The sequence below is a fragment of the Macaca nemestrina genome, chromosome 8 (genome assembly GCF_043159975.1).
Source record: "Macaca nemestrina isolate mMacNem1 chromosome 8, mMacNem.hap1, whole genome shotgun sequence".
Taxonomy (NCBI): domain Eukaryota; kingdom Metazoa; phylum Chordata; class Mammalia; order Primates; family Cercopithecidae; genus Macaca; species Macaca nemestrina.
This window is the reverse complement of record NC_092132.1, coordinates 9,561,628-9,622,575: the sequence shown is the minus strand read 5'-3', so window position 1 is coordinate 9,622,575 and position 60,948 is coordinate 9,561,628. Positions and strand designations below refer to the sequence as shown.

At 46.3% G+C, this 60,948-nt stretch overlaps 3 long non-coding RNA genes and 1 pseudogene across 3 annotated transcripts; 3 read left to right on the top strand and 1 right to left on the bottom strand.

Annotated features, from left to right (window-relative positions):
* Nucleotides 1-572: 572 nt before the first annotated feature.
* Nucleotides 573-3,655, top strand: LOC105488249 (uncharacterized). Its single transcript, XR_011606446.1, has 3 exons — nt 573-827; nt 2,058-2,283; nt 3,364-3,655. It is a non-coding gene; the product is annotated as an uncharacterized lncRNA (long non-coding RNA).
* Nucleotides 3,656-31,151: 27,496 nt separating this feature from the next.
* On the top strand, nt 31,152-44,134 carry LOC105488251 (uncharacterized). The gene is made up of 4 exons (XR_011606712.1): nt 31,152-31,265; nt 36,386-36,515; nt 38,174-38,301; nt 42,110-44,134. It is a non-coding gene; the product is annotated as an uncharacterized lncRNA (long non-coding RNA).
* A 3,514-nt stretch (nt 44,135-47,648) lies between these two features.
* LOC139355639 (uncharacterized) lies at nt 47,649-52,507 on the top strand. The gene is made up of 3 exons (XR_011606445.1): nt 47,649-47,805; nt 48,643-48,761; nt 52,314-52,507. It is a non-coding gene; the product is annotated as an uncharacterized lncRNA (long non-coding RNA).
* Nucleotides 52,508-58,369: 5,862 nt separating this feature from the next.
* Nucleotides 58,370-58,519, bottom strand: LOC112427792 (U1 spliceosomal RNA; annotated as a pseudogene).
* Between the last annotated feature and the right edge of the window lie 2,429 nt (nt 58,520-60,948).

The following is a 60,948-nucleotide window of genomic DNA, read 5'->3' as shown; positions in this document are numbered from 1 at the left end:
AAAAAAAATCAGGGAAGGGAGGACGGAAGAATATTCACACTTGGCCGATTGCAGTGGCTCACCCCTGTAATCCCAGCACTTTGGGAGGCTGAGAAGGAGAATCGCTTGAGGTCAGGAGTTTGAGACCAACCTGGGCAACATAACAAGTCCTCCATCTCATAAATAAATAAATAAGTACAATTACTACTTCCTCATATTGGTCTAAAACTTGCTGTCCTGTTGCTTGTAACCACTGGCCTTTGCTCTGTGCTTTACCTCATAGAGAGCGGATACAATCTCTCCTGACAGCCCTTCCAGATATTGAAGGTGACAATTGCACTATGGTCCCCAAACACATGTTCCAGGCTAAGGATCTTCAGGCCCTTGATTCTTTCCCTATACCTGAATTCTGCCAGTTCCCAGGCTGGTCAGGGGGAGCACACGAACAACAGCAGTGATAATAGCCCACAACCCCCACCCAGACAGCGTGAGCTCATGGAATCCTCACTGCTCACAACTCCATGCCAGACAGCGTGAGCTCACGGAATCTTCACTGTTGTCAGATTCCATCATTGCCGGCATATTACAGATGAGAGAATGAGGCACAGAGAGGGTGAACGGGTGTCCTGGGTCACAAAGTGAGGAAGCGTCAGAGCAGGATTTGAGTCCAGGCAACTGGGCATGGGGAAGGGCGGGCAGGAGCTGCTTCCAGTGACAGGCACTGGGCTTGGGGAAGCGTGGGCAGGAGCTGCTTCCAGCCACAGGCACTGGGCTTGTTCCTTCCACCATGTCTTAAGGCTTCTGATACCCTGATACCCTGGGGTGAGCTGGAAACCCTCATTTAGAAGGTAAGGAACTGGAGCTTCTGAGGCTAAAGAACTTCCCAAAACTCAAAGATAGTGCTTCCTGGCAGACCTGGGACCTCTGCCCTCCTTGCCCAGGTCAGGACCTGGATCCCATCCAAGCCGCTGACCAGCGGTTCCTGCAGGGCCGACGACACAGGCTGTTCACCTGCACACGCTTTGGCTCACCCTGCAAGGTTCGATTCAGTGTGTCCAGGGTAGAGTGCAGGGCCCAGGCATCCGTATTTTTCAACACTTCCCTGAACAGTTCTCTGTGCTGTCAGGCTGAGCATCCATCTAATCAGAGTAGGGAAGCCTATGATGCTAACTCTTGGGTGTTTGTCCAGTCTTTGCTGAGAAACCTCCGAGGACAGGGAACTTGCTACTCTCAGATTGTCCAGCTCATCCCTGATAGTCGCCTTCCACTGAACTCACACAGTAGCTGTTCTCCTTCTACCCAGGATCCTTCTCCCTCTGCTCTACCCTGCTCCCTCCCGCAGGAAGCTGACCTCTACGGCTTCTGGTTGGGTTCCATCAATGGGGGACCTGGGTCAGACTCTGGAATGTCTGCTCAGTGGGTCTGTCCCCACATTCTTTTGGGACAGCGGTTCTGAGCATGACAGTGCTCTTCTCCCTGTGGCCACTGCTCCTCTCTGGCACCCTCATTCATGACTGTGCTTCTCACCACGTTCTAGAAACCACCCTCTCCCGTGATCTCCTCAGGCCTGGCTGGCAGTGACTTCCACCACTGCTGGTCCCTGGGGACATCAGCAGCTTCTGCTGGTGCCCTCACTGTGCCCACATCTTTGCCCACAGTCGCTCTTGTGAAAGGTGGAGTGTCCATTCCCGGCAGTAAACTAGAGGAAGTCTACTGCATCGTCCCCAGGCAGCTCCCCAGGGATTTCAGGACAGTCGCTGTGCACCTGGAGAATGCTTCTTCCCACTGGAGCCGCCTCCAGCATCTCCATCATCTCCCTGCTTTTTCTCTTATTGCTGGGAGACCGTAGGAGAGGCCCAAGGCATTCTCTGCTTCCAGACAACTCAAGACCCACCATGCTGACTGGAGCCCCAGTCTAGAAGATGAACGTAATATCAGTACATTTAAAACCCTAGTACTCAGAAAGCACTCGTCAATTTCACATTTTGAATGAGTTCCCCAAAGAACTAAAGCTTTATATTGCATGTTAGCCTTGCAGAAACCTGAAAAATGGGTGTAAACAAATTTGTCTTTCATAGTGCCTTTCCTAGCGCTGACCCTGGAGGCCCTGGTCCCGAGGTTATAACAACAAGCTCCAGAGAGCACCAACTGAGCCTGGCACTGGGCCGAGTGGCTGATACCTCATCATTTCGTTTCATCCTTGGGATGACTCTGAGGAAGGTAGACTCATGGCCCCATCCTGCAGAAGAGGAAACGCAAGCCCAGAGAGTCTCAGGAACGCGCCCAATGCTGCACAGCCTCGAGGTGCAGAGCTGGGGTTTTTGTCCCAGGCAGGTGGTCAGGTGCTAGGTTCCAGAATCTCCCTGCAGTGCAGCAGCTGCACATGCGCAGGTGAACCCAGTTCCTTCCATTTCTCAGCTCTGCCGTTCTCAGTGGGGGCTTCCATTCTCATAGTGGCCACAGCTGTTCCAGCCACTGTCTGTGGTCCAAGCAGGCAAAAGGAGAATGGCCAGGCGCAAAGCTCATCTGTCAGTTGAGACAGTCCCATTTAAAGAGTTTTACCAGAGGCTCCACTTTGGAACTTTTCACTGAAGGCCATTAGACGAAACAGGAACAGAGCCCAACACAAACTGTTTCTGAGCGTGTTAGTCTGGGTCTTCCCCAGAACAGGGCTTCAGACGCAGGCTTGGCTGCAGGTAGAATATACATGAGGGAGCAGAGAGAATGAGACTGAGAAAGGAGAAAAAGCAACCGCGTGTGTGTTATTGCCTGGGAACACCTAGGGCTCAGTCTCTCCTGCATTCCCCAAAAAGGATGCCTCCAAAATTGCCTCCCCGGAGGTGGTGGCTGGACCTTGTGCACTGACACCATCCCCACTAGTTGGAGGTTGCCCTGCACTTCATGTCACTCTGATCCAGCCAAGGGAGCTGGTAGAGGGCCCCTTCTTCCCTCCCTGAGGGACTATGTTCTGGTGGCCTTGACCTCAGGTGGCAGTCACACATTCACTGCTATCTCTGGGTGTGAAGCATCAAGGGCCATCCCAGTGAGTCCCCTGAATTCCAGACATGCTTATCTCTTCCGCATCATGTGGGGCCAACCCTACCTTCTTGTGGTCATTAGGGTTGAGTGTCCTCTCTATTGTAGGAACTCTTCTCTCTGTCTGCTGGCCCGCCAGCATGAGGCCCCGAGGTGGTCAGGCAGCAGGCACAGTGTTAGATTAAGGGTAAACTTTACCTGTGTCCTGGTGGGACCATTTTGTTCTGGGAACCAGGACATTGAACCCAGCATATACTAGAGCTGCAGGGACGGGAAGCCAATTCCTTTGAGGAAGTCACCAGCAGTGATGGTGAGGGGACCAATCCTGCTTCCACCTCCTGTTCCTAGAAGTGTGTACTCCAACTACCGGCTCCGAGTCCTGCACACTGACATGGGCTCACTGCAGCCTCTAATACAGAGCCCTGGCCTGCTGTTGGCTGAGCTTCCATCTCGGCTGAGCCTGCTGCCTCTGGGTGATGTGGCGTCGGGAGGAACAGTAGATCCCATGGTCCTGCATGCATGATTGTACCGCCTTGGCCTGTGCACCTATCTGGTTCTGTGTGGTGCACAAACAAGCTGCCCCCATAGAGCCATTCCCAAACTGCACATAAAAGAGCAAAATAAATGTTGTTTTAAGTCAGAGGTCAGCAAATTTATTCTGTGAAGGACAGGGTAGTAAATATGTTAGACTTTGCAGGATATACAGTTTCTGTCACAGCTACTCAACTTGCCACTGTAGCATGAAAGCAGCCTTAACACATGGGCATGGTTGTGTTCCAATAAAACTTTATTGACAAAAACAGTTGGAAGGCCACATCTGGCTCAAGGGCTGTAATTTACTGACCACTGTGTTGAGCCACTAAGTTTTGGTGTGGCTTTTTATGCCACAGTCGGTGGCTGGAGCATCTGTGCCTTTCCTCCCTCTACCTCGTCTCCAATCCCCTTGTCATGGCAGTACCTCTCATGTGCTTGTTACTGCTGACCAATGAGGGACCCAATGGTAGAATCCTATCCAGAGTGCTGCTTCCTGGGGCCACTTTCGGTACCATCTGTCTTAGTCTGGGTTCCCCAAAGCAAATCCCAAGATAGATTTAGCCACTGGCAGACTCAAGGGTGATCCTGGGAAAAGAAGCAAGCCGGAGGGTGTGTGCACCATGGATGGAGAAGGTACTGCACAGACCATCACTGAGCTGATGATGCTTGGAGCTGTGGGCATGTTTCACAACTGTCAGGGCAGGGGCCTGGGCTGAGGCTGGGGTTGGGATGTGGATGCATGCCCTCCAGTGGGTGAAAGTGGCTGCGGGGGTATGAACTCGCCCATATTCTGTACATCCCTGGGTGAGCAGCTGTGGCTCTGGACACACCCTGGGGTCAGACAAGCTGAAAGATGTGGCTGGCATAGGAAGTGGGATGCTGCCAGGAGACACTCAGCCCAGCCACAGCTGAAACCCTAGGTGGGCCGCGAGGAGGGGTGGAGAACACAAAAAGCATTTCCATCAGCAGTGGTTCTCTTCTCAAACTTCAGCTGCATCAGAATCACCCTGAGGCTTGTTATAATGCAGATTCCGGGGCCCCACCCCCAGGGTTTCAGATCGATTTGGTCTGAGCAGGGGCCTGAGAATTTGCATTTCTGATAAGCTTCCATGCCTTGCTGCTGCTGCTGGTCTGGGGTCAATATTTGGAGAACCACTGGATAGAGACAGTCGATGCTGGGTAGGCAGCTGCTGGTCTCTCTCATACTTATCAAATGGGCTATCCTTTGTGCCTGCTAAGGGTGTGAGTCTGTGTGTGTGTGCGTGCGCATGTGAGAGAAAGAGAGAGAGAGGGAGAAAGGGAAGGGTACTGATACAGCCCAGTGAGTCTATTACTAACTATAAGTGTGATATCGCTAAAGTCTCCTTACCTCCAGGCGTCCAAGTTTCCCTACCTGTAAACTAAGGCTGGGCTGCAGATGGCCCAGGGCTCTTTCAGCTCTGATTTGATGATTATTTACAAAAGGAAAGGGCTCAAAACCAGGCTTCACAGTACACTGAGATTCAAATGCACCTCACTTTCCAACTTTTGCAATGGATTTATCTCCCAGAAACGTTTAAAAGTTCTTAAGGGATAAAAAGAGAAAAGAAATTGAGTGAATTGGCCAGTGAAGGGAAGTTCTCAGCAGGCTTTTCTATAGACAAGTGCTACGCATTCCCACAGGGAGCTGCCACTCTCGAAATGCTAGCAGGGGAGGGCAAGGCTGGGGATCTGCTCAAAAATAAATGAGGTCAGAGGCTCTCAGGGCTGAAAGGCACTCCCGGGGCTCAGCCCCACAGGTTGGCTTCCAGTCCTCTCAAAACAGAAATTCAGCAAGGCCAAACACCCTGTGCCCCTCTACAGTGGCTCAGCTGGGTGTTTTGCAGAAACGTGGGCATAGAACCCACACAGACTTCCCTTTGGGTCCTGCCTCCCACACTCAGTGCCGGGTGGCCCTGGACAAGCCACTTGCCGGACTCGGGACCCTGTGCATGCATAACAGGAATGGTAACGGAACCTCATGTGGAATTCACCCAAGAAGCGTTTGTGGCACACCTGAGTACCTAGGATTTTAGGGAGGATTCCATAAAAGAACATGGTGGGATTATTGTAACAAGAATTACTTCGTCAACAGTAACATAGCCTACAATATCTACCATTACCAATTTTTATTACTGTTGATTTTCTACTCTAAATCTGCTACGGATTTCCCTGGAGCTGTTCGGTTAGGTTTATCTCCACTGCGGTGTGGGAGGGACCTTGCTGTGTAACCTCGAGCAGGTCACCTTACATTTTTGAGCTCGTCTTTTTCATGAGTCACAGGGTGGCTAATTACGTTTATTTGCAAGATTGATGTGAGAACAAAACGCGAAGGCTGCTCACGTGAGGACATTTAACGCATCCTCCGGCCCCCAGCAGAGAAGAAGTGCAGACGGCAGGATGGCTGTGTGTGCCGCAGGCCTCCCCGCCTATGTAGGCATTAAATTTGTTTTTTCTTTCTTAGATAAAACTTGTTCAGCCCTGACTATAAGCCAGGCACTAGGCTAAGAGCTTTCCTTGAATTATTTCACTTGACCCTGATTAGTTTATGGGTTAAGTATAATCATGATCATCCTCTTTACGCTTATGAGGAAGCCAAGAACCCAGAACTGGCAAGTGCGGGTCGAGGCAGATTCACACTCAAGTCCTGCAACCCCCCAGGCTTGTTGTGCACTGGGGACCTGCTCCAGGGACCCCAGACCACAGGCCCAGCTGTGTGCTCAGGGCAGAACGGAATGGATGGACTTGCCTCTTCTCGAACGAGGCTGTTTCTCCTGCCCCGTTTCTCTCCGCAGCCGCTGCTCTGTCCCCAGGTTGTGAAGATGCATGGACTTGATTAGGCTGGGCTCAAGCCCTGTTTATCATCATCTGCACACCTTTCAGAAGGCCCCTTGCGTTTTAAGAAGAGCGAACTTGGTGTCATGCAGCATTGTTCTGATTAGAGAGAACAAGCATGGCTGTAGAATCGATCCAGGAGTCGGGAGTCCGGCTGCTTTCAGAAGCTTCCAGGGCAGGTAGCCTCAGAGGACAGGACAGCCAGTCTGGAATGATGAAGGATGACCCAGCCTGCGGCTCTGAGCTGAGGGGAGTCTTCAGGGTCTGAAGATTCTTGTCAGTCCAATGAGATACTGACTGCAGAGCTCCCTCCCCAGGTGGCATCTGGAACTATGGTGTCATCTCAGAGTGTCAGGAGCAAGGATTCTGAATACGAGTGACTGTGGAAGAATCCTGGATTTCTCCTAGACTAGCAGCCATCCATCCACCTGTGCCAGTGAGATTACGGTCAGGCATGGACACTGCACATGGCATGGCCTGTGGGCAATGGTTCTTTTTCAAGAGAAGGCTCAGGTTTCATGGCGCAGCAGCAGATGTGCCCCACACGTGGGAGTGGACTTCCTCCCTTAGTCCTGTACCCAGGTATGCCACCTGCGTGTGGGCTGTTGGTCCTGTCCTTATGTCACTCAGCCAACTCCACCCCTTTTCCAGGAACAGTGAGCATGCGTGGATACTTTAAACTCTTAGCTCATTTAATCCTTGCAACAGTTCTATGAGGCAGATTATATTATTAGCCCATTGAACAGCTGAGGCAATTGAAGCAAAGGGAGATGTTGCATCAAAGGTTACTCAGCTGCTAAGTGGTTCAGAGTGGATTCAAGCCCAGGCCTCATTCTAACAGACACACTCTCCAGCCCCCTCTGGACTCCCAGGACTTATTAGCTCAGGTGCCAGCAGCTCCAGGAAGACCTCTTGCCCCTGCCAATGGAGTGGCCCTGCCTTGATTCCTGTTTTCCCCATTAGAAGGACATGAGACCTTTGTGTATCTGCCTCTCACATTAGACTTTCAGCTCCTCTCAGGGGAAAAACAGTGTCTGGTGCCTCCCAGTTTTTAAAGCCCCTGAGCTGAGTCCTTGCCTGAGGCTGCAGCCTCCAGTGTTTATTGTAGCCTTGGGCTAGTTGCTCACACTCTTTCATCTGGCTGTATTTGTCAAGATTCGCCGGAGAGACAGGACCAGCATGATGTAAATAGATATAAAGGAAGGTATTTATCAGGGGAATTGGTCACACCATAGTGAAGGCTGAGAAGTCCCATGACTATCTGCAAGCTGGAGAGCCAGGAATGCCAGTAGTGTGGCTCAATGCAAGTCTGAAAGCCTCAGAACCAGAGAAGCCTATATCATATCTCTCAGTCTGAGGCCAAAGGCCCGAGAATGGGGCTGATGGAGTGAGTCCTGGAGACTAACAGCCAGAGAACCTGGAATCCTGACATCCAAGGACAGGAGAAGAAGGGCATCCCAGTTCTAGAAAACAGAGATAAAGAATCCACCCTTCCTCTGCCTTTTTGTTCCATTAGGGCTCCCAGTGAATTGGATGGTGCCTGCCCACACCGAGGGCTGATCTTCCTTGCTCAGTCAACCAGCTCATTAGTCACAGCTTAATCCAGTGAATTGGACACCTGAGGCTGACCTGAGGTCACACTGACTCTCAGGAGATGATGAGGGCTCCAGAAGATGATGTTTGCAGAATCCTTAGCACATTGCAGGCAGCTCAGAGCCTGCCCAAGAGATGGACGATGTCCTTCCTAGCCCAGAGTTCCAGTTCCAGTTGATACCCCCAGGCTGGCATTGATGCCCACATCACACACGCATCCTCTGTGGGTGGGATCTCGCCAGAGCACTATTAAGTTGTGGGAAATTCACAGTCCCCATCCTGACCCTGGGCCTGGCAGGCATTTAATGAATGTGCTATGAAGAGTTCCATGGGTGAAGGAGGGCATTCCTAAGTCAGTTGGCTGAGATGAGTTTTGAGCTCTTGAAGACCCAATTCACACTGCACCATTTCAGTAAACTTCAGCTGTTCACCAACCCAGTGTGGATGATGCTGCTGAGCATCCTGCATGCTGGAGGGCCCAGAAAGGCTGTGCCCCTGCCCCTGTCCCTAGGTGAGTGGTTCTAGGGTCTTAGACACAGCAAGAGAGGCCTGTATGCATGATCTTCCTTGACTATCACTGCAGCTATGCATGATAGATACCATTATTCTCAACTAGCATGTTAGGACAAGTAGGCGCCGAGAAGTTAAGTGCTCTTTTGGAGGTCAGAATTGGGTGTTGACCACTCCAGTTGGGCTTCATACCAGCTACTCCTCTCCAGTGGCCACTCTGCTATATGCTCTTCACACAACCCTCACTTGGAATTCCTATTTCCACTGACCAATGGACTCTTGGAATGCAGGACTCCTTTGAAGTCAAAGGTTCCTTTGAGGTCCACTCTCTGAGAACAATCTGCAGCACAGGGGTGAGGGTTGGAAACAGTGTGTCTAAAGCACAGGGTGGGCATTCCATAGATGCAGGCCTTTTAGCACAATTGTGTGTGCCACAGCCTAATTCTGTGACCTTGGGGCTGTCTCTTCACCTCTCTGGATCGCCATTTCCTCATCTGTAAAATGCATGGGATCATATGATTCACAATTCCCTTCTGTCTCCAAAATTCCATGGGTCTGTCTGTCCAGTGGCACTTGGTCAACCCTGTAACAACAAAAGGCAAGCAGGGCAGAGTAGAACTGCAATTGACTAATTAGAGTCATCAAAATTGGAAAATCATCATCAAAGCATGGAAGCTGCTTACAAAATATTCAGTAAATGATCTTCATTTATTGCTGCAAATTGTGTCTGCATATAAAATTGGCAAAGCCCCCTAAAAGCTTAACACTTCTAGAACAGAGGTTGACAAACAATGGCCTGCCCCCAAATCCAGCCCTCAGGCTGATTTTGTAAATGACATTGCATTGGCCACACAGCCATGCTCATTTTCCTTCATACTCCCCCTGGCTGCTTTTGTGCTACAAACTGAGAGGTTGGGACAGAGACCATGTTCCAAAGCTTAAAATACTATCTGATAGATAAAGTTTATTGGTATTTGTCCTAGAAGATGAACAGTTAACTTAGCTAAATAAATATCTCATATGTGAGATTGTGTCTTCTTGGCCTAGCCTCAATGGTGTCTTCTGAGATTCCTCTACACACAGCTTAAACGTTTCAGGTGTAGACCGGGCGCAGTGGCTCATGCCTGTAATCCCAGCACTTTGGGAGGCCAAGGCGGGTGGATCATGAGGTCAAGAGATTAAGACCTGGCCAACGTGCCCGTCTCTACTAAAAATACAAAAATTAGCTGGGTATGGTGGCGCATGGAGGTTGCAGTGAGCCGAGATCGTGCCATTGCACTTCAGCCTGGGCAACAGAGCAAGACTCAAAAAAAAAAAAAAAAAAATTTCAGGTGTAACAACGTACATATTTGTGGTTCCTTGAACACTGAGATCTTTGCACCTCCTTGCCTTTGCCTGTGCTGTTTCCCCTGTTGTAAAGGCCATTCCTCTCATTCTTCTCCAGCTCTCTTCCCACTTGGTATCTTCTGTGAATCTTCACTCACATCGCCTGGGCTATTTTGAACCCTGGAGCCCACTGCTTGCACTTCTCTGGCATTTAAAGTCCTGCGTTCTTTGTGGAATCACTTGTCTCTCTCTTTCATTGGGCTGTGTGCTCCTGAAAGACCAGGACTTTGCCTTTGTGGGTCACTGAAAATTTCCCATGCTCCAAACATGGTCTAGTGTGTGGTAAGTGCTCAGTAAAGATGATTGAGTGTATGACTAATGATACCCTGCTCAAACAGGAGCACTTCATTAATTCTAACATCTGTCAGTGCTTAAGCAGGAGCCTCACAAAGACCTTGTTATCCTTTTAAAAAGTTAAAAATATGATTGCCAGCAGGTTGATACACACCTGCAAATAGCATTTCTCAGCAAACAATGGGAGTCTACGACAGTAGCATTCTACAATTGCACAGCGTGGAGAATTGGAAATGGCCTGGCCTTTGTTCGGCATCAGGAGGACCTGGATGTGTACCAGGAAGCGGGAATCTTAGGGGCCATCTTAGAAGTGTGGAAGGAAAGAGGAAGGGTCCCAGTTAATTCCAGGAAAGACTATAGTGTTTTGCCCCAATAACTCCTAACATCTAAGTTCTTAAATCCTTGAGAATTTTAGAATCTTAGAATAGAAAATAACTTAGAGGGTTTTTAGTATTTTTCTTTCCTTTTTTTGGGGGGGGGGGATGGAGTCTCGCTGTCTCCCAGGCTGATGTGCAGTGGCGCAATCTTGGCTCACTGCAAGCTCCGCCTCCTGGGTTCACGCCATTCTCCTGCCTCAGCCTCCAGAGTAGCTGGGACTACAGGTGCCCACCACCACGCCTGGATAATTTTTTGTATTTTTGGTAGAGACGGGATTTCACTGTGTTAGTCAGAATGGTCTTGATCTCCTGACCTCGTGATCCGCCAGCCTCAGCCTCCCAAAGTGCTGGGATTACAGGTGTGAGCCACCGTGCCTGGCCAGTTTTTTGTATTTTTAAGTGGTGTCATTTATCTGCTCCTTTCCAGCTCCATGAAAAATTAATCCTGGCTAACAACCCCCTCCCTGCTCCATTCAGGTGAATATGCTCATCTCTCCTGCCCAAGAGTAACTATTATCATGTGTGTGTATTTGTGTGTGTGTGTGTGAATCATCTTTTTGCATTACTTTATACTTCCAGTAACTTATTTATATGTCTTCAAACAATATATTGCTTAATTCTGCCTTTACAGAAGCTTTACGTAAGTGTGATAATATGAGATATATTCTTCTGTAACTTGCTGCTTTCACTCAACAATGCGCATTCGAGATTCATTTGAATGGACGTGTTTAGCTACCACACCATTATTTTCTCTCCTGGATATTCAATTATTTTAATAAATCCAAAATGTGTTTATGTTTAAAAAATAAAGGTAGCCTTGCTGTCTATAATTTCCATGCAGAACTTTCTTGGGGATCTGGTGAAAGTGACTCTGGACATGGTCAGGGGCTGGTCAAGAATTCAGGATTCGGTTCCCTTGCCATGTCTTGCTCGATGACGTCAATCTCATCAGGGGCATGCTGAACAATTTATTTGCCCAAGTATAAAGGAAGTGATTTAAAAAAAAAGAAGAAAGAAAAACCCATTTGAATATCTGAAAAGACCGGCAGTGGAGGCATGGCCTGTGTCTTCTTATCTTCTATTTATACTGCAAAGTCTTCCCTAAGACCCAGTCCTGCCCTGTAGGAGCTTAATGTCTACGACAGATCATCGGCCCGTGCGGTGCCCCAAATGCACTCAACTGCTTCTATTCTGAGCTCTCTATGTCTTGGAGAGTCTTAGAATTTTGTGCAAACACTTGGAAACAGATCAGAGAAGGGTGAGCAACACCTAACTAGAAGATGAAAACTGTCCTTGGAAGAATTCCATGGAGGTTTTTTTTGTTTTTGTTTTTGTGGGTTTTTTTGTTTGTTTTTTTGCACAAATCTTGACTTTTCCTCTAAGAATGCCCATGGCTCCCCACCCAGGCATGCTGAGGGCTGTCCTCTGAGACCCTCACTATTGCTCATCTCTGCTGGAAACTTACTTTAGAACTGGAGTGGCTGCCGTGGAGTCCCACTTTCTTATGTCAGCAATGGTTTCAATACATCATCATTAAATTGACTGACTGTGAGCTGTGGGGTGGGGGCAGGTAGAAAGAAACTCATCAAATGCTGGTTGTCAGGAAATGTAGGAAAAAAGCACATCAGCAGAAATGGCCAAGGCACATTTGGGAATTGACTTCTTTCTTTTGCTTAGCTCTGGCTTGAATTTCCAAACTCACTTTTCAATTTCAATCTCAGTGTTAGCGGCAACATACAAGTTGTAAGGAGCTAAGGGGAGAGAAAGTCAATGTTCAATCAGGTTTCTCTGTGTACGTGTGCTTTTATTAAAAAAAAAAAAGATATGTGCACAAATAGAGGGAAAAATAACAAAAATAAGGTTCGAATTTTGTTTTGGCATTGGACAAATATGTTGGTAATGAATCGAGATAATTCTCAGTATTGTTTTATTACTCATGCTGGGAACGTCAGACTTGGGGTTTTACTACTATATAAAACTTTTAAGTTGAACCATATGAAAATGTTGGCTTTGGGCCCATCGCAGTGGCTCACATCTATAATCCCAGCACTTTGGGAGACCAAGGTGGGCAGATCGCGAGGTCAGCAGATCCAGACCATTCTGGCTACGGTAAAACCCCCTCTCTACTAAAAATACAAAAAAAAATTAGCCCAGCATGGTGGCGGGCGTCTGTAGTCCCAGCTGCTGAGGAGGCTGAGGCAGGAGAATGGCGCGAATCCGGGACACGGAGCTCGCAGTGAGCCGAGATCGCGCCACTTGACTCCAGCCTGGGTGACAGAGCAAGACTCTGTCTCAAAAAAAAAAAAAAAAAAAAAAAAAAAAAAGAAAGAAAAGAAAAAAAGAAAAAGAAAAAGGAAAAAGAAAATGTTGGCTTTGTAAGTTAATGACCTAGCACTGGCATTTTCATATGACTCAAATTAATATACATGAATTTGCATCGCTACCTGCTTAATGTCTGTTTCCCTGCACTGATCTGAGAGCTCCACAGGGATAGGAGCCATGTTCGTTTTTTATACCGGAACTACCAGGATGTCTAGTAAATAGTAAGTGCTTGTTAATTATGTCATTGAAAAAATGCAAAATGACACAAGAAAGGGGAATCACAGACCTGTGTGGGCTATGAGTAGGGGCCTCGCCCATCTAGCTGGGGCTGGAGTTTGTGTGATGCCAAGTGTCAGAATGCCAGGATGAGTGTGTCAGCTGCCAGCGGGAGGCTGGCATCTCAGACAGAAAGAGGTTCTTGGCATCAGCATTTCAGAGGGACGAATGTAGGAGATTTCTGCAGGTGTTACAGGATTGGGAAGCAGACTCTGAGATGGGCATGCACATGCAGGAATTTATTAGGGAGTGCTCTGGAGGTCACTTCTATGAGAGTAAGGATAGGAAGAAGGGTTGGACAGCAGGGGGAGTTGAGTGGTGCAGTCCCAGTAAGCCTTCAGCCAACCCCACCAGGAGCTCTGAGGCTGGGATGGCCCTTCAGAGTAGTCCTGAGGTGGAGGAAGGGGACTGTGCCTATTCTTGACCAGTTATTGGATGTAGGCTGACCAAGAGGGGCCATGACCTTGGATGAGGTAAGTCAGCACTTACAGCAGCTGGGGGAATAAGTCATTCCATTCTGAAAGGGGATCTTGGTGCATCACAGCATCCACTACAGGGATAATGATACAGTGAGAGTCATGTGGAATGGATGGAGGAGAAGTACCTGCAGCCCACAATTAAGTGCTGGGGGAAGTGGAGAGTCTGGACCGCAAGTGGTGCCAGGGATGCCTGAAGTTCCATAGAGACCTGAAAATCCAGAGGCTTTTGGTAGCGTGGTGGAAAAGCTCAGTGGATGAAAATCCCCGAACCTAACTCTGCTCTGAGCATGTTAAAATTGGTCAGAGATGCAGTTCTAGCACTTCTGGAGGTAGGGAAAGAGGCTGAGAAGTTCTCTTTTGGTGTTTTTTGGTAAAATTTCATTTCATAACAGGTTAGTGTACTATGAAACAGGACAAAGTTATAAATCTGTATTTATTTTTCATTATGAAAATAATATGTCTCTGTTTAAGGAGGTCAGAAAAACACAGAGAAGAAGAAAAATGGAAACCAGTTATAGACTCCCTAATCAGAGATCACTATGAATACTTGGAAATATTTTCTCGTGTTTGCTATTATTCTCCTCATAGTTACCTTTGTTGGGTTATAATCAAACTGTTCCTGTAATTTTATATCTTGATTATTTACTCTAACATAATAAAGCATTTGTATTGGCCACATGTTATTTCCTTGAGTACCATAATTTGCATATCCAATTTGTTTTCATATTCCTCCTATTATAAACATTGACATGATAAAATTTTGTATGTCAATGTCCACATATTCATCATTAATTATATTACTAGAAAAGCTTTCTAATATGGAATAACTTGATTAAAATATATTAATATGTATTAGTCTGTTCCTGTGCTGCTGATAAAGATACCAGAGACTGGGTCATTTAAAGAAAAAGAGGTTTAATGGACTGACAGTTCCACATGGCTGGGGAGGCCTCACGTTGCTGGGAAGGCAAAAGGCATGGCAGCAGACAAGAGAGAATGAGAGCCAAGCAAAAGGGGTTACTCCTTATAAAACTATCAGATCTCGTGACACCTTTTCACTACCATGATAACAGCATGGGGAAAACCACCCCCATGATTCAGCTATCTCCCACTGGGTCCTTCCCACAACATGTGAGAATTATGGGAGCTACAATTCAAGATGAGATTTGAGTATGAATACAGCCAAACCCCACTGGAATATTTCTACTTTCTTTGATTGGAAGAGGCTTTGCAACATACTGATTTATCTCCAGCCCCCAGCAGCACACTAAAGGAGGCATCACACAGGTTCTGCTTCATTGTGTTCATTGCCTTTCTCCCAGCCACTCCCCGAAATTCTCATCATCTCACGAGGCTCAGCTCTTGACTTCCCAGTCTCCTGCAAACTGAATTGGTCTAGCCCTTCCCCAGAACACCTATCGACTTTGCCTGACCTCTTCACTGCCCATTCCCTGGTTCCTGTCCTATGGCAACAAGGAGTAAGCATGTGTGGGTTTTGGTCTTTACATTGCTCACTACCATCCGGGAGATCCATACACAGAATATATAACAATGTTCTTAGCTGCCTTTCTATATTAGTGAAGTTACTTTCCATGTTCTAACTATCAAAAAATAATGGAATGGACATTTTCCTTGGTTTCCTAAATCACCAATATAAAATTCTTCATGGAAGTTCATTTGTGTGTGTGTGTGTGTGTGTGTGTGTGTGTGTGTGATATGTTCCATGCAAGCCTGAAGACCAGATGGTGTTCAGAAAAGTTGTGTGGAATAAATAAATGAATGAATAAGTGAATGCTGTTGGATGATTATTATTTTGTACAGTTTTTTTAGATTTGCTGATATATTTACCAATGTAGTTGCTCACTCTCTCTTCTGAAATCTTTTTTTTTTTTTTTGAAATGGAGTCTTACTCTGTTGCCCAGGCTGGAGTGCAGTGGTGTGATCTCTGCTCACTGCAACCTCCGTCTCCTGGGTTCAACCGATTCTCCTGCTTCAGCCTTCTGAGTAGCTGGGAGTATAGGCACGTGCCATCATGCCCAGCCAATTTTTTTATTTTTAGTAGAGACGGGGTTTCACCTTGTTGGTTAGGCTGGTCTCGAACTCCTGACCTCATGATCTACCCGCCTCAACTTCCCAAAGTGCTTGGACTACAGGTGTGAGCCACTGCATCTGGCCTCTTCTGAAATCTTTTAAGTCTTCAGAGGATGGTTTTTCTTCTGCCTGGAATGTTCCCTTCAGATTTTTTTTTTTGCAGTGAGAGTCTGTGGGTCACAAATATTCTCAGTTGGTAATTGTCTTTTATTATGTCCTACATCTTTATAGATTGTTTTGCAGAATGTACAATTCTAGGTTGACATTTATTTTTTTCTTCGCACATTGGAGACATTTTACTGTTTTCTGGCTTTGACTGTTGCTATTGGAAGTCAGTTTTACATTTATGGTTATGCCTTTAGAGGTAATTTGTCTTCTGTCTCCGGATGCTTTTAGAATGTTCTCTTGGTTTTTGATATTGTTCAGTTTCTTAATGATTGGGATAGTCTATTTGTGATGTATTGGGCTTCCTGAATCCTGACCTGTCTTTCATCCTGTCAAGGAAATTCTTTGAAATGTCCTCTTCACATGTTCCCTCTTTGCCATTTTCATCATTTGGAAATTTGATCATATAATGACAAGCCTTTTCACACTAGTCCCATTGTTGTTTTATTGATACATAATAATTGTACATATTTATGGGTTATATGTGATATTTTGATAGAGGTACACAATGTGTAATAATCAAATCAAGAGAATGTGAATATCCATCACTTCAAACTTTTGTCATTTCTTTGTGATGAGGACATTTTAAATTTTCTCCTCTAGCTATTTTGAAATACACAATATATTATTGTTAACTATAGTTACCCTACTGTGCTGTTGAATACTAGAACTCATTTCTTCTATCTACCTGTATTTTTGTACGCATTAACTAGCCTCTCTTCACTGTTCCCTCATTCTTCCCAGTCTCTGGTAACTATCATTCTAGTCTCTACATCCATGAGATCGACATTTTAGCTTCCACATACAAGTGAAAATATGTGATTTTTTTTTTGTACCTGGCTTATTTGATTTCTGGTTTCATCCATGTTGCTGTAAATGACAAGACTTTATTCATTTTGTGAATAAATAGTATTCTATTGTATATATATGCCACATTTTCTTTATCCATTTATTCATCGATGCACTTAGGTTTAGTTTTTTGAGGAACCCCCACACTGTTTTCCACAGTGACTGTACTAATTACATTCCCATTAGCAGGGTACTAGTTTTCCCCTTTCTCTGCATCTTTGCCAGCATCTCTTTTTCTTTTTGTCTTTTTGATAATATCCAGTGTCTATAAAGTGTGTTTTATTGGGGAACTGTGGTGAGATGATATCTCAATGTGATTTTGGTTTGCATTTCCCTCATAATTAGTGATATTAAGTGTTTTTTCATATGCCTATTGACCATTTGTGTGTCCTCATTTGAGAAATGTCTATTCAGATCATTTGCCTATATCCTAAAGGATCATTCGTGTTTTTTTTTCTATTGAGTTGTTTGACTTCTTTATATATTCTTGTTATTAATCCCTTGCTCAGTAGTTTGCAAATATTTTCTCCCACTCAGTGGGTTATCTCTAAACTCTGTGGGCAATTTCAAAAAAACAGATCTTCACGTTCATTGATTCTTTCTTCCACTCAATAAAGTCTTCTATTGAAGCTCTCTGTTATATTTTTATTTCAATAAATTCTCCAGCTGTGGAATTTCTGTTTCATTCTTTTTTATGATATTGCTCTTTGTTGAATTTCTTATTCATATTATGACTTCCTAATTTTGATGAAATGTCTTATTTGCATTTTTTAATATCTTATTGAGTTTCCTTATGATCATTATTTTGAATTCCTTTTCTGGCAATTCATTGATTTTCTTTTTTACTGGGGTCTATGACTAGAGAGTTATATTCTTTGATAGTGTGATGCTTCCTTGCTTTTTCTTGCTTATTGTGTCCCTGCAGTGATGTCTGTGCATCTGGTGGAACAATCACTTCTAAACTTTCCAGAGTGGCTTTTGTAGAGAAAAACTCTCACCCACAGTTGGGTCTTAGTATGTCACTTGGGAAGGGCATGGTGACTCTGTTTCTGGGTAGGTGCAATGGTACAGTCTTCATGGCATTTCTTAATCTATGTTCAACATCAGCCATAACTGAGGGCACCTCACTGTTTAGGCTATAAGTGTCTGTGGTAGCAGTAGTGTTAGCATAGGTGTTTAATGTCCTCAGTGGCAAGGGCTTTTAGACTTCTCCTATTCTTATTTTTCCCACAATGGGGAGACATAACTGAGGTGATCCTTCTTGGTGTCTGGCTTCATATGGCCTAGAAGCAGCTGCTATGATTCTGTGTTTCAGGTGCAAGTGCTTGGAGTGGCTGTGGGGCCTGAGTCCCAGTCTCAGGTTCTCAGGAACCTATGTGGCACCTGAATTTTGGGGTGCAGTTTTGCTCTGTGGCATGGTTGAATGCAGCTTGCCTGTAGCACTAGGATCTATGATTCTGAGATACCACCTAGCAGTTTGGGTTCAGGTGGTTGGGTTGTAACTATGATTCCCTGGCCCAACTCCAGGGAAGAAGGGTTGCTCTGTAAGTTTGAGCCCAGGGTGCAGGGTATGGCTGTAATTCTATCGCCTGAGCCAATAGGGCTGAGTAGCATATTAGGTCCTTTGGGATGAGGTGCTGTGTAATGGTGACTCTAGACCCTGAGGTGGTGGGGCTCAGCAATATCCCAGACCTTATGAAACCAGGTAAAGCAGCAGAAAGTTCCCCAGAGTGGCTAAGCACAGCTGTCATTTGGACCCTGGAGGACAGGGAACAGTATAGTGATGACTCCACTGCAGAAAGAGGGGTGTCTCAGTAGCTCAGACTCTAGAGTGCTAGTCCAGCTCCAGGGAAGCAGGGTGCTAGAGTTGTTTGGACTGTAGTGTGGGGTGTCTCCGCTCAGCCTCTGCTCCATTTTCCTGAGATCCAGGGTACTGGGTCAGCTTAGCCCTAGGATGTGTAGATGCTCAGATCAGTGAAAGCACCAATTTCCCAGAAGGTGATGTACCACTTCAGATTAGGCCTGGGAGTGCAACTATTCTGGATGGCCCAGATACTGTTTCCCTACAATGCAGGGTTTTTCCAAGGCACTATTTCCTCAGGAGGCAGTGTGCAGTTTCATCTCAGGGCACTTAGGGACAGGGCACAGCTACAGTTGAGAGAGGTAGATGGAGCTGTTTTGCCACAACACCATTTACCCAAGAAGATCTAGCTTAAGGGGGTGATGGTGGGATAAGTGAAGCGATTCCACCTCTACTTGGCCCCATGAGGAAGCGTGTAGCAATTGCTTACAGCTTGGCTTGGGGATGGGTGGCCACTGGGTGGGGGTAGTTTGATGGCAGTTGAGTCTCAGAGATGAAGGGGTACCATAGCTACTCACCCCTAGAGTAAGACACCCTCCAGCAGTTCTTCTAGTTCCTAGATGGTGTTGCACAGTAGCAGATTAAACCACATGAGAGGGTCACAGTGTCAGCTCCTTCCCTGAGGTACCACAGCTATGTGCCCTCCAGGCAGCTTCCTCATCTGGGCTTAGTGCCTGTGAGGACTGCAGGGGACCCCATGGGTGAGGTCTGAGATACCCAAGGTGTTGGTGGATGCTGCTGGGATCCTCTTGCCTATGTTTCACTGTAGGGAGCAGTTCCTCCTGGTTCCCAGCTGATCCTGGTTGAGGGATGAGGTGGTGTTGTCCTGGTGTTTCCTTCCATTCTCTGTGTGGCCGTCTTGACTTTCTGTGCTCACTAAAGTTTCTGTTACTCCTTTGACATACTCCAGTGCTCTCCTTTAGTTATTTTTGTTAAAATGTCATTGTTTATTCATTGTTCTGGTCGTCTTTGTGGAGGGATGAGCACTAGGGGCTTCTAGTCGGCACTCTTGCTGATGTCACTCTCCTCATTCATTCTACTCTCCTTGATTTTTAACCTTGTGTTTATATTTTTCCAGCTTGATGCCTGTATGCTACAGTCAGGATAATTTCTCTAGAATCTCTTTCATGAATTCTTACTTTATCTGTAGCCAGTCAGCTCTTTAGCCTACACATTAAGTTTTAAATTTCAATTTTTTATTTTTAGTTAGAGAAGTACTACTTTTTAGGTCTACTTGTTTATTTTTATCTTCTCCTATTCCTTATTCATGTAGTTTTCTCTTTTTTATGTCTTTAAACAGTAAATATACCATTTTGTATTCCATGTCATTATTTCCACTTCTGATTCCACATTCACAGTGTCTTGTTTCCTCAAGTGTTTTGAGATTTAAAAATATTGTAAACTCATTTTCCTTCGATATTTATCTGCAGGAATTCTTTGATTACTGGAATGAAGTTGTAGTCTTTTAGAAACAATTTGTATTTGCTTCATTTAAAAATAAATGTCAAACTTTGAGTCTATTATGGATTGAATATTTTTATCCCCTCCAAATTCCTATGTTGAAGTCCTAACCCTCAATGTGACTGTATTTGGAGATAGGTTCTGTAGGGAGATGGGTAAGGTTAAATGAGGTCATAAGGGTGGGGCTCTAATCTAATAGAATTTATTAATAGAGGAAGAGACACAAGAGCACTCTTTCTGCATATACAGAAGAAAGGCCACGTGAGGACACAGAGAGAAGGGGCCGTCTTCAAGCAAGGAAGAGAGACCCAACCAGAAAACAACCCTGCTGGAACCTTGCTTTTGAATTTCCAGCCTCTGGTACTGTGAGAAAATGAATTTTTATTGTTTAAACTGCTCAGTCTATGGTATTTTGCTGTGGCAGCCTGAGCAGACTACTACAGGGTCTTTTAAACAATACAAAGAGTAATAATTTTTTCTGTAAATATGCATGACAGCTTGCTAGTGGCTATGAATTCTCAGGGAGAAATTGTTTCTATCTACACAGTTTTGAGGTAGCGATGGGCAAATTTTCCTATTGCTTCTATGCAGGATATATTTTCTGTTTCTTCCCCCCTCTCTCCAGTTCACACTTATGAAGGAGATTCTAGTCCTTTGGGATTCCAACTTCTGTTGGAATCTCCTGTTGGACTTCGTACCACTGCCCAACTCCATTTTTATTCTCGCACATGGAATGTGGTCATTAACACGGAAGCTCAGATGCACCAGGGCCCAGCAGAAAGTCCTGGTGAAAGCGGACTTCCCACTGCTTATCTCTCTGGCTTCCTTTTCCACTTTGATTTTTGGCCTCTGAGAATTGTTCTAATTTTTTTCCAAGTTTGGTAATGCATTGAAAACATTACAAAACTGTTTCCCACATCTGTAGTTGTTGTCCAGTGAGAGGATAGTTTGGGGTATACAGTCTCCAACACTGCCAGAGGTAGAAGCTCACTTAGCTCAGGACCATGTCTAGTCAGTCTCTTCCTGGTGAGGCACTGGGGAGGGGAAGAACCTGCCTGTTCTGCGGGGATAGTGAATATGGTGGAAAGGTACATGGATGTCTCCTATGAACTACACTTCCTGGTATTCATTTCCTATCTGACAGTGACTCTGAGTTTGGCCATGTGGCTTGTTTTGGCTAATGGGACATTAGTAGCCACGACACAAGCAAACTCTTTAAAAGGTGTCCAGGTATTGGGGCTTTTCTTCTGGGAATCCAGTTGCCATGTTCTAAGAAAATCCAGGCTATGGGCTGTCAAGGGAAGCCATGTGGAGGAGTTTTAGAAGATGAGACACCACAGACAGTCGGGTTAACTGAAGCTCCTAGACAAGCTTGCAGCTGAATGCAGTGGCCTGGGTGAGCCACAGAGACCTGTAGTGCTACCCAGTAAACCCAGAAATAGAAACCCCCCCCAGGGCCAGATGTCATGAAACTCTGTGCCCCAAGCACGACAAAGCCCTGGGCCAGGCACAGAGGGAGATTCATGCAATGCATGTCTGTTTGGTTGTGGAGGAAGAATTATGAGAAATAGTGAACTGATGCTATTCTAAGGCACTAAGTTTTGGGGGAAGCATACGCAGCATAAATAAACCAATGAGGACTGACCTGTGTCTCCATTTTCCCCCAGGCTAGGGTCACACATGTAGGAGAGTTAAATCAGAGAGTCTGGTTGAAGAATTTCTGTCTTGGCTTCTTATTTCACATCCTCGTGTTTTATGTAAGCGTGAAGGCTCTGTCACACATTCTCTGGGGGATTTGGTGCAGCATCATCCTTCTTTGAGGCCTCATTTTCTTCCTCTCTGACATGAAGGGCTTGGGCCACTGATTCCTTGAGTTCCTCAGGTCCTTTGCAAATCTGTCCTTCAGTGTTCTATGTATACTGAACACTGGTTTGGCTCTGTCTTCCTGCTAGAACCTCAGGGAGAGAAGAACAGAAATACAAAGCACCACCTCTAGCCTTGTGAGTTTGGAATCCCAGTGGGGAACATGCCTTATAGGAACATCCGCTAGATTCACATGATGGCGTGGAATCCAGGAATGTCTTTCAGATTCTATTGCCTTTTCCTTTGGACTGGGCCAGCGGTTTGAGGTACGAGTCAGGCAACAGGTATCCACTGCTCTCCTCTATCTGCCTGGATATAAGCTAGATTCTTGTCTTTTAAGATACAAGGTCTCACTTTGTTGCTCAAGCTGGCCTTGAACTCCTGGGCTCATGTGATCCTTCTGCTCATCCTCCCGAGTAGCTGAGACTACAGGTATGCATCACTGTGCCCAGGCATACGTTAAATTCTGTAATAAGAAGCAAAGCGAGTGGGCAGGTCTCTCTGGGATGGTGCTGAGACGTGTGGTGTAAGATGAAGTTAACCCTTAAACAGCCAGGAAGTTTGCTCCAGACCACAGGGCCCTGTACATAGAAAAGATCTGGTAGTTTCAGGAACAGAAGGGAAGTCACTGTGGCTCTAGATTCAGGGAAATGGGGCTGGGGTAGGGTGAGGTCAGAATGGCAGGTGGGACTCCACGTCATGAAGGGTCTGATAAACCATGGGGAAGATTCAGGACTTTTCTTTTGATGGTGATGAAAAAGCAATAAGGAGTGACGTGGTTGGTTTTATGTCTTTGAAGATCACTAGTTGTTGCTGTTTAGAGACAAGCTTTTGGGAGGGAGGAGTTGGGGCTGGGATCAAGAGATTCAAAGGAAGCCAGGACAACCACAGATGAGGGGCCTCATCCAGGCCTCAAAATCAGGTCAAGTGTCCACCTCCACACCAGTCAACTTCAGGCAGGCAAATGGAACCTTAGCACGTGTTTCACCAAGGAGTTTAAAATGGGAATTAGGGTGTCTGTGGGTATGGGGGTGCTGGGGAAGCCAGGTCTGGAAGGGGATGTCAGAGAGGCAGCCTCGGGGACTGGACAAATTGGAGTTTGTGGGAAATGCAACAGGCTGAACCTATCCAGCCCCTAGACTGGGGTCATGGAGGGAGAGTGGGAGGGAGGGCCATGGACACGCTGCTGTTAGGCAGTGTTCCCCCTCTGGTCACCGCTGCCTCTGTGGCCTCACTGCCAAGTGCCTGATGCGGTCTCAGGTCATGACGGTCAGCAGGGCCAGTGGTCAGGAGATGAGCAAGGATGGCTGGTGCCCACCAGACAGCTCTGCACCTGCTCATACCGGAGAATGGCCTCTGCCTCCCTCCTACCTTCCACACTACACACAAGTTCTCCCTTCTTCAGCTCTATCTGAGAGCCACTCAGGAGGGACTTGGGGGGTGTAGACCTCTGCAGGCAGGAGCACAGTGCCAAGGTGACGGCACCCAGCCCAACCCCTGCTCCTCTAGCATGCTAGATTTATTTTCATTTGTTGAAACTGGCTTTCTTCCCACAGTGTGAATTTTGTCTGCTTTCAGCGTCTTCATTTAATATTCTGTGGACCCTTTACCTGAGACAGATGAAGTCTTGTTTCAGTTGAAAGTTCCTGGGGAAGAGCTCTGATGAGGCTGAATCTGGTCAGCTTCTCAGGCGCAGAAGAGGGGTGGGGAGGGTCTGAGGAAGTATGGCCCCCATGGTGACCCTGGAGAGGGACTGAGGGTGGGATGGGCAGTTTCCAGGGGAATTGGGTAGGGGTGTCCTGAGTAGATAATATCACAAATCTATTGCTATGTTTTGCATGTCTGTGCGTCTCCAATATTCATGTTGAAACTAAATGCCCAACGCAATAGTATTACGATGTGGAGCCTTTAGGCCCTGAGAGCTCAGCCCTTGTGGATGGGATTAGTGATCTTATAAAAGGGCTTGAAGGGTGAGTTCACCTCTTTCATCCCTTCTGCTCTGTGAGGACACAGAGTTCATCTCCTCCCAGGATGCGACAACAAGGTGCCAGCGTGGAAGCAGAGTCCAGGCTGTCACCACCGAACCTGCTGCTTCCTTGATATTGAACTTCCCGGCCTTCAGAACTGTGAAAAATAATTTTTATTGTTTGTGAAGTACCCAATCTGTGGTATTTTGTTTTAGCAGCACAAACAGACTAAGACATCAATGTATCACCACTGAGCCCAGGTTACTCAGGCTGGGGGGTGGGGTGAGAGGTGGTTTCCCTGAGAACGAGGGGGCAGAGAGACTCAATAGTGACTTGAGAGAGAGAGAGAGAGAGAGAACTGAAGGTCTGATTTGGAGAGGCCACACATGTTATCAGCCTAAGGAGCAAAGCCAAGAGCAGGCTTGGGAGAATGGATGTAAGTTGGGAGCTGAGTAAATGCTGGAGGGAGCTGGAGGTGAGTGTGGACACCAAGTGAGGGGCCCTCAATACATGCCTCTTCACAGCAGTCCAGGTGTTCTGACTCAGACGGTCACTGCTGCAGCAAGCCTGGAGGGAAGAGGTCAGTCAGTTGTCCCAGAGAAGCTGGGGAGTGCTTCCTGGAGGAGGCGAGATTCTTCTGTGTTCCTCAAGATTGTACTCAGTTGGGTCTGCTCTCCTTTCTCTCTTGACTCACTTCCCCCGTTTTTGGTCTTTATCTTCATAAGAGAAGAAGTTAGGACTGGGCGTGGTGGCTCACGCCCGTAATCCCAGCACTTTGGGAGGCCGAGGCGGGAGGGTCACTTGAGGTCAGGAGTACAAGACCAGCTTGGCTAACATGGTGAAACCCCATCTGTACTAAAAATACAAAAATTAGGTGGACGTGGTGGCGCATGCCTGTAGTCCCAGCTACTTGGGAGGCTGAGGCAGGAGAATCGCTTGAACCAGGGAGGCGGAAGTTGCAGTGAACTGAGATCACGCCACTTCACTCTAGCCTGGGCGACAAAGTGAGGCTCCATCTCCAAAAAAGAGAAGACATTAGAGGTGCAAAAATGGTACTCCCGGCCTGATGATAAGCCGCTTTCACTGAGCTCTCCCTTCCTGCAACACTGGTCAATTTATGTATGATTTAATGCTTCTACTATACTATGTATTTTTAAATTATTACTGAACTCTAACTGGCAAACAAAATTTGTATATATTCAAGGCATATAAAATATTTTTTGATATATGTATGCACTGTGAAGTGGTTATCATTGTCTAGCTAATTAACTTATCAATCACCTTATATAGTTACCCATTTCTTGGTGAGAACACTCAAAATCAACTCTCTTAGCAAATTTCAAGTATACCACACACGATTAACTCCAGTCAGCATGTTGTACATCAGATCTCTATAACCTACTCATCTTATAGCTGAAAGTTTTTACCCTTTAACCAAAATCCTTTATATTCTCCACCACTCATCCTTTGGCAACCTCTCTTTCTACTCTCTTCGTCTATGAGTTTGACTTCTTTAAATTCTCCATGAAAGTGAGATCATGCAGTACTTGTCTTTCTGAGTCTGGCTTATTTCACTTAGCGATAGTGTCCTCTAGAATCATCCACGTTTTCTCCAATGACCGATGGCATAATCTCCTTCTTTTTTAGGCTGAACAATATTCCATTATATATTTGCATCTATGAACATCTATCTATCTATCTATCTATCTATCTATCTATCTATCTATCTACCTGTCTATCTATCTATCTATCTATCTATCTATCTATCTACCTGTCTATCTATCTCCCAATTTCTTTATCCATTGATGGACCCTTAGGCTGCTGCTGTATCTTGGCTATTGAGAATCATGCTGCAATGACCAAAATATATAAGGAGTTCATATAACCCAATAACTAAAAAATAATCCAATTAAAAATGGACAAAAGACCTGATATTTGTATCATTAAATTTATTTTATAGGAGAGAAAACTACGTCTCAGAATAAATCAGAACTTTCCCCAGGCTCCCTGACTAGTTAAGTGTGGTGACAATTCACAAGCAGATCAGCCTGTGCTTGTATCTCCTCTCCGTGTTGCCACTGACCGGGGGTGGAGACCATGTCTATCTCTCTCTCTCTTTGTTGGGAGCAGAATTTTGCCTTTCCCTCTCGGGACTAGAAAAGCCTGCTGTCATTGCTACAGGTGTGATGTTGTTTCTTAGCCCATGTCAAGATCAATTAGCCCATCTCCATAGCTCCAGCTCTCTGAACACGTCAGCCATCCGGCAATTATGAAGTCTTTCAGCCCAGCAATTATTTCTTTGCTGGCATCTTGAATTTCTCCAGTTCCCCTGGTGACTTTGCTAGAGGTGACCCACGGTAATATTAAATTGCATGTCTCAGGAGGTCTGGGGAGGTGGACGGGGACATGGATGCTCAGTGAAGCTCTTTGAAGTGTCCTTCTGCCTGACACCCAGAGGGAAGGTCAGGCCAAGGTATTTCAGGGACCCTGGGTGGAAGGCAGCAGATCCGGATCTCACTCCCTCTTACTCTCTGCCTGTTAATCTCAGTGGACATTTCCTCACTCGTGAAATGGTGATGACAATAGCTCCGGAAGTTGGGTGGAGCTGAGGAGGTGACCGCCGCAGAGTGGCAGTACTAAGTTTGGAGCATTTCTCAAACTTCAGTGTGCACAGGGTCTCTGGGGATCTTATAAAAATGAGGATTCATTTGAAGCTATTAGATCTGGGACAGGGCCTAAGACTCTGCATTTCTAATATTCTCCAGTGACGCTGACGCCTGACAGGGGGACCACGCTCTGTGTAGTGAAGGTGGGAAGCACTGGGTGTATGGCAGGGATAAGGGTGATTGTTTGTCTAGACAATGAGATCCCAAACACAGAAGAAGTTTACTAACCGAAAACCAAAAGTACCAAGGAGTCCCACGGTGGTAGAGAGAGTAGAGAGAGAAGCATGGCGTCTCAGGCTCAATGCAGTGAGCACACAGGTACATGGGCTGGGGTGGGTGCCCACACTGCCTAAGCTTATACCCTGGTATGCATCCTAAGCACGTTCCAGGGGCTGTGGCAGGTGGTGCACAGTAGATGGAGAGGGAGATGCTTTAGTTCTGTTTCACCAAGACCAAACTGATCCTGTAGAGATTAGGTGCCCTGCCCAGAGTTACACTGTAACAAGGGATAGAGCTGGGACGGGAGCCCAGGCTGTCTTACTCCAAGCCCATGGCATCTCCTTATTGAAGGGCAGAGGGAATAGAAGTGGGTATATGTGACAGGAGGCTCTGGCACCCCTTGGGACACTGGGGGATGGGAGCCAGCAGTCTCCAAGTGCTGTCCCCATGGGGCACTCTCTTCTCCCCTTCTGTCCCGGAGACTCACTCGGTTTTCCTGCCTACTCAGAGGAGCCATTAATCTCATCTGTCCGTGGCACCCTCTGCCCCAATAGGCCCCCAGCTGCCAGGCACTGTGGCCTCCCAGCAGCCACAGGCTTGTCTCAGTGTAACCCTCCATATCGAATGCTTATAGTTTTATGTTGCCTTAGTGTCCGGTTTTAAATCGAAGCTTAACTTCCTATACCAGAAACAGGGCTCAGCCCCCTTGGCACATTTTCTAATGCTATCCCCTACCCGACTGGCTCCAGGTGATGGCCAGAAATAAAACTGAGAGGTCTGTCTTGCCTAGCAGGCGGGGCTCCTGGCTCTTCTGCCACTTCCTTTAAACTTTCAGACATTTGCCACCTCTCAGTCACAGTGTGACCTCCTGGAAATAGTGCCCGCTTGCTTTAAAGCCAACGTTAAAGCTCCCCATGAGAAACCTGCTGGGATAACACCATGGACCCAGTGAGGACGTTGACCCGTGGGTCACCCCCCTGCACCTGCCTGTGCCGTGCTGCTGACCTCCATGTGCGCGTGTGTGCATGAGTATGTGTGAGTGCATGAACGTGTGTGTGTGGCCTCTATGCATGCTGTGTACTTCCCAGGGTCTGTGAGTACTAAAAATGCTTACAATTTCACATTGTGGTTGTATCATTGAAGCTGTGCCCGCCATCTGACCCCTGATGGGGACTCACGCAGATAGATTCCTGCTGGCAGTCTTTTGTCTGGGCCTCTCAGCTGCTGGCGACAGTCGTTACCGGTTGATAATGAAACTCAAAGAGTTTCATTGAAAACACCCTCTTAGTCCCTCGCCCTGGAAGCAGATCAGAAATTAAACCCACAGGATCAGCTGTGGGACACAGTGAATGCCCTGATCACCCTCTGAGAGTCTCATTTCCCGTGGACCACATGACAATGTTCCAGCCAATGGGTGTGAACGGAAATATGCAGCTGACCTCTAGGCCACATCTTTTATTCGTTTATATTTATTTATGGATTTATTATTTTAGAGACAGGTTCTCACTCCGCTGCCCAGGCTGGAGTGCGGTAGTGTGATCATAGATCACTGCAGCCTGGAACTCCAGGGCTCAAGTGACCCTCCCACCTCAGCCTCCCAAGTTGCTGGGACTGTGGGCGCGTGCCACTGTGTTGGCTAATTTTTTAAATTTTTAGTAGAGAGAGGGTCTCACTATGTTGTGTATGCTAGTCTCAAACTCGTGGGCTCAAGCAATTCTCCTGCCTTGGCCTCCCAAAGTGCTGGGATCCTTACAGCTGTGAACCACTGTGCTCAGCCTCTGTGTGTTTTGAGAAGAAAATGGCTTGCCTCCCAAGACCTGATTTCCTCATTCCTCCAGCTGGAACTCAGATGTGGAACAGAGGAAGTGGTTTCAACTGTGCAGATGAGGTGAGTGCTTGAAAGAAGCAAAGCCAAAAGAGGGAAGGTCCTTGGTGCTGGACTTTCCTGTAGGGCCGAGCAAAGACCCGCCCTGGACCCACCCACCTCCAGGCTGTTACCAGCAAGAGAGAGAACTGGGTCTTGTTGGACTTTGATATTTTTGGGCCTCTCTTATAGCAGCTTAGCCTGTCCCTTCAGGGACTCATAATCAGTGGTTTCGAATCTTAACTCAGAACACCTTCTGAGTTATTTTAGTCATTGAAGTTTTCCTTTCCTCAGAGATTGCTTTTAACCTTCCTGCCCAAGTCAGTTTCCATAATGTGCTTTCTTATTTCCACATACCTCCCTGTCAAATCACTTATGGTTATAATTTTGCATTTATGGTTGTGTATCTATAGTCAACATCTAGCTTCCCTACTGGACCTTGAAGACAGAGTTTGTCTTTCTTGTTTTTGCTTACTCATATAAGCACCTAATCATGTATCTCAGTACCTAATACAATGATGCCATGACTTTTTAAAAGCATGGATGAATGAATGAATTAATAAATGAGTGAGAGAGGAAGGAAAGAAGAAAGAAAGGACAGAAGGAAGGAAGGAGGGAGGGAGGGAAGGAAGGAAGGAAGGAAGGAAGGAAGGAAGGAAGGAAGGAGGGAAGGAAGGAGGGAAGGGAAGGAGGGAGGGAGGGAGGGTCCCAGTGATCAAAGCTTTTGGAGATGTGAAACCTCAGTTTGGAGTTAGTGTGAGATACAGCTGGCATATAAGAAGATGGAAATCTTCTGTTGGTGTGCTCATCCCCCTGCCTCTGTTTCTCCTAGATCACCCCTACAAAAAAAGGGAGCTGCCTTTCTAGAGGTCTTGGGTCCGTGAGATCCAGAGAAAGAAAAAGGACTGGTCACAAAGGGAAGTTGCTGGTGCACTGTCTTGGAATCCTAACAATCAAAAGACACCTTATCGAGCATCTCAGAAACTCAGAATCAATCTTCAAGCTGCATTTTATGTGCCACCTTCTCCTGGCTCTCAGAGAGCCTTTCTGTCATCCCTCTGCACAGTGTACTTCTTCTTGTATCTTTTTATATTAGTAACTGCAAACTTACAGAAGGCTGGAAGTGTGGGACATGCTTCTGGAACTCTTTGAGAGTCTGCCCCTGACCTGCTGCCATCACCTGTGTGTCCTATAGCGTGTATTTCCTACAAACAAGGACATTCTCCTGAATACCCACACTGCATCCATCAAAATCAGCAGGCTGGCACTGATGCATGGCTACTTCCCATCCTCAGACTCACCCGAGTTTCCTCAATCATCCCGGGAACATCCTTTGTATACCAAAAATATAACCTATTGTTTCAGTTATCATGCCCCTTTAGAATCCTTCTTTTCCTGACTTGGAGGGCCTCAACTCTTTTGAAAATTTCAGGCCAGTCTTTTTGTAGAATACTTCTTACCCCAAACTCAGATTTTCTTGGTGTTTCTTCAAGGTCAGATCCAGGCTACCAGATCCTTGCCGATATCCTTTGGCAAGGATATTGCAAAAGCAACACGATGCTTGTGTTGTCCCATCCCTTGAATAAGAAAGAATGCCCCACCCCACTCCACTGTGAAACGTCTTTTCCTTTGCAAGTACTAAGTATTATTTGGGGAAGTTACATTCAAAATATGTTAATATTCCATTCTTCAAGATATGTTCAATATTATGTATTTATCAGTGTAAACTAGTGGTTTCCTATTTTATTCTATGAATTATAATCTATTACACTCATTCTGATGCTCTGGTTTCTCTGATTTGGCCAGTGGGGACCCCGTTAAGTTGGCTTCCATATCCTATGGATATGTTCCTATTATTCTTTTAACACTACTTTGATCTCTGGCACGGGATGTGCCACAGTCATTTTGTACATTCCCTTTCTTAGCCTTGGAAATAGGCATGGCTCAAGAAGCCCTGGTTCCTTTTAGAAGAGGGTGGTGTCTAGAGGCCACATCAGGGTGTGAGGTGTGCTCCTCACTAATGGAGTGTGGCTGCTTCCAGGCGCTGTCATTGGGCATTTGTGTCTATGTCTATTTCTGTATCTATCTGTATAGGCTGAAACCATGAGTTGACTGAGATGAGTGATTTCAATCCACCACAAGAGAGTGTGTTCTAGCTTTCACCCTTTCTGTATTGTAAGTCCTTCCCTGACAGTGAGAAATCTAGCTTCTCTCCCCCTTCATATATTCACCCATTCAATCAATCCTCCTGTTTATGTCAAATCTTCCATGTCTATTGCCACCACTTACTCCACACGGCTGCTCCCCTACTCCAGCTTAGGCTCTGAATTCCCCTTCCAGCTACCCCATGCATGGCTGCCCAACTCCCCCTGCCTGGGCTCCAACACTTCACACAGAAGGCACTCAATAAATTCCTGTTGTGTGAGTGAAGGAAGAACGTCACAGGTAAAGCACACAGGGAGGGAGGGAGGAAGCAAGTGGGTCAGTACTGCTGGAGCAGGAGCCTAGGACTAGCTGTGAAGCAGGGAAGATGGAGAGAGCTCAGAATTCCTTGGAGAAGAGGCTTTCTGAGTCCTTGGAATAGTAGGAAGATAAGAACCATCTTTTCACTGGAGAATAGGTGAGACCTGTGTTTTGGAAGCAGCTCTCTTGCCAACCAATGAAGGAAGAGCTATTGGGAAGGGAAGAGAAAACCGGAGGGCCACAGAGTGATTCGGAAAAGGGGCAGTGCGGGGTGTGTGTGTGTGTGTGTGTGTGTGTGTGTGTAGAGGGGCCTAGGGGTCCAATCAGATGCCACATCATCTGGTGACATTGCGACCTTCTGTTCCTGACTTTTAGTTCTATAGTTACTTCTGCAAATGGAAATGCAGTCTCTCTCAGATGTGATATTTTCGATGCTCTCATGTATAAATGCATAAAAAAGAGAGATGCTTTTCATACTTCATCTACTTTCTTGTCAGTCTCAGCTTCATTTTCAATTCCCTACTTCAGTGTCCTAATTTCCTTCTTGATGGATTGCTTGATTCCATCCTTGTCGGCTTACTGCTGAAGAAAAGCAGCGTGGGGTTGGGTTATCTCTCTCTCTCCCTCTTTTTTCTTCCTTTTCTTTAAATTCTAGGAGCAGCTGGGGAATGTAGTTAGTTGTACTGAAGGCGGGATCTAGTGACTGGATCCATTTTTAGACCCCACATGCTGTTCTGGCTGGTCTTGGGTGGGGCTCACCACTGGACCCCTAAAAACAGCTCTAGGATGGAAACTAATGGTTGCTGAGCATGCATAGAGACCAATATAGGACTATGTACTATGAACATTTTCTCACCTATGATAACCTGATGTGTGTTCTTTTTTGGTCCTTATTTACTTGGTTGTTTTCCATTTTTGCCTTGTCATCTAGGTTGCTTAGGGCTACAATATCATTCACTTACAGCATGCACTCTTCACTTTATAGAAGAGGAAACTGTCTTAGTCCATCTGTGTTGCTATAAAGGAATACCTGGGGCTAATACCTCAGGTTCTGCAGACTGTACAAGGAGTGTGGCCCTGGCATCTGTTCAGTATCCGGTGAAGGCCTCAGGCTCTTCCACTCATGGTGGAAGGTGAAGGGGAGCCAGTGTGTGCAAAGACTACGCAGCAAAAGAGGAAGCAAGAGGTGAACAGACGTAACGGGTTCGTTAACATCTAGCTCTGATGGGGGCTAATAGAGTGAGAACTCACTCCCCTCCCCTCCAGAAAGGGCATTAATCTATTCATGAAGGATCCACCTCCATGACTCAAACATTAGGCCCCCCACCTCCAACAGGATCAAATTTTAACATGAAGTTTTGGGGGACAAATGCCCAAATTACAGTGGAAATTAAGCTGTTAAGTGACTTCCCCAGAAACAGCTACTAAATCATAAGGTCTAGAAAGAGAGTCTCTCTATGGAATAATGGATCCCACATTTTAGAGTTATAAGAACAATTCTGGGTCCCAGAAATTTTGATGCAGTGTTTTGGGAGAGGGCTAGAGCATACCACTTTTTAACAAGCAACTCTGCCATTTATAAGCTTGTGTAATCGGGAAAATTACTAGGTTTCTTTGAGTCTCAGCTTTCTCATTTGTAAATTGGGAACACTATTCCTTACTCACTAGCTGTTCTCTCTGCTCAGAGTGCTCTCTTTCACCTTCCATGAGACCACCCAATTAATATGGCCTCCTGTGGCCCAGCACCTCCAATCCCCTGGCACTGCCTGACACTTTTCCCCATAGCATCTGTGACCTCATGTGCTCCAGATGCACAAATTTATCCTGCTGGTCACTCATTGTCTGCCTCCTTCCTCTAGGATGTTGGCTCTGTTGGGTAGTTATTTTCAGTGATGTGATCCAAGCGCCTGGGGGATGTCCAGACACACTAGATTGTTTTGAAGATTAAACTTAACATCATCTTTATGCTGTTAGCGCCATTCTTGCTGTGCAGCAAAAGCCTCTTGATAGACGCTGGTTATTATTAATTCCCCTCTCTGCTGGCTTTGTCCTGGAGCCTGCTTCCAGCACCCCTCACCCCACATCTATACATCTTCCCTCATACCAAAGCTCTCCCGAGGCACATTTCCAAGCCTGGCACCCACCTGTGCCGGGAACTGTCACTATTTTGGTTTTATACCCAAGGGTTGGCAGAGCAAGGCGTGCATTCTTCTTGGTGAGTGAGCAGAAGGGCTCTGCTGGATAAGTTTCAGAGAGAGAGAAGCAGCCGTGGCTGGTGGGGCTGCACCAAGTGTGCACCCTATTTCCTGGGCTGATGGAAGCCCACACCAGAGGCCCTATCCCTGCTCAGCTACTCTCCTATTTCTGCAGGGCCAAGGGTGAGGCAAGGAACAGGAGAACAGGGAACAGGGTCTATCTCTAAGAGCTGCCCTGGGGCTGGGAAACTGTGGGGTGGGTGAGTTGCTGAGACTGAAGACCAAGCAGGATGGTCTCAGGGTACCCAGATTTGAGATTGTCATGGACTGAATATTTCCTCCAAATTTATATGCTGAAACCCTAATCCCCCTGTAATAGTATTTGGAGATGGGTCTTTGGAAGGTAATTAGGTTGTGAGGGCAGAGCCCCCATGATGGGATTAGTGACCTTAGAAGAAGAGACAGGACAGAGCTTGCTTTTTCTCCCTGCTCTCCATCATGTGAGGACACAGCAAGAAGACAGCCTTCTGCAAACCAGGAGGAGAGCCCTCACCAGAACCTGACCATGCTGGTACCCTGCTCTCAAACTTCACAGCTTCCAGAAATATGAGAAATAAACTTCTGTTGTTCAATTCACCCAGTCTATGGCGATTGGTTATGACAGCCTGAGCTAACAAAGACAGGAACCCTGGGGCTGAGGGCCACATTCAGCTTCTCCTCTCAGCCAGCTTCTAGCTGGGTTCCTGAGTGGGCTGGATGCTTCTCCCACACATACAAGGGCAACCATTAGCTTCTGGACACCCTGGCTGTGGGACAGATGAAGGAGGAAATGGTGTTGCATTCTTCAAACCATACCACAACCCTAGACGAGGTGATATACCCAGCATCTTCACAGGATTCCTTTGAAGCACCCACTTCACTGGTAATTACAGCTTAGTATCTGTCTTCCTTGCTAAATCATGAACTTCCCAAAGGCAGGACTGAGTCCCTTGTTCACTGTGCATCCTCAGCACTCAACTCAATGTCTTGACAATAAATATGTGTTAAATTAATCAATAGTTAACAAAATGTTAAAATGGAACTCTTTCTGTCCCCAAATTCTAGAATCAAAAAGATGATTAGCATCTCTAAGTTCCAGAGAGAGAGATGATAGATCAAATGTGTGAGGCTTACCTAAATGTATGAGGTCACCTAAACTGCTTTTACCACCTGTGCTATAATAGTTCTATTTAGTCCCTCAGTGGATTGGATGATGCTCCCCTACATCAGTGAGGGCAGATTGTCTTTACTCAGTCTACTGATTCAAATGCTAATCTCTTCCAGAAACGTCCTCACAGACATACCCAGAAATAATGTTTTACCGGTTATCCAAGGATGTATCAAAGCATCCTTCAGCCCAGTTGAGTTGACACATACACTTAACCATCCCAAGGGGATTTGAGGCAGAAGCGTTTTCATACTTTTCCTGGAAATCGCAGAAGTAGAGAACTGCTGGGGTGCAACATAAGACCTGGGTTCAAATCTGCTCACTCTCCATCTAGCTGTGCAAGCAAGAACAAGTCACTTCTCTGAGCACACTGCTCATCATCAGGAAGATGGGAATAACAAGAGCTTGTCTTTCAGTGTTGTTTCAAAATTTAGAGTAGAGAGTTGTAAAAAGTGCTCTGTACAGAGTAGGCATTCAATAAAGGATAGTGGCAATAATAACAATAATAAGACTGTTATTGTTATTCCCTGTTCTGAGAAAACCACCTTGAATTTAATAGATGTTCAATGAATTTTTCTGGCTGAGTTCATTTTCTTTTGATACTCAAAAATAGGAATGCCCTGACTGCAGACAAAAAGGCTCACTCAATTAACTCCATGTTTTGAAGTGTCAATAAGGGCAGAAAAAAGACATTTTTTTTTGCTTCTTGTTTTTATGATCTCATCATCTGCTACAGTTTTTAGATGGGAAAATGTGATTGTCAATTAAGAATCTGAAAAAGTGTTCTCTTTATTAAAAGACACACACACAAAACATAACCACCATATTTCACACTGAATCAGAGCTGCTGCTGGCTAGCTGAAATTTACTGCCTCATGTCCCAGCAAAGAGAATTTGCAACTGGATTAATGCCCCTTTCTCTGGTAGTGAATCAATTTTGTACATATGGCCATATTTTCACCCAAGTGATAGGCAGCAATAGCTGCTATTTTGTAGTCACCGTAGGAAAACACAGGGATACCTCCCAAGAAAGGCACTTTGAGCATCCTCCATGAATAATGTAGCATCATGACATTTTCTGGGGAGAGGCATTTTAGAAAGCCCAGCCTGGTCATTTCAAAGATGGGAAAACTGAGGTGAGGCCTCAGCAAAGCACACATTCTCCTCTCCATCGGGCTGGGTTTCTCACCGTGGCCTCTGAGAGTGGCCTCAGAAATCTCTTCAAATAGTCCATCCAGAGAGTCTTCTAGGGCCACTTTCCTCGCTGCCTCCCACATTCTGGGAATGCCGGGTTTCTTCCTTTCTGGTCTCAGGCACCCCTTCCTCTGCCTGGCTGCGTCGTGACTTGTCCTGGGGTTCTTCTCATGCCCCTCAGCAGAGGAGTTGTATTAGTCTGTTCTCACACTGCTGATAAAGACATGCCGAAGACTGGGTAATTTAAAAGAAAAAGAAGTTTAATGGCCTCACAGTTCCACATGGCTGAGGAAGCCTCACAATCATGGCAGAAGGTGAAGGAGGAGCAAAGTCATGTCTTACATGGTGGCAGGCAAGAGAGCGTGTGCAGGAGAACTGCCCTTTATAAAACCATCAGATCTCATGAGACTTATTCACTATCACGAGAATGGCATGGGAAAAACCTGTTCCCATGACTCAATTACCTCCCCCTCCCACAACATGTGAGGATTTGGGGAGCTACAATCCAAGATGAGATTTCATGGGGCACAGCCAAATCTTATCAGGAGAGTTCTAGGTTAGTCCCCTGTTGTGTGCTCCTCTCAGCCAGAAAGTCTTCATGGTATTTACACATGTGTCTTTAATCAATGAATGTTTAGCACTGGGCTTCCCTCCTAAGCATCTTCCCTGTGTATATTCCAGGTTCCATGAGGGCCAGCCCCCTGGGTCCCCTGCACTGAGCCCTGAGCATCTTTGTGGAAGGAATGAATTCACAATAGCAGGATGCCTGCAAGGTCCAGATGTGGAGACATGTGGCAGCATCTGGGGGGTGGTAAGAAACTCCCTATGTTTGGAATGAAGGTTCTGGGCAAGTAGAGGGAGATGAGATTGGTGAGGTTGGTGGGTGGGCTGGGAGGACACACCATGTCTTACCAGATCACGCACAGGTGTCTGGGCCCTCTGCCTCGATGCTGGAAGACATGGCCTGGTTGGGGTGTGAGTTAGAACCGTGCTCTCCAAACTCTATTGTGCAGAGGAATCATCTGGGGATAGTGTGAAAATGCACATGGAGACTCCCTAGGTCTGAGTGGCAACTGAGGGTCTATATTTCCCACAAGCTCCCGGGTGAGGCCAGTGCTGCTGGCTTTAGAACCATCATTTCCATCAGTTAGTGGAGGGATGACCTGGAGGCCGAGGAGGAGGGAGGCTGAGACTCCAGTCTGGAGGCAGTCAGAGTGGTCCAGGGTCATGCAGAGGCAGAGCAGCAGGGGTAGAAGGAGGGGCATTCCGTGTAACTCAACCACCATCCGTCATCATGAGGGTTCGGGTATCTGATGCTTGGATTTTCTTAAAAATTTAGTGTCTAGTGGCATGTACCTCGCCTGTCAGTGCTTATGGTTGCTTATTTCAAAACTGAAAGAACTCTATTAAAAAAGCAATGGAGTGTAAGGCCATGCTGCTCTCTGTACCCTGGTACCTTGTGCTGGGCAAAAGACTAGAGTCCTCTCCGGTTCCTGATGAGATTCAGGTCCTCCAGTTGTGTGGGGCTGGAGCCTTGGCCTTGAACCTAGCTCCTCTGTTTGGAACCTAAGCCTGCTAGACCCCTCTCTACTATGCCTGAATACTGTCTTCCTGCCCAGATAAGCTGGGCCAGCCAGCTTCATGCAGCTGCCACATGGTCCTGTTGTTCCTCAGCCTGCAGCTCAGAGCCTCCTGTGTCAGAGGAGTCAGGGGAGGCCACAGGGGATTGGTTAATAATTTGGATTTATTCTAAGTGCAAGAGAAAGCTTTTGGTTTTTTAAAAAATTTATTTGACTGTGATCAGTCCAGATGCACAGACCCTCTTAGGCACTGGACTAATGTACTGGTCATCTTTCACCTCCAAGGACAGCCCTCTTGCAGAGACCACCCCTGTCCTGCCCCTGCCTGGTGCACTTCTTCTTTCCTTCTGGGATACTAGTCATCTTGGGCCAAGCCTACCAGAGTCATGATAATCCCTGACAAGAGCCACTTTGGCAGAAACCACCTGGGACAGAGTCCACTGGTCACCCGCCCATGTCTGTTTTCCTCTTCTTCGCTAACAACAAAACAATACAACTCCCATTTTGTTAGCGGGAGCAATGACCTGCTAAGAGAGTCCACCTCCCAGCCGCCCTGCTCTTGGGCTTGGCTCTGTGGCTGGGTTCAGTGGATGTGATATGAGGGGAAGTTGTGGGATGTACTTCCCGAAGTGCTTCTGCGAAGGGGTCTTATTCACTTGGGAATCTCCTTTTGCCCTTTGTCAATTCTCCCTCCTGCTACCTGGAATGAAAACGTGGAGGCTGCAACCCCAGCACCTATGTTGTGGGGAGCATATATGTTATTCATGACCCGCTGCCGAGAGCAGTGTGTCCTTGCTTGTTGGCAGTTCCAACTTCTCATGTGGGTCTCTTACATTCTATCCGGCACCTAGGACTTTTCAATGAGTGCACCTCATTTCTCTCTCCACAGTATCCTTGGCTGGTTCCAAGTACACAGGAGAAGCTCTGGTACTCTCTAGTCCCTGCTCCTGCTCTGCTGTGAGACCACAGACCCCACCTCTGCCACCTGCTGGGATGGGCAGAAAGAGCAGACCCCAGGTGGGCTGGGCACTGTGCTCTATTAATAATATATTAGTAATATTCCTGGTTATATTACACGGTATATTTTGGACTAGTCCATCATAAAACAAGTCCTGGAGAAAAGCGTATTTGTTGCATTCTTTACTGTTGAAAAAGCTGTCTCAGAGAGATTCTCCAACTCACCATTTGTTCCCTCACTGGATAATCATTTGTGGCTCTCTGGCTATGAGCAGGAACTTTATCTATGAACTAGATAGATAATATCTTTAATATTACGAGTTGGCTTTCTAGGAAAAGAGATAAACATTTGATAAGTTGACAAACACGGACAAAACCAGAAATTAGGGTGACTTGGACAATTAAAATAGGCTGATGGGGCAGAGAATGACCGAGTGACGGAGGAAGGAAGGTAAGAGACATTTAGATTGAGTGACAGAAAGGGACTGGGCACCAGTCTTTTAAATCTCAGTGAGACGAACTTTCTGGTGAGGAGAAACAGCCAGGACAAGGGTCCTCATGCAGGAACTGGCCTGGATGTTTGGGGAATTGAGGGTGGGTGAGTGGAGCCACATACGACAAAAAAGGAGGCAGGAGAGGCCACGGGGCCTTGGCAGGCTTTGGTTAAGAATTTGAAGTTTATACCAAGTGCAAAAGGAAGGTTTGGATTTTTTTTTTAAATTATTTGAAAATAATTTTAGATTTACAGAAAAGTTGCAAAGACAGCACAGAGAGTTCCTGTCTACCCTTCACCAGCTTCCTCTCATGTTAACATCTTACATAACCATGGCCCATTTATCAATGCTAAAAATTAACACTGATGCAACACTCTTAACTAAGCTACAGACTTTATTCAGATTTCAGTGGCTTGTTCACTGATGTCCCTTTTCTGTCCCAGAATCCTATCCAGGATCCTATGCTGCATTTAGTCATCCCGGCTCCTGAGGCTCCTCCGATCTGTGACATCTCCTGGGTCTGTCCTTGTTTTTCATGACCTGATGCTTTTGAAGAGTAGCAGTCAGTATCTTGCAGCATGTTCCTCAGTTTAGATTTGTCTACAGTTTTCTCGTGATTAGACTGAGGCTGTGGGTTTTGGGGAAGAAGATGGAGTGCCCTTCTTATCACATTGTATCGTATCGGAGAGTAAGTGGTTGCAAGAAGGCCTATCCCTGGTGGCGTGAACCTTGTTGCCTTCAATAGGGTGGTGACTGCCAGGATTCCTCACTGGCAAGCTGCCGTTTTTCCATCTGTATCAGTTTCTAGGGCTGCTGTAACAAATCACCACAAACTAGATAGCTTAAAACAACAGAAATTCATCCCCACAGAGGATGGAAGCCAGAAGTCTGAAATCAAGGTGTCTGTAGAACCATGCTACTTCTGGAGGCTCCAGGGAGGATCCATCCTCACCCTTTCCAGCTTCTACTGGTTGCCACAGCCCCTGGGGACCCCTTACTCCAGTCTCTGCCTCTGTCTTCACATAGCCTTCTCCTTGCATGACTCTGCAAGTCTGGTCTCTGAGTCTTATAAGAACACCAGTCAGCTTGGGTCTGCGGCCCACCCTCATCTTAACCAATCACATCTGCATAACCCCAGTTTCCAAATAAGGCCACATTCACAGGTACGGGGATTAGGACTTCAACATACCGCTATAGGGCACAGGATTCCACCCATAACACCTCCTTCGATTTACATTTGGCAATGATCACTTCTGCTGCTTTATGCAGAATGCTCTGTTGTGGGTAAGGGCAGAGCAGGGAGGCCAATTAAAAGGTCGTCACTGCCACTGAGGCAAGAAAAGGGACACTGGGGGTCTAGACGAGGGTGGGGGCAAAGGCCCTAGAGGGAAGGGTCTGTATTCAGAACACATTTTGGAGGCGGAGCCCAAAGGACCTCCTGGTGAGTGGCTGTGTGTGTGGGATATTGAGGGAAAGAGAAGAATCAATGACTCTCCAATGTTTGACTGGAGCCAACAGTAAGGTGCCACTTAGTGTGACAAAGGAGACACATGGAGGGACAGGCTGGCAGTGCTATGTCTGATCATGTTAGGACATCCAAGGAGGAAGGTTAAGGTGCCACATCTTCCAGCCCCAGAGGAGTTGAAGGCTGCAAAAGAAGAGTTAATCTCTCCTTTTTCCAGTCAAGGTTCTCTGGAATGAGATGGGTCTGTAGGGGAGACATGAGAGGGCCCCTCAAGTCTGATTCACTTTAAAGGTTAACAACCCATTTCCGGAGGGGGGGATAAAAGGCAAATCCTTTCTGATCACCTAAAATGAAAGATCTTAATCTAATTAACCCCTCCTGGCAGCTGTGGTTACATATGCCCGCCTCGTCAGCAATCACACGGTCCAACCTAAAGAGTTTTCTGTTCTCTTTTCAGAAAGCGAAGGTTCCTCGGGCATCATGAGTTCTGGGTGTGGGGCTGCGGCTGTTTCTGTTGAGTGCTCGGGGTGCCTTAATGGCCCAGCATTGATTAGAGCTATCGACCTCTTGGTTTCAAGTAACTGACAAGGTTTCCAATGGATCCAGATAATTAAGACTTCTCAAGTGGCAACTAATAATTTGCATTTGCAGTGCGGCCAGCCTTAGGAGCTCGGGGAACCCACACACGTGAGAAATGAAAGAAAAAGCTCATCCTGGTGGTCATCTGATCCTTCCTAATGGAGTCTTAGAAAAATCATTTCGCCCTCCTGACTTATCTTGCCGAACTTATTAAGTGACCTAGGGGAGCTCTTTTCATTTATGGAAAGCACTTGGGACCAGCTCACAGCATTAAGGAATATGGGGTGGTTCTCAAGTCTATCCCCTGCTTCTCATCCCTCTGTCACTCACTAGGACACCCCCACAGGGTCTATTCTAAGAGGTCTTTGTGCTTCCAGCCCCTCCCTCCTCGAATCCCTCTTTCACATTGTCACCAGTAAGATCTTCCTAAGCCCAAGTTTGGACCACTGTCCTTCTGCTTTCACACCTCCATTGTATCCAGAACTAAAGTCCAAATTCCTGTGTAAGATGGGTCCCAATTCTTTGCACCCCCCCCACTTCCTCCCTCCACACCCTTGCCTAGATCTAAGAGGATATGGTGGGTATAGATCCTTAAACATGGAATTCAGGCTTACCCATGTGAATTTCTTAGCCCACTGCAATATCAGTGGGTGAGCTGTGAATGGAGTCCTGAGGTGTGCTTGAGTGGCTGGGGTCACACTCTGGAGGTCTGGTGATCTGTTGATAAGAAGAGCATGCCAGCAGCAGCTGCTGGGCCAAGGACAATAAGAAACATGTGGAACTGACTGGGACCCCCGCTGCAGCCTGGAGCCCAGCCACACCACGCCTGGTGTAGATCAGCGAAGCCAGGACCAGCCCACACAACTGCGGAATGTGAGAACTGGTGCTTACTGTCACAAGCAACTGAGTTTGGGGGTGGCTTGTTATGCAGCACTGTTAAGGCCATAGCTGACAGACACTTCCCACATCGTATGATGGTTAATTACGTATGAATATCCCCCCTCAAGACTGAGATGTTAAAGGCAAAGACCCTGCTCCTCCTCATCCCAGATACAGCTCAGAGCTGTAATACAACAGGAGCTCAGAAATTGTTTGGAGAAACTAAAATAACTGCACAAGAAGCAAACCCAAAAAAAGGAGAAAAAGTCTTTTGGGGGGAATGGATGCAAACCCCAAAAAAGGAGAAAAAGTCTTTTGGGGGGAATGGATTGTTTATAACACATGTGTAACAATAACAACAGTATTTATGGAGCATTAGCTGTGTGCCAGGCTGTGTTCTAACACTGTTAAATCCATTTCCTCATTTACTGTTATTATCTTTGTTTTTCAGGTGAGGGAGCTGAGGCTTCACTGAGGTTGAGGAGTTTGCCCCAAGCACATGGACACTGAGGGCAGGAGCGATGCTTTTCAGCTCATCTGTGTATCATTTCCTTTTATCACATGGAGTGAGAGTCGGTCTGCCCAACTCTGTAAGGATGGCAAGTGAGGCCTGAGGCTAAGGAACCTCACCAGTCGGAACAAGACACCAGGATTTGAACCAGTTTCTGTTTGCCCCCAAAGCCAAACGCTGAGATGGGGCAATGCAAGAGTTCTCCTGGGGAAAAATGAGGCTGGGATGAGGCCAAGGAGAGAAGGTGCTGAGTGTAGGGACAGTGAGCCTGGGGACTGTGTTGGGAACAGAGATGCAGGGAGGCGGAGCTCAGATAGGGCTGGGTAGGGGAGACTCTGGTAGGCAGTTGGATTTCATTCCGTCCTCTCTGGGTAGAAAAGGCTCTGGCTCCAAATCCGTGGAGCACAGGAGTCCAACATAACTGTCAGCTCATTTTCTCCTGGAATCCGTCTGAACGGACTCCATCCTGGAGCTCTGGCTCCTGGGTGGACTTGATTTCCTGGCCTTTCATCACTGCTCCTGTGGCCAGCTGACGTTTACTGTCGCTGGTGAGCCAGGCTTCTGGGCTCTGTCTTGTTCCTCGTGTGGGCCCTGGGCCAGGCACACTTCTGTCTGTAATAGCAGACAGTTACTGAGCACATGGTAAGCACGTTCCCCTCGTGCACTCATGTTGGCCTCACAATGGCCTAGAAACTAAAAACTGTTACCATTCCCACTTTACAGAGAAGGAAACTGAGTCACAGATGTTAGTAGTTGCCAAGTTTACACAGTTAGCAGGTGGTAGAGCAAGGATTTGGCCCCAGGCAGTCTGACCACTGAGACTGGGCTCTCAGCCACCAAGCCAAGCTGGCCGCATGAATACAGGGGTTCTCTCTGGCCTCTCCTGATCTCTTCTTCCTTGCTCACCCCTCACTTCCCCTGCGCTACCCAGCTACCTATATATTTCATTTTTGTGGATTCGAAAAAAGGTGCCCTTCATGTTGGACAGATGTAGCCCCCCATCAGGGTGCAAACCTTGGTGAATGGCAAGTGGGCTGACCTCAGTGCTCTCTGCACCCTTATTCGGGGCACCCCTCAACCTCCTCCACTATGAGCAGCTGGCGACACCCCGGTTTGGTGCTGCAAGCCTGGCTGTCCTCCAGGTTCCACCCAGATGGCTGTTCTGGCATCTGTCGTTGCCCCACCAGGTGGGGATGGTTGGCAGGGAGGATGCAGACGCTTGTCCCCAATCCCAGCCAGCCGGGCTGCTGCACAAGGGGTAGTGAGATTGGCAACAGCTGCAGGGAGGTGAGTGGGGGCGATGTTTTGATTTTTCTTATGTTGGAGTCAGAAAAAATTAAATTTAACTCCTGACCAGCCCCTCTACTGGCCTGTGCAGCACCTTTTTGAGAATAAGAAAATGCTGCCCATTCCTCAAACCTTTCACTGCCAACTGCAGAGAAAGTGTCCCAAACCGTAATAATGACAAATGTAAATGGCACCCCTAGACTGTGCCGTGCACAACGTGAACAACTTGTATGTGTTCACGTTGTGCACTGTGTATGGTGGCCCTGATCCTGACAGGGCACAGTGTTCTTGAACTTCATTATCTCCACCCATAAAGAGTGGTTTTATAGTCCTTATAGAAATCGGTTAATACGTGTTAACTGATACTATATTATTATTGTTGCTGTTGTCAGATTTCAGTACTGATAGAAATGATTGTGATATTGATGAAGACACTAGGCATTTATAGAGGATTTATGCTCTTCCAATGAGGTTTCAAATCTATTTTCTAATTGTCTGGTATAGTCACGTAGCGGTCTATATATCCATTTTACAGGTCAGGAAACTAACTGATGTATTATTCAGTGGCTTGGACAGAACAAGACAATCAGGAAAATCAAAAGCGGCATTCCAACTCCCCCAATTCTCACTCAGCTTCTCACCATGGTCCTCTGCCCTTCTGGAGCAGTGGGGTGTGTGTGTGTGGTATCTTTGTTCAGTGTGTCTTTGTTCAAAGTGTACCGTTGTTGGAAAGTTTTATTAAGTTGCCTTCTGTCATTGTTCCAGATTTATTGCTTTAATTTGTTTTGGCTTTTTATACACAGGAGCTGCATTTTCCTTTGTTCTACCCCGGTTTGAACCTGCCTGTAGGGTATAAAAATATATTTTTATATTTCAGCCTCTACAGTTTTCTTCTCTAGTGACCAATGTTAAGCAAGAAAATGATTTACTTTGGACTTGAGGGTCAGCAAACTGTTAAGTCATTTGTACCAGTAGCACTCATATATTTATGGAGAAAAACATGTACACATGTGCCAGGACCATCAAAGGCCACTGGAGTCCTGTGGGATGAGCCAAGATTTTCAGGGGAATTGTGGTCTCTCTTTCTCTCTCTCTCTGTCATTTCACAATATATCATCTACCCTGAGGATACCCTCCCACAGCAATGCCCACTCCACAAGGTGGTCTCTGGGACCTCCACAGAGCCCCCCGGGCTTGTCCACCCATCCCAGCCATATGGGCTCTTGATGGGTCTCCTGTGGACTGGCCATGCAGAGGTGATGTCTGAACCTGTGTCCTTTCTCCCACAGCTTCATGGAGGCTGCCCACTGGCGGACTCCATTGTCTCTGGAAAAGTTAAAATGATGCCTTGAGATGGTGTGTCACTCAAAGCTTTTATGACATACATACATAATAAGATTATGTGAAGAGCCACTGGGGGAAGGAAGAAAGGATGAAAAGATGTTGGAAGGAAGGAAAGAAAGAGAGAAGCAGGGAGGAAGAAAAGAAAGAAAGGAAAGGAAGAAAGGAAAGAAGAGATAGAAGGAAAGAAGAAAAGAAGGAAGGAAAGAAGGAAAAAAGGAAACGAGGGAGGGAGGGATGAAAAGCAAGACTAGGGTTTGAGACTTTGAGAGACAAAACTCATGAATTCCTGTTCTTTCCTTCATTTAACTCGTCTTTTTTTTTGAGATGGAGTTTCACTCATTGCCCAGGCTGGAGTATAGTGGCATGAACTCAGCTCACCACAGCCTCTGCCTCCCAGATTCAAGTGATTCTCCTGCCTCAGCCTCTCAAGTAGCTGGGATTACAGGCAAGTGCCACCAAGCCTGGCTAATTTTGTATTTTTAGTAGAAACGGGGTTTCTCCATGTTGGTCAGGCTGGTCTCAAACTCCCAACTTCGGGTGATCCACCCACCTCGGCCTCCCAAAGTGCTGGGATTACAAGCGTGAGCCACCGCGCCCTGCCTCATTTAACTCTTCTATGCAGGTATGCAAACTTGTATTTTCCTCCCTCTCTCTTCCAGACGATAGTCACCAGCATCCCCTGTAACTCACATTCCCTGATGCCTCTCTCCTTGTCAGACACCCTCTCCCCCGCCACCCACCACTGGCAGGGCATGTCTGGCTCCCAAGTATCATTTTTGACCCCTCACTTGCTTACTCCCATTTTCAATCTATCAACAAATCTTGTTATTTTCATGCATAAGACACCCTTCTTTGTGTCAATGTGGCCTGGCTCTTCTGATTGTTGTGGATTGAACCTGACCCGAATTCAGTCATCTGTGGTCTTACAAAAGGGAAAGCAGTGTCCTAGAGCTCTGGCCAACAGACCCATCCTATCCTAGAGGACATCAGGTCCCAGAGGGAGTGTCCGTGTCAGTGGAATGGGAGGAAGAGACAGAGATGGAGCTGAGATGGGAGCCGATGGGGTTACTGGACACTGCACTTCTTGCCTCACCTTGGAGAGAACAAAACACATATACCTGGGCTGCCCTCCCCGAAGAGGAATCTCAAGTAAGTTCCCCTCGGCCTCAGGCTGTGTGAGCCAGGCTGAAAGCAGCACACCTGGAGGTGCACTGACTGGAGGTGCTCCCTCCCAAAGGTGTACTGACTTTGGATGGTCCCACCTAAAGGTGCATGACCGGAGGTGCTCCCGCCTCTAGGTGCACTGACTGGAGGTGCTCCCTCCCAAAGGTGTACTGGCTTTGGATGGTCCCACCTGAAGGTGCATGACTGGAGGTGCTCCCGCCTCTAGGTGCACTGGCGGAAGGTGCTCCCTCTTGAAGGTCCGTGGATTTTAGATGCTCTCACCAGAAAGTGCATGGGCTCAAGATGCTCCCACCTGAAAGATGAATGGGAGGGACATCTGTTCTCACTCTCAGACAGAGGTTACAAAAGTTTTTCTGTAAAAGACCAGATAGTAAATACCTCAGGCTCTGTGGGGCAGGTCAAAAAGTCTGTTTCAACTTCTCAACTCAACCGTTGAATCACTAAAGCAGCCAAAGGCAATACGTCGATAAATGGACATGGCTGTGCCCCAATAAAACTTTATTTACAAGCGAGCAGATTTGGCTCACTGCCCCTAATTTGCGAACCCCTGCTCTAAAGTCACCTCAGGGATCCTATACTGACCCCTGATTGGTGGGCAGGTGTTTCCACTGCTCTGCTCCCTGGCACTTCACCTGCAGTCATTGGGAGGTCTGACCTTTTGGCTGAACTCTCAGGTTTCTGGCAACTCACCTGAACTTATTCTGTGTGCACTTCCCTGCCTCCTTTTCCTTCTCTACCACAGCATGAGAATTGTGAGGGCCCAGATCATGTCCCATGAGCTGTGGAGTCTGGCCTGGGCTCCTCCAATGTTGGCTGTGTGCCTTTGGCTAACAGACTCAGCCTTTCTAAGCAGAATTCATCTGCCAGCAGGGAGCACTGAGAAGAGACACTGAAGTCAGCCAGGGGTGCATAGCTAATGAATAGAATAGCCAAGGGGCACACTGAAGGGCTGGTACAGCTTAAGTAACATGAGGAGGAAGGGTTCTTCTGGCAGAGGGAGCGCCAGCTGCAAAGCTCAGGCAGCATGAACTAATGAAACTCTCTCTACAGAATATTCAAAACAAGTGAACAAACAAACCCTGTCATTGACACTGGTACGTAATTTCCTGCCCACCTCTTAAAGTACTTGTGAGGCTCCAAAGAGGTATGGCAGGTGTGGCTGGGGCCTGGATGGGCAGAGGGTGGGGTTTGGTGTCTGGCTTTGTCTGTTGCATCCAGGAGCTCTTGGCCCTTTGAGCATTTGATTGGCCTGAGCTAACGTGCCTGGGAAAGGGAAGGGGATACAGGGTTTTTCACTGGGGTCTGGGCTGGAGGCCTTGGCTGTGCAGACTGTTTCCTCCCAGCTGTGGACCAGGGCTCGGTCCAGAGTACTTTTCTTTGCAAACCCTGGAGGTTCCGGTGGAGGGGAGCTGCATGGCTGGGTCTTACTCTCAGAACAGCGCAAAGCCTGGCCCAGCCCTGGATGTCTTCACCAGCAGAGAATGTGACCAAAAGGGTGGGAGGAGGAGGAAGTATTGGTTTTGCATCCCCAGGTGGCACCCCTGCAGCCCACTGAGCATACCACGGGGTGCTGCGCTCTTAGTCATACAGGTGGGGCCAAGGAGCTGGTGAAATGCATCACTAAAGGGTCAGACCACCTCATTCATCTCCTAGGACTGTGAGGCTCCTGGGAACCCAGTGAGAAACCTGATATGGAAATGCGCTTCAGGCGGCTCAGGCCCTCGTGTGGGTGAACTCATTTCCTAACGCTGATGTGACAAATTATACAAACCGGTGGCTTGAAACAACAGCAATTCATTCTTTCACAGTCCAAAATCAAGGTATCGGCAGGGTTGGTTCCCCCTGGAGGCCCTGAGGGAGAAGCCGCCCCAGGCGCCGCTCCTGGTGGCTGCAGGCAGTCCTGGGCATTCCTAGGCTTGGAGCTGCATCCGTCCAGCTTCCACCTCCACAGGGCCTTCCTCCCTTTGTCCTTCTGTGTCTCAAATCTCCCTCTCCTGGCCAGGCGCAGTGGCTCACGCCTGTAATCCCAGCTCTTTGGGAGGCTGAGGTGGGTGGATCACGAGGTCAGGAGATCAAGACCACCCTGGCTAACACTGTGAAACCCTGTCTCTACTAAAAATACAGAAAATTAGCCGGGCATGTTGGTGGGTGCCTGTTGTCCCAGCTACTCGGGAGGCTGATCAGGAGAATGGCGTGAACTCGGGAGATGGAGCTTGCAGTGAGCCGAGATGGCGCCACTACACTCCAGCCTGGGTGACAGTGCGAGACTCTGTCTCAAAACAAAACAAAACAAAACAAAAACTCCCTCTCCATTCTCTTATCAGGACACTTGTCATTGGATTTAAGGCTCACCTCAAATCCACGTGATCTCATCTCAAGATCCTTCACTTAATTTCATCTGTAAGGACCCTATTTCCAAATAAGGTTACATGCTGAGATACCTGGAGGCTTAAAACTTGGACACATTTTTTTTTTCAGGGACACAGTTCTACCCATTCCAGTGGGTGTGTACCTCATGGAGGCAGCCCTTCCCCCCAGATCCAGTCCCACCTCCTTCTCACACCTCCAGGTCTCCTTTGGAGACACCCTTGAATCTTGCCTCGCCTTCTCCGCTTTCTGTCTGGCTTCAAATCACCCTCATTCCATCTCCTCCACAGCTGATTTCAATGAGCTGAAGGGCGGCCTTCCCTCTCTCCAGGCAGCCACCCAGGCCTGAACCTAATCCTCTCTCCAGCTCTCCTTTCGGGGTCCTGCTGCGTGGCTTTCCACTGGAAAGGTGAGGGGTAGCGATACCGTCCCCTTTGTCTGGTAACCACAGCCCAGTGTCCCAGGGCTGGGCTGGGTTCTTAATAAGGTTTGGGGGATGAGAGGCCGATGGTGAGCCTGGGCCCAGAAGGCTGATGAGGTCAGAATCCATTACCGCTCTGCAATTCTTCTTCTCCGAAGAAAGATTTTTACTCTGGGAGTGAGTTTTCCCAGAAAAGATTTTTAAGACAACTGTCTAAAAGCTCTTCTCAAAAACCACACCTAAAAACAGAAGCCTTCCCTCTAGCCATCTGGACTCTGAGCAAAGAAAAAAAAATGACAAGGCAAAGGAAAATAGTGTAAGCGGAAAAGGCAGCATAAGAGAGTGAGTTTGCCAGGTCAGGCTTGTCCTGGGGAGCGGGGGAGACTTTGACTCTTCTTTATGTCTCGTCTGGACTTTGATTCTTTCGTCTGCTTCTTTAAATGCGGGGGCATGTTAACGTCACTCAGAGTTCTCGTAAACCCGGTGGCGCGGACTAGCTTCAGGCAGGTTGCAGTACTCACTGTGGGCCTTAGTCTCCTCACCTGAAAAACGGGGTAATAAAACTTGCCTTGCAGGAAGGCCTAGAAAGTCAATAAAATAAGATGGGGAAAGGGCGAGCATGGTGCCTGGCACCGAAGCAGTGCTGAGCAGTGTTGGTGGTAGCTCAGTTCACCTCGTGAACACGTGATGGAATCGGTATGTCTCTTTCCCGCAGATTGGACAGGTTTGTCACTTGTCCACGCTCACCAGCTGGGCGGGACCGAGTTCATGGAGGTCCTGAGTCCGTGTGATTCCAGAGCTCTGCTCTCACTCCCGACTGCCAAGTTCTGGCCTCTCTTCTTCCTCTTTCTTTCTCAACCTGGTTTTTCTTCAGTCTTCATCCCTCTCAGCTCTGTCCTTTCTCTGTTAAGCCAGGGTTTATGATCAGGACTGGGGCTGACGTGGGGCAGAGGATGTGTTGGGGTGAAAAATACTGGATTTGGACTCTGGAGACTGGAGACAGAGCCCAAGCCCAGACTCCACGTGTAGTGAAACCTGGGCCAGCACCTGCGTGCCTGGACCACTATCCTCACCTGTAGCTGGCTGTGCCGGTCACCCCAGCTCTTACCTTCTCTCAGGCTGCAGTGAGGTCCTGGAGGGAGGTGACAGAACATTGCAGCGTGCAGTCCCTCATTTCAAACCCAAACAGGACTCAGGACTTGCCAATGCGCCCTGCAGGGCACTAGGAAGCCAGGACACAGCCCCCACCCCCTGTCACAGAGATGCCTTTGCAGACGCAGTTATCCAACTCTACCTTACGCCTGGCTCAACATCTTCCAGACTCTCTAGAAGGGACTCACAAGTTCAACAATTTTTCTTGTCAGTTTCCTTTTCTTTCCAATGTCAATGGAAGGAAATGTTTTTGTATGTATATTTAATGTTCCTGAAATTTAATATTTAATGTTCTTGGAAAAAGTCAATTCCCCCAGAAAAGATGCCTTCATTCATGCCACCTGACCTTTGCACATGCTACTCCATCTCCCTGAAACATCCTTCCTTCTTGTTTTCCTGAAGGCTACCAGCCCTTCATGTGTAGCCTGGTCAGTGTGTTCTTTTCCTCTGAGCCCCTGGGCTGGCTTAGGCTTCCGTGGCTCTTCCTAAGGCCCCTATGGAGGCTACCATTTTTTGCCCCTGGGCGTCAACTCTCTGTGTCTGTGTTGTGGACAAGCTCCTGGATACGGAGCTCTGTCAGTGGGACCAGTATCTTCTCCATCTCCACGTTCTCTGTCCCCACCATGATGTGAGTGATGGAGTAAGGAATGGAGGCTTTGCCCACCTGTCTTTGTGCCAATCAGGTCTAAAAACCAGCCACAGAGGCTCAAACATGCAAATCAAATGTGTCTGCTTCAAATGAAACATTTTCTGGTCTAGTGGGGGTAGCTGTTTCTTAGCCAATACATATTAATAAGAAAAATAAACCAATCTTTTAGGCTTCTTTCCCCCAGCCACCACCCCAGGGTTATAAATTATGTACTGCCTGAGTCTGTTTTGACAGTTGTGATAAAGTGGTTTTCGGATTCGAAGAGCATTTCTCCTGAAAGAATGCAGCATTGTGCATTTTCGATACAATCACCACCACCTTGCCCCTGTCCCCCCACGTTTTTCCTGTCTAGGAGGAAGATTTGACTAGAGTAGCTATTTTTCTACTCTGGGGCCTTTTCTGTCACCGCTTTGACAAACAGACACTGTGAATTTTTTTTTTTTTTTTTTTTTTTAGACACAGTCTTGCTCTGTTACACCCAGGCTGGACTGCAGTGGTGTAATCTCGGCTTACTGGCTCACTGTAACCTCTGCCTCCCAGGTTCAAGGAGTTCTCCTGCCTCAGCCTCCCGAGTAGCTGGGATTACAGGCGCCTGCCACCATGCCTGGCTAATTTTTTGTATTTTTAGTAGAGACAGGATTTTACCATGTTGGTCAGGGTGGTCTCGAACCCCTGACCTCAGGTAATCCAGCCACCTTGGCCTCCCAAAGTGCTGGCCGATTTTTTTTTTAAACTTCTGACTGTTATCACAAAAACTCAGAAAGATTTTAATGAGCTGGAGTAACCTTCCCTCAGTGGTGGGTGTGTTGGGCCATGGTTGCCCCAGCTTTTGACCCCTGTTTGCATCCATCTTCATTTTGCGGGACCTGGTGCCTTGTCTGACCTCCAATCTCCCAAGCAAAATCCAACCCGTCATTGAGACCCCGGTGAAGCTCCTTTCTGACTCTTTTGGCTTTTCACGGGCTCTCTTTGCTCCTGTATTATTACTGTCAGGACTAAGAGTCACCCTTGAATCTTCCCTCGACTTTCCCGCTTTGTGTCTGTGTGACTTTCAATCCCCCTCATTCCGTCTTCTCCAAGCTGCCTAGTGCCCCCGCCCCTTGTCCCACTGCTGCTAATGCCCCTGGACTCTTCTCCTGGTTCATCTGGGCTTTCTTTTTCCTTCGCTGAGATACCATCTGTGCGCAGTTAAGTGCACACACCCCGAGTGTTCCCTCAGCACATTTTTGCATTTGTCTACACTTGTGCAACCTCCAGATCAGGATAGAGGAGGCCAGCACTCCAGCAGCCTTCCCTGTGCTTTCTCAGTTGATGACCGAAGGTGTGATGATTCTGACCTCCCACCGAGGTGGCTTCCAAATGTTTCTGAGCTTCTTATTAATGGAATCCTACAACACACACATCTGTGTGTTCAGCTTTTTTCTTTTCTTCTCTGTTATATCTGTGAAATTAATTTGTTGTGTTTAACAATAGATTATTTTAGTTACTAAGAATCATTCAACTGAGAAGTATATATATATAAACATAACATAGATGATTTATCATTTGTACTCTTTTTTTTCCCCTTCTGAAATAGGGTCTGGCTCTTCTGCCCAGGCTAGAGTGCGGTGGTGTGATCATGGCTCATTGCAGCCTTGACCTCCCAGGCTCAAGAGATCCTCTCATGTCAGCCTCCCAAGTAGCTAGGACTACAGACATGTGCCATACCACACTTGGCTAATTTTTGTATTTTTTTGTAGAGATGAGGTTTCACCATGTTGCACAGGCTGGTGTTGAACTCCTGGACTGAAGCGATTCTCCCGTCTTGGCCTCTCAAAGTGCTGGGAATAGAGGTATGAGCCAATTCACCCTTCCTGTTATACTCTTAATGGACACTCAGTAATCCCCAGGTTTGGTTGCTATAAATAATTCTATGAACACTCTTGTACTTGTCTTTTGGTCAATGTAAGTCTTCATCTCTCTTAGGGAAAAATCAAAGAATAGAATTTCTAGGGTTAGCTTTTGATATTGTTAAATAGTTGTTGAACTGATTTACACTACCACTAGCAATGTAGGTGAAGTCTAGTTATTCTATATCTTCACCGACACTTGTTATTGCCATTAGGCTTATGAAGTTTGTGTGTGTGTGTGTGTGCTCATTTTACATTAATCCATAGGTCTTTGATTTGCAAGAGTTATTTATATATTCTGAATCTGAGTCCTTTTTCAGATACATATGCCACAAATATCTTCCCCAAGCCATGACTTGTTTTTATCACTCTCTTAATGGTGTCTTTTGATGAACAGAAGTTCTTAAAGTTCTTAATTTAATGAAGTCCAATTCATCAGTCCTTTCTTTTATGGCTAGTGCTTTCCATGGCATGTTTAAGAAATCTTTGGCTACCCAAAGGTCATGAAGATGCTCTTCTATGTTTTCTTCTAGAAGCTTCATTGCTTTACTTTTTGCTTTTAGGTTTATGAACCATGTCGGATTAATTTTTATGTATGTGTAAGGTTCACCTTGACTTTGAAAATAGCCTCCTCCCTGGTGACGTGGTTTGCCAGTGTCCCCACCCAAATCTCATTCTGAATTGTAGTTCTCATAATCCCCACGTGTTGTGGGAGGGACCCAGTGGGAGGTAATTGAATCATGAGGGCAGTTACCCTTATGTTATTCTCATGATAGTGAGTTAGTTTTCACAAGATCTGATGATTTTATAAGGGGCTTTCCCCCCGTTTGCTCAGCACTTCTCCTTGCTGCCACCATCTGAAGAAGAACATGTTTATTTTTATTTTACTTTAAGTTCCAGGATAAAAGTGAAGAACGTGCAGGTTTGTCATATAGTTATACGTGTGCCACGGTGGTTTGCTGCACCTATCAACCCATAATCTAGGTTTTAAGCCTCCCATGCATTAGCTATTTGTCTTGATGCTTTCCTTTTCCTCACCCCCACTCCTCCTGACTGGCCCTGGTGTGTGTTGTTTCTCTCTGTGTCCATGTGTTCTCATTTTTCAACTCCTGCTTATGAGTGAGAACGTGCAGTGTTTGGTTTTCTGTTTCTGTGTTAGTTTGCTGAGAATGGTGGCTTCCAGCTTCATCCATATCCCTGCAAAGGACATGATCTCATTCCTTTTTATGGCTGCATAGTATTCCACAGTGTATATGTGCCACATTTTCTGTATCCAGTCCATCATTGATGGGCATTTGGGTTGGTTTCATGTCTTTGCTATTGTAAATAGTGCTGCAATAAGCATATGTGTGCATGTGTCTTTATAGTAGAATGATTTATATTCCTTTGGGCATATACCTAGTAATGGGATTGCTGGGTTAAATGGTAATTCTGATTCTAGATCCTTGAGGAATTGCCATACTGTCTTCCACAGTGGTTGAACTAAATTACATTCCCAACAACAGTGTAAAAGTGTTCCTATTTCTCCACAGCTTTGGCAGCATCTATTGTTTCTTGACTTTTTAATAATCGTCATTCTGGCTGGCATGAGATGGTATCTCATTGTGGTTTTGATTTGTATTTCTCTAATGATCAGTAATGTTGAGCTTTTTTTCATGTTTGTTGGCCACATAAGTGTCTTTTTTTGAGAAGTATCTGTTCATATCCTTTGCCCCCTTTTTTTTGTTTTTTTTTTTTGGGGGGGGGGATGGAGTCTTGCTCTGTTGCACAGGCTGGAGTGCAGTGGTGTGTTCTTGGCTCACTGCAACCTCTGCCTCCTGGGTTCAAGCGATTCTCCTACCTCAGCCTCCTGAGTAGCTGGGGTTACAGGTATGCACCACCACACCTGGCTAATTTTTGTATTTTTAGTAGAGGTGTGTTTTCACCATGTTGGTCAGGCTGGTCTCCAACTCCTGATCTCATGATCCTCCCGCCTTGGCCTCCCAAAGCCTTTGCCCACTTTTTGATGGGATTGTTTGTTTTTTTCCTGTAAATTTGCTTATGTTCCTTATAGATTCTGAATATTAGACCCTTGTCAGATGGGTAGATTGCAAACATTTTCTTCCATTCTGTAGGTTGCCTGTTCACTCTCGTGATAGTTTCTCTTCCTGTGCAGAAGCTCTTCAGTTTAATTAAATCCCATTTGAGAAGGACGTGTTTGCTTCTCCTTCTGCCATGATTGTAAGTGTCCTGAGGTCTCCCTAGTTATGCTAATCTGAGTCAATTAAGCCTCTTTCCTTTATAAATTACCCAGTCTTGGGTAGGTCTATATTAGCAACATAAGAACAGACTAATACACCTGGTATCCCCAGTTTCTTTTTTAAAATTATCTCAATTTTTGCTTTTATCATGGTGTCCATTCAAAGGCCAGATCTAGTCACCTGACTCATCTGCTTAAAACCATTTTGTGTTTCTCTGATCATAACGTCTACAATCCTTTGTGTGGTTTATTTATAATATTAGGATAAGAAAGCAACTTATCTTTCTAGCTTCATCTCCTATTAATCCTCTGTGTTATACTTTAGCCACTCTGAATATCTTCTATTTAATTGTGTTTAATTGTGTCCCCCACCAAAAGATATGTTGAAGTCCTAACTCCCAGTGCCTCAGAATGTGACTTTATTTAGAAATAGGGTCTCAATAGAGGTAATCAAGTAATAATTAAGTCTTTAGGCAGCCCCTAATCCAATATGACCGATGTCCTTAGGAAAAGGGGAAATTTAGACACATACACACATCCAGGGAGAAGGCCATGTGAAGAGCAAGGCAGAGACTGGGGTGAAGCGTCTACAAACCAAAGAACACTGAGGACTGTCAGCAGACTCCAGAAGCTGGGAGAGAGGCCTGCAACAGATTCTCCCTGGCAGCCCTCAGAAGGAATCGACTCTGCCGACACCTTAATTTTGGACTTCTAACCTCCAGAACTGGTGAGAAAATAAATACGTTTTGTTTAAGGCACTCAAATTGTGGCAGTTTGTTATGGCAATCCTAGCAAACGAATACATCTACTTCCATGCTCCTACATCTTTGTAGCAGCTTTTTCATCTGCTTTGAATGTCCTTTCTTCCAAAATGTCTAGAAACCTCCTACTTGACCTGAGTCCAAGTCTATCCATCTTTTTTGGTAAACACCTTTTCTAGAAGTGTTTTCTAGGTCTTTTCCTAAACACCTTTTTAGAACACCTGGGGGCTGGCTTGTACGCACCAAATGCCAGCCAGCTCACTGTCTTCCACCCGCCCCCCCGTGTTTTCTATATGCATGGTATTTGTACATACCTCCATTACAGCAAGGATCCTCTGGATAATTCTGTTTAGTCCTGAGTGCCTATTTCTACTTCCCTCTGTGTGCCTTCTTGTACTGCAGAGCTAGGAAAATTGAAATCTACCTCTCCAGGACTTCCTCATGGTCAAGTTCTGGATGCCAAAGTTTTGGATGCCAATTAGAGCATTAGATTTGGAAGGCAGAGGGGAAGTGGAGGCCCTTGTTCTTCTGTTTGTGTTGTTGTTTTTTTCCTGCACGATTGTAGAAAGGTGAGTACTTAGAGGCAGTCGAAGCTGCTGGACTTAAATTCTTAGTGTCTAGTCTTCAGCTTTGCCTTAGTCCATTCAAGTGGCTATACATAACATAATACCATAAACTGTGCAGCTTAGAAATTTATTTCTGACGCTTCTGGAGGCTGGGAAGTCTAAGATCAAGGCACTGCCAGATTCAATGTCTGATAAGGGTCTGCTTCCTGGTTTTTGTGTCCTCACATGGTTGAAGGGGCAAGGCAACTCTTTGAGGCCTCTTTCATAAAGGTACTGATCCCATTCATAAGGGCTCTACCCTCATAACCTGACCACTTCCCAAAGGCCCCGCCACCATCACACTGGGGGCCAGGATTTAGCATAAGTGTTTGGGGGGACACAAACATTCAGTTTATAGCAAGATTGGAAGGTCTCTGGGAATTTTTGTAGCCATTGAGAGGCTTGAGCTCAATGTCTAAATTATTAAGTTTATGGTTAATTGGAAGTATGCCTATCTACCTATTCTCCAACCCTCCCTTCATACTATTTCTACTATGGGGATAGAGACAAGCAGTTTACAGGGCAATCTTTCTCCTATTGGTAACATCCAACATGGCTCCAATTTCAGATACCTTATAGTGAGCAACAAGTGACCCCAAAATGTAGTGACATAAAATGATAGTTTCTTATGATCTCTCATTGTTATGTGGATGAACAGGCCATAATTCTGTGGGTCTTACTTGGTCTTGCATATGGTTGAAGTCAGATGGCAGCTGGGGCTGGAGTCATCTGAAGATTCAACTGGGCTAGACATCCAAGATGGATCTTCACTCATGTCTGGCACCTTGGTTAGGATGAATAGAGCATCTGGGACCTGGGCACGCCTCTCTCTTCACATGGCTTCTCTACTTGGCTAGCTTGGGTTTCTTCACATCATGGCAGTCTTAAGGTGGTTAAACTGCTTACATGGAATATTATTTCCCCAAGAAAGAATGTTCTTGGACCAAGCATGGAGTTGCAATATTTCTTCTGGCCTAGCTTCAGAAGTCGTGCAGTCACTTCCTCCACATTTATTGGTTAAGGTCACAGGACCAGCCCAGATTCAAGGGGCAAGAATTATGCAAGGGTGTGCATATTGGAGGCACAGTTCATTAGGACACATTGAGAGACAAACTACAATAGCTCCCTGTGTATCCTCCTTAACTGTGAATGCATTATCTTCCATCCCTGGAAGGCTCTAATATGAGTTAGGAGGCAGGGCACGATGGCTTAAGCCTGTAATTCCAACACTTTGGGAGGCTGAGGAAGGCGAATCACTTGGAGTTAGGAGTTTGAGACCAGCCTGGCCAACATAGTGAAACCCCATCCCTACTAAAAATACAAAAATTAGCTAGGCATGGTGGCATGTGCATGTAGACCCAGCTACTCGAGAGGCAGAGACATGAGAATTGCCTGAACCCAGGAGGTGGAGGTTGCAGTAAGTGGAGATCATGTCACTGCACTCCAGGCTGGGTGACAGAGTGAGACTCTCTCTCAAAAAAAAAAAAAAAAAAAAAAAAAAGTGTAAGGAAAGGGCGTTAATTAGACTAGTAATTTATTCTGGTCAATTTCCCAGCCCTGATATCTAGCTATTAAAAAGCTAGAGATGAGCTCAAAGAATGGCCTACAACTTCTCCAAAAAATGTCACCTCAACAAACTACTACACAACACGCTGTACTGATTAACTAATGGCCTGTGAGGGTGTATCACTACATGATATTCAGAGTGCATTTTGAAATATAGAAAATAGAACAGTTTTCAGATATTACCTGAAAACTTCAGTTTAAGAAGCACCAGAATAGATTATCTCATTATAATGTAATGTTAACAATTAGCATTTTTATTATACCCCAAAGAGCTCATTAAAACAACCATGTAATTGAACTAAGATCTATTATACACATTTTATAGAAGAATAGATGGAGTTTCAGAGAAGTAGACTGATATACCCAAAGGAACAGATCTTCTGTGGGTGAGCTGAGGCTCAGATCTAAATGTGTGACTCAAAGTTCACTGTTCTTTTGACTATAATAAAGACAGCAGGTATGTGCATGCATGACATTGCTTGTTCTCCCATGTCTATGCAGACATCACTAATCACTCAAGGATGCTTATTGTGCTAAATTGCGACATTGGTTTGTAATCCTTCTCAACTCAATGTGTTACCAGTCACTTGAGGCTCAAGATAACATCTTACCATCTTGACACTCTACTGTGTTGCCTGTCCGGAGGCTGAATGAGCCCCACCATAGAAAGATGATTTCTTCTTTGATCTGAGGATTTTAAAACATAAGGAGTATTCTCTACTTACTCACTCATTTATTTTTTAATTAAAAAATTATAACCACAAATTGAGCAGTCAAGTTTCTCACATTTGGGGAAATCATAGGGGTCACATCTGGAGTGCAATGAATGAGTCTTGCCCTGGGAAAACCACTTTTGTGATCATGGTATCTCCCCTGGGTAAGTATTACTCAGTCAATTCTAAGCTGCACATCCCCCGCCAATCCCCATGCACATTTGAACATTTCTGATTTGGGGATGTGTCTTGTGGTCAATGTGGTGGTTTTTTCCCCTCTTCTGAGCAATCTCTTTTGAATTGATGGTACATTGTTCAATTGGCAGCGTTTTAGAATTGACAAAATATATCCATCCATGTATTTATGTATGTATTTGTGAAGTGAGTATTTGTTTGTAGGTACTGGGTACTAAGCAGTTAGCTCATATTAATGAATGTGGCTCAGACTCAGTCTTTGAGGACAGGGTTTCTCAGCCTTGGCATAATTGAGACTTGGGGCCAGATAATAATAATATTTTTTGGTGGGGTACTGTGCAGTGCATTGTAGGATGTTTAGCAGAATCCTTGGTCTATATATATTGGTTTCCAGGGGGCACCTTCACCCCAATTATGACAACCAAAATGTCCCCAGACATTGCCAAATGTCCCCTGGGCAGGGGGCAGGGGTCACAGGGAGGAGTAAGGAATTATCCCCAGGTGAGAACCACTGCTCTAGAAGTTAGCTTTCTGGGTCGTCATAATCTTTTGTCTCTGTCTTATATCACTCATCCATGGAGTAGAGATTTTACTAAATGTGAGTCCAGGCAACTTTATTTTTTACCCATGTGCCTTGGGAATTGAATGATACATACTATTTTTAGTGTACTTGGTTTGCACTGGACACAGGATTATGCCCTTAACTCACTGAATTCAGAAAATGAAATGCAGAGTGTAAGGAGGGATTATAGGTGGTCTCCAGCAGCACTGTCTGAGTTTAAACTCCTGGCTTGTGACTGCTAGCTGTCTGTTATCACAGGTAAGACAACTAGCCTCCTTATGCCTCAATTTCTCCATCTGTAAAATAGAAGTGCTAATAGTTGCTGTTATAAGAACTATACAGTGAAAACATTAAAATATGTAGAAACATGCAGCACATATAAGAAATACTCACAAAGCACAGTTATTCTTCTTAAACTCAATGGTACAGGCATCATTATCTCACTTATCAAAAGAGGACATCAAAATCAGGGAAATAAAGGAAATTGTCCAAGATCATGCAAGTGGCTGAGTGGCAGAGCTGAGATTCAAACACTGTTTATGACTGATTTAAAACCTGATGGTAAAACTCAAAGAAGCATGTAGCTCTCCTGGGCGGGGCTCTGGCATCAGCAGGCAGCTGGAGTCTAGGCTAGGCTTGTGCACACTGTCTCATTCTGTCAGGGTCACTGAGGGTCGCGGGTTAGAACACGCGGGGCGGCCCTGTGAAGCCAGGTAATGGAAAAACACCATGGACTGTGACAAAAGTAAATGAGAAAGAAAGGTGGAAAATAACAGATGGGAACCAATATAGAAGACATACACTGGCATGGAGCCGGGGCTTAGCAGGTGACTGAGGTCAGCATTTCTTATCACAGGCTTCTTTGTGCGCTAGTTTGAGCCCTGCACGGCCTGAGTGTTTGGCGAGTGCTGTATGAGCTCAGTTCTCTCTGGCTGTGGCTCCCCTTCCTTTGGCTGTGCTGTGCTTTGTCACTTACAGGTTCATTGCTTTCATCTCCATGAAGATGGCCCTGCCCTGGACTTGGAGCCACTTACCGCTGGGGCCGTGCCTTATTGTCTCCAAGTCACCAGAATGTAGTGCCTTATGATGCTTAACTATTGCTCGCTTGATAGAGAAACAAATGATGGCGTTTGATTCTCAAAGAAATCCTCTGACTTGGTCTCATTTCATAGTGAGGAAACTGAGGCAAATGAGTAAGGTGCTTGAGCCTGGTTAGTGAGTGGGGAGTCTGGGTCATCTGACACAGCCTCCCCTACTCGTTCCATAGCTGTTCACACAGATAATAAATATCCATAATGTGTGAAGCACACATTGATTCACTCATTCATTCCTTCATTCACCTATTGAAGTTATTGGTCCTTGGTATATACCAAACATCTGAAATTCTTGACCCATGTTGTTTGAACCATTCAGTTTAGCACTGGAGGCAGCTGCCTTGTGCTATTCATTCCTTCAGGAAATTGTGTATTTGCTTTGGTCTAGGCAGATATTAGTTGCTGGGGATCCGTGGAGAATCTAGACCTGGTCCTGCCCTCAAGAAGTTCCAGTTCAGTGCTTGAGACAGACTGGCTGGTAGTTATCTGACAGTCACTAAAATTTACACAAGGTAGAGTGTGGTGATCACTTGTTGATTGCCTTTTGGATGTGCATCATGTTTCTTCAAGTGGATGGCAAGTCCTTTGCCGGCTAGGAATGCATCTTCTGCCCTTTTCATGTGCTCTACTAATGGCCATTTAGGGCTTAGAACATCACACCCTGGTCAGGCCCCACTGATATCCCTGCTAGGAACTCACCTGGGAGCAGGAGAAGGAGAGTGAATGAGCTCAGGGCACGGTGTGGTTCAT